The sequence below is a fragment of the Carya illinoinensis genome, chromosome 10 (genome assembly GCF_018687715.1).
Source record: "Carya illinoinensis cultivar Pawnee chromosome 10, C.illinoinensisPawnee_v1, whole genome shotgun sequence".
Lineage (NCBI taxonomy): Eukaryota > Viridiplantae > Streptophyta > Magnoliopsida > Fagales > Juglandaceae > Carya > Carya illinoinensis.
Genome location: NC_056761.1, coordinates 34,372,523 through 34,444,611, shown reverse-complemented (window position 1 = coordinate 34,444,611; position 72,089 = coordinate 34,372,523). Strand labels below are relative to the sequence as shown.

At 34.6% G+C, this 72,089-nt stretch overlaps 2 protein-coding genes and 1 pseudogene across 2 annotated transcripts; 1 reads left to right on the top strand and 2 right to left on the bottom strand.

Annotated features, from left to right (window-relative positions):
- Positions 1-21,680: 21,680 nt before the first annotated feature.
- Positions 21,681-22,334, bottom strand: LOC122278116 (zinc finger protein ZAT11-like). The gene has a single exon (XM_043088217.1). It carries the CDS (start codon positions 22,243-22,245, stop codon positions 21,694-21,696), a length of 552 nt encoding a protein of 183 aa, XP_042944151.1. The 5' UTR covers positions 22,246-22,334; the 3' UTR covers positions 21,681-21,693.
- A 24,057-nt stretch (positions 22,335-46,391) lies between these two features.
- Positions 46,392-47,215, bottom strand: LOC122278891 (zinc finger protein ZAT11-like). The gene has a single exon (XM_043089099.1). The coding sequence runs from the start codon at positions 47,117-47,119 to the stop codon at positions 46,580-46,582; it is 540 nt and encodes a 179-aa protein (XP_042945033.1). The 5' UTR covers positions 47,120-47,215; the 3' UTR covers positions 46,392-46,579.
- A 3,131-nt stretch (positions 47,216-50,346) lies between these two features.
- LOC122280249 lies at positions 50,347-50,471 on the top strand (annotated as a pseudogene).
- Positions 50,472-72,089: the final 21,618 nt, after the last annotated feature.

Sequence of the window (72,089 nt, the reverse complement as noted above, 5' to 3'; positions counted from 1 at the left end):
CTTCCATTCAACAAACTTAACTGAGTTTTGCTAATAGTATTTCACTTTTGTCTTACATTAATTTGTTTATTTCTCTAACACATTAACACAGTACTACTATAACAGACATATGTTAAATTCTAAATTAGACCCATGTTTGCAAGGCTTTCTTTTGTTTCCTATGTATTTGAAACTAACCTTCAATTTCAAGATTGACGTTTATTCTTGTACCTGTCATTATTTCAGGAAATAGTTGATGTGTACCGCTTACTCTTTTATAAGGTTTTTCAATCATCCTCATGTCATTGATCATGTACTGTTGGCTAACTTTTAGGTTATCTCTTGAGTGATCAAACCATAACTAGCATTTTTGTTCCTTTGGATACCATTCCTTTTAAAGAAGTAACTGATACATGGTTTTCCAAAAGGTTTTACATTGTCATTGTCCAACATGTTTAACTTTTTTCCTCTCTTTCTTTCTATTTATGATCTGCTTCCATGCTTGGTGAGTTTTCATTACAATTTCGAAGCAACTGATCATACATTATTTTCTTTTACAGTGCGTATCTTCTCACTAAGATACAAGGATGAAGTTTATAAAGGGTAAGTTTAAGCAATCCCAAAAAGAATGGCTATTGTTTTGATTCAACCTCTTTAATAGTCTTTAAGCACTTTGTTTTCCCATGTTCCTTGATATATATTTCTCACCCAATTTGATTGCTGAAAAGTCTTCTACTGCTCCCCATTTTGCTCCTCTGATAAAGACTCCCCCTAACACCTTCCAATTTTTGGACATAGGTTATTCATACATGATATATATATATATATATATATATATATGTGCTTTCCATCTAAATAAAAAGGTTCACCTAAAATCTGTCACATTAATATCATGACTGGAAATGATAAAACTGGGTTAAATAATAATATTTCAGCCATAGCTTACAAACTCCTACCTTGGAGAGTCAAGGTATCGTCTCGAATCTTAATTAACATAAACAAAAAGAGAAAGTTCAAGTTAATCTCAACAAGAATATATCTATTGGTTCTTGGGTATTACACATGACTTTTTAGTTAGTACAAATATTAGAGTATGACTCGATACTAATAAGAAATAATTATTGAGCAGTTTTTGTATAGGATATTTTACCCTTGTTTATACATATATATACATGTGTGTATGTGTGTGATTTTTCTGGCCATGGCATGCAGGCAACAGTGGTGGTGATCGTACGGGCATATTGTTCAACCTATACTATTATTTCTTTGGAGTTTGTAATTCTTTTCCTTTAAGTTGGAGCTATATATATATATATGTCATTGTGTGTGTGTGTGTGTATACTACTTATAAAAAAAAACTGTATATATACACATTTGAATTTGTAATATATACATCTTTTTGGAGAGCTGGTTTAGAACATTAGTGGTGTTATCAGCAATAGCTGATGCACACATGAGAGATAAGAGTACATATATATATATATATTGGTCCTTTTCAGAAGATGCCATTGATCCTTTTGCAAGGGATGGTGTCTTCTTAGTAGAGACTATTGGAGTTTTTACCAAAACCTTCATTCTGAACTAAGTTCATGTAATAATGAACATTTTCTGGCTTGAACAACTATCCGCATTGCCTGCATTTAAGTAACAAGTCTTTTGTTTGAATTTGTGGTTTATGGTTTTATTCTCAAGGGGACTTACATCACACTTTTAAGTTCAGTATTCCAACATTAGCAGCATAGCTACTCTTCACAACTGTATGGTTTTAGGCTATGAAAACCATACAGTTTCACTAGTATTTTTTTTTATTTGTTAACAGACTATTGTGCTTTTCTTGCTTGCAGGTAGAACCTTTTTTTGCTAATAGATAGAGCTAGAACCTATTGGAGGAGATAGGATAGATGGAAATTGGTTCTTTCTTAACACCATATCCTTGTTTCAAATATCTTTGGTTCTTTCTTAACACTATACACTAATGCTATCATGGCATTATTGTAGGGACAAATAGGTGCATGAATTCATTATCTGAAAAATACTAAAATGTTATACTAGAAGTTAAGACCCCTTTCTTTCAAATTGGGGATTCAAAGCAATAAAGGAATGAAAATATGTGACAGGAAACTTGGCTGAACCCAGTCTATACTGATCAGGTATGATTCAAGTAAAAATAGGAGTAAAATGGAGGTTTGGTTGCAACAGGATAGTCTAGGTGACTTATTAAAAAAAAAAAGGGGATAGCCAAGGTGGGTTATAAAAAAAGAAAAAAAAGAAAAGGTTGTCTCTTCACATAACTCCCAAGAAAAAGAACTTACAAATTGTATTTGTGTAGATCATATGAATCAATTGGTTGATGTTTTCTTCTTGATAATTGATTTGCCTGGACATGTTTAAGTGGAGAGATTAATAGAAGAGAACATGAATTAAAAGAAGAGAACAAGGCAGCATTTCATATAAGTCCACCATCACGGATTTACTTCACAATGTAACATTTCTTCTCTTCTTTTTCTTCCTCTTTTCTATTTAATTTGTGGAATATGTGGATGAAAGAAGGGACTTGGCATCTGAGGGTGTTAATTTAGTAGCATTTTTATTGATGTTGTCTTTAAACAAAATACCCTTGGTTCATTTAATGGACCGATTTATTCCAAATTCAAGATCATGAACTTGTAAATAAACCAAGATCATGAAGTTTTATATTGAGCTGCACTTGTCGCCTTGATGTAGCGTGTGTTTCTTTGATTGAAATAGGTATACAATTCCTTGTTAGTGACTTAAGTTCTACAGCAAATGTTGCCACATACATTTTACAGTTTTTCTCTTCTACTTATTGAAAAACAGAGAGTAACAAGTATAGAATTCATGTGTTGACATGAAAAAAGCCTATATTTTCTAGCTTGTCCTGTGCTAAGAAGATTTACTTTGGCTTTGCTAAGAAATTCCATTCTAGCCATATACTTGATCCATGATGGACTTTGTCTCACGTTAATTCAACTGTTGTCTTTATGTATTAAGAGTTGCTGCATTTAGTGAACAAACATTTTTCTCATTTCAGATAGGCCATTGTATAAAATGTGTGCTCGTTTTGTTAACAGGCTTGGTATTTGATTCCATTTTAATAGTATTTACCTTTGCATTATTATTATTATTATTTTTTCCTTACTTGTGCATGCAAAAATGTATTCTCAAAACCTAAAATCCATTGTGATGGATGTGAGCAGAAAGTGAAGGAAATCTTGCAAAAAATTACTGGATAAAAACTCTGAATATAGTGATACCAAAATTGGCAGGAATTTAATAGGGTTTATTGCCTTTTTTGATTTTTTATTCTTTTAATATCCCCAAGATTAATGAATTTGCAAATATCAGTATTTTCTCTAAAGTCAAGAAGATTAGCTGTTTCTAATACCATTTCTGATCGTTTGGAATTTGGATTGGCTGATTATACTTTTAGAATATGAACTAATAAATCATGATAATCACTAAATTCATATACTATTATCGATTCCACTTTTTGAAACAATTATTTATATATTACACCTGTTTATCTTCCCAGATTATTCCACAAGTGGTGTGTTCAAGTTATGGACTAAGTGTTGGTGCAAAACTCTCTTTCCTAGTTTGGTTGCTTGTCTTGGTCTTCTTTCCATTATCTTACCCATTAGTAAGGTAATTTTGCATCTTTATGAATTAATGAAGATTATTCTTAAATATATACAAGCAATAGATTCCCAAAATTAAAGGGATTGTTTGTTTAGAAATTAGCTAGCTAGAATACCTAAAGCCTTCTTTCATGTGGCATGTAGTTGTTGGATTGGAGACTTGGTAAAGGACATTCTGAACTGAGAACATCCGGCAGAGCTTAAAACATTGGTTGACAAGCATGGAATTCTGGTTAGTTTATGGTATCCATGCAATTGATTCCTTTTACTTGCAAATTTCATTTCATGAGGTATTGGTTCAATTGCTCCCCTTCCACCACAACCCACTCCCCCCCCCCCCCCCCCCCAACCCCCCCAAAAAAAAAAGGTAATCTAATCTAAATTTGATCACAAATTTTGGAGCGTGCAAAGCTCATTTATTTGATAATTTTAGGTAGGAAAAGGTGGTGAGTTAAGTTATGAAGAAACTACCATAAACACTGGAGCTTTGGATATGACACATAAAAGTGCCATAGATGCTATGAAGCCCATCTCTAAAATGTTTTCGCTTGACAGAGTTGCAAAACTTGATGAGTATGCTCTTTAATTTCTTTCCTATCCATATAGTGATTATATCAATTTCTAGTATTAAGTCGATTTATTATTTACCTAGCTAGGCAAACAATGGGACTGATATTGATTAATTTTAAATGGCCTAGATAACTGTTTCTTTGGATATTTTTTCACAAAACAAGTTAACATGAATGTCAACTTGTTTTGTGAATTGCTCTATCACCCACTTTTTATGTGAATCATGTTCTTCTTATTTTTTTTTTATGGTTTTTCCTTTGTATTTGCAAGGCTGGAACTTTGGCTTAAATTTTATTTGTAAGAAGACTAAGTTCAGTTTAATTTAAAACTCCATCATTTTTCCCTCTCTTACCTCACGTTTAGCACTTGTAAAGATAGCAGCAAACACACTTCCAAGTTCTGAAATTTTCTGCAATAGATTCTCCATCATTGATTGCTAACTTGTATTTAAGATTGCTGCCTTGGAGCACTTTTTCTGGGTTGTGTACTGCTGAAATGATCAAGTTAGTATTGCCATACAATAATTAGAATTTTTATTCCTCTTTCTGTGGTTGCTCTTAAAAGCAATAAAATTTCAATTGGTGGTTGATCATTTGCACAACTGTGCAGGTAGACTGGATATGCAATACAAGTTCTAATATGTGGCCATACATTGATAAGGTATTATCCTATCTCATAGTCTCTTTTTGGATTTTATGTTAGAGTCTGCTACTTCATGATTTTCGATGTTTGAGGCAATTTGCAATAGATTAGAACCATAGCACAAGGAATATTTCCAGAGTACATGCATTACTTATGATACAAGAAAATGATGTATTTACTCCACTATATATACTGTTTGTATAGCACAAGTAAAACCTTATAGAGCGATTGTGTGTTTCTTTCAAACATCTTTACAGTCTATTTATTTACAAGCAGCTTTGCTAAAAGTGCTAGTAAATAAATCTTTCTGCCCAATTGTCAGCATTTATATATAAGGGTATTGAGTCATTCAAAATTGCTTCTATCATATGTTCGTTGCAATATGTCTAACTTGTTTACATACCCACTTGAAGCATGTTTCTATTTTGTCATGTACTTCTAGCATCTTTAAATAAAAAGGTTTAAATGTGTGTTTCAGAATTTTCCTCTACTTAAAACTTGGTAGCCAAAGGCCAACGGCCTGATGGCATGAAGCCCCACCTCCAAAAGTGAGGTCTGGGGTTCGATCCCCTCACCAAATCCCCATATCAAAAACAAAAAAAAAAAAACTTGGTAATCCATTTATTTTCAGTAAATGGTTGACAAGCCACGGCAGCTATCATTGGATATATATGATCGATGGGAGATAAATGTTGTTCTTTTGAATTCTTGTATCTTCTTGCTAAAGTTCTTCATTGTCATAGTTTCTTGACCTAAAAGGAAAGGTCTTAGAAAAGAAATGATTAAGAATATTGATCACACTGGATTGTTCCCACCAAAATTTGGCATCATTAATTATTAATTCAATTCTATAACTCCAATCAGTTAACAAGAAACTTTCAGTTATATATATATATATAAGGAAAAATCTATTTGTCATCCTCACACTTCACACACCACACTTATTTTAATTTTTTTTTCATTTTTTCTATAATAAATATGTAGTGTGTGGATGATAAATAAAATAATTTAATTAGTTTAATAAGAATAAAATAAAATAAAAAATAAAAAATAATATTTTAATATATAAAGTGTGTGGTGTAGGATGATGTGTAGTATTTCCCTATATATAAATATATATATATATTTAAATGCTAACAATTGGGCAGAAAGATTTATTTTAGCTGAAGAGTGTTTTGCTTAAATACGTTGTAAGATATGACTGATTTTAGCTTGACCTTATGTTTGCCATTTTGGCAATTGGCGATGCTGAATGAACATTGAAGTTATTTTCCTAATTGAGTATTATTTTCTTGTTCATTAATCAATGTTTGCTCTATTAAAATAATCGGTTTACGTAACGGCTCTCTATATGGTCATTGACAGATTGGAGTTGGAGAGATTGAAAGGCTAAAAAATGTTGAACAATGAATCCCTCCCCCCCCCCCCCCCCACATGATGCAGACGTGTTGAAACTGTTCTACCCAATGCCCAGGTGCACATTGTTATCGATGACCTGAACTAATTTTAGTCCATAGAGGAGCAGGACATTTGAACAATTGTTCATGAATGTGGACATTTTCAATTAATGTTTAGAAGCAAGAATTGGGATCTATATATTTAGTAGTTTGTAAGTTGTAGGTTTTGTAAGCAGAAATTGGTCCACCCCAATGTATATAGCCCATAACTACATTAATGTGAATTTTCCACTAGGTTTAGATGAATGAATGTGTTTGATTTATTATATTCGATGAAAAAGGTTAGATTTATAATGAAAGTGCTAAGAATTTTCCCTTATGTTTCCTATTTCTAAATTGGGTGTTGGATAAATTATAAGTGTTATATAGCAATGGAATAGAATTGGTCATATGTTTATGTGTGATCGTTTCATGTAAGATCATTAAACTTGTGGTGATGCCAATGAATGATGATTTAACAACAATTAAATGACTTAAATTAAGTGAAGTTTAAGGTATTAAAAAAAAGTTAATTGTTTATTTCAGGCTAGATAATAAATTGATTAAATAATTATTTAGTGACTGACATAAGCAGCGCTTTTAAAAATTATATTTCAGATCAAGTTCGAAAATGATGGTTATATATATAACCAACGTAACTGGAGAGGGAAAAAAAAAATACACCAAAAAGTTAATTGCAGCGATTTTCATAGCTTTTGCAACGATTATAAATGTTGTAATTATCCTTTAACAACAATTTTCCATAAAGCCATGACCACATTTGCAACAGTTTTTTTTCCTTTTTGCAGCGCTTTTGGATTTATTTTCATCATTTCTATTACGCTACAAAACCTTATTTGCAACACTTTTTAAATAAATCACTGAAATTAATCAGCTCAATTCCAACGATTTTATAGTAATTGCAGCACTTTTAACTGTTGCAATTACACTTTAACAACGATGTTCTATACAACCATGACCACATTTGCAACAGTTTTATCTTTTTGCAGCGCTTTTGGTTTTATTTTCAGCATTTATATTACGCTGCAAAAAATCATTTGCAACAATTTTTAAATAAATCGCTGGAATTAATCATTTCAATTCCAGCGATTTTATAGTAATTGCAGCACTTTTAAATGCTGTAATTACACTTTAACAACAATTTTCCTTACAGCCTTGACTACATTTGCAACAGTTTTTTACATTTTTGCAGCGCTTTTGGTTTTATTTTCAGCATTTCTATTACGCTGAAAATAATCATTTGCAACAATTTTTGAATAAATCGTTGGAATTAACAAACATCAATTCCAGCGATTTGGAGAGTATTTGCAAAGATTTAAGATGCTGTAATTGAGATTTCTCAGCGATATATCTTTATGGGCATGAGGACAGTTACAACGATGTTGGGAGTATTAATAAGGAAAAAAATCGCTAGTAAATGTATTTTTAGCAGCGAATTTTTTTTTTATCACTGCTTTGGGCAAAAAAGACGCGATTATTTTGGCGAACTTGCAAGGAAGTTAAAATCGTTGGAATAGAGTATATGCAGCAGTTTAAATGCCTTTTTGCAGCGATTTTAACTAAGACTGTAGGATCAAGCTAAGGCAGTGGGTCCTGATTGAATCTCTGACCTCACTTATAAATTACAACACACAAATAGCTTCAGTACTAATTTTTGGTTTTAATATTTTCAGCAAAAGATGAAGAAAATAAATGCCATCAGTGAATATGTAGAAAATGAATGCCATCAGTGAATGAAGAAAAGGAAAATGTAAAAAATAAAACCTACGTGGCATATTATAACTGACTAGTGTGAAATTAATTTTTATACCCATTCGGCTTGAAGTTTTTCTCCAAGACAAATTCTACAAGATGATGCATGCCATCATGATTGGTACATTAATTAATAGGCCGCATAGCTTGGCTTGTTGCGTCAGAGAGATTATAAATTTCTTAAGACTACTTAATACCGTACGTACGTCAATTATTCTAATTTTTTGTTTAATTTATGCATGTCTCTCTTCCCTAGCTAGCATTTGATCATCTCGTCCAAAAGTATTTATTCACGATACTTTCAATTTTAAATCAGCTCAAATCATTTTGTCGGCCGTGACTGTCAAAGGTAATTATATATATACCTACTCATATTTTTTTAATTTTTTTAATAATTAAAAAAGTGATTATTAGTAAATTTATATTTATATTTTATTTTTTCTTATTAATGATTAAGAATGTTTAAAAAACACTTAAAAACAGGAAAAGAAAACAAAAAAACTCATTTACAGTGCATATTTGGTGTACACATTGATGTGTACTTTAGCATTTTCCTATGTACACTACAACAAATATGGCTTTTAGTGACAGATTATAAATAGTGACGGTTTCCAAACTGTGACTAAAACGTATTTACTGTGACGGTTTGTGAGAACTGTCACTAAATGTTGGGCAAGAATTTCAAAACGTTCGGACGTTTAACATAATACGTTCGCACGTCAAAGTAACGTTCGAATGTTATGTATATTTACGTGCGAACGTAAAAAAAATTAGCGCGAATGTTCGAACGTTTTACATAATTACGTGCGAACGTGAATATATTAGCGCCAATGTTCAAACGTTAATGTGATAAAGTTCGAACGTTATATGTTAAATTACATAAATTAACCATAATATATATATTTTTAATAGTAAGGTTGAGTAACGTTATATTAAAAAAACATTAAGAGTAGAAATTAAGCTACACAATACATACATTAAATATTTGTGTCCATTACATATGTCGAAAATAAAAAACGTTCGAATGATAAATTTTTACAAATCACTTTCAGAACTGCTGGTTTACAAAAGATCGAAACTCCTCAGTCAATGTCTCAACTTTATTGTTTAATACATCTACATGATGTGCAAGATGTGCGACAGCCTGATCTATATGTGCAATCTGTCTATCGATCTGTCGGTCTATATGCGCCTTCATATCTGTCATCATTGTATCAACCCAAGCAGGTCGCACATCCCCAGCAGATGTAACTCCCGGCTGCTGACTAGTACTCGCCGACGAGCGAGCAACATCGGCCCCAGACTCAGTCGGGGGAACAAGATCTGGCGTAGGACCAGACTGACACCGAGTTGAGCCTCTCCCCTGTCCAATGCTCCGGCGGTGTGTGGTTATATCGATAGGGCTCATCTGGTTTATAACCATCTTCTCTGCCTGGAGTGGCACTCCCCTGGCTAGTAATAAGCGGCTGATGATGACTCCGTACGGGAGATTATCCATGGTAACGATGCTGGCCTCGTAACGGATCCGCTAAAATATAACAAGGGGCAAGTCAATGGGCTCACCACGTGCCAAGCCAATCAGGAACTGTGCACGAGCCCGACTGAATGTGCTCTTATGTGCCATCGGGTCTACATTTGTTGCAACAAAAATGTGCAACATGCGAAAGAAAGGCAGCAGCTGATTCTGGCTGAAGGAGTTTGGCCTATCGAGCTTTGTGCGGTCTGTGCCAGTGAGGATGTAGAAATCCTGGTCCTGCTCATCATCACCAACCTCAGCAGCAATAGGATCGCCCTCGGGTCGATCTTCTTCATGACTGGGCATAAACTCAATAGGGCCCGAAGATGAAGCAGAAGCGGCTGGATCTGCCTCGAATATGCCCGGGGAAAATGCAGCTGCTATGTCATCAGCCTGAGCAGCTGTCGACTCAGGTAGTATACGCGGAATCTGGAGCAAGTCAGCGAGAACATCCGCCGAGAGCTGAAACTGTACACCGCGTACACTGAGAGTATGGGATGATGCATCGTTAGGCATGGTGGCCATCCCAATGTAAAACTCTCGAACCATTGTGGGGTAAATCTTTCCCCTCAATGTGCATATGGGGCCCCAGCCTCTGGTGACGAAGACGTCTCTCAACGTCTTTTGCTCCCAGCTGAGCTCATCAAACTCATTAATGAGGATTTCTCGTTCCCCCATAACAGTTCGTGCCCCCAGTCGAGCGATGTCCGGATTGCCTCCATCCCTCCCTCGCTTCCTTGTCGTCATATACTGAGCCATATCCTGAAAATAAAAAAATAAATATATAAGTTATAACATTTAAAAAAAATGATTATAATCACAGATACATACGTATTATGATATATATGGATTATACTAAAAATTAAAATATCATCCTTATAAATTTACATAATTTTGCCAGTAAAATCTTTAAATAATTTCACTTTTCAATATATAAAATAATAATAACTAAAAGAAACAATATAAAAATTTTTTTATAGGAAACGTTCGAACGTTAATACAATGTACGTTCGCACGTTAAAATAGGTGCGAATTTACAAAGATGATACGTTCGGACGTTTTTATCGAACGTTTCATTCAAACGTTCGATAAAAATGTGCGAATAAGTTCATTACGTCCGAACGTATTATCTAAACATTCGGACGTAATGAATTTGAACCGTCATACGTTCGGATGTTCTTACTAGCCGAAGAAGACCAACGGTTTACGTTCGAACATTTTATCCAACGTTACGTTAAAGCATTGGATAAAAATGTTCGCACATAAAACTAATACGTTCGCACGTTACAATATAACGTGTGAACGTAAAGAATACAAAAGGTCACACGTTCGGATGTTGTGTCGTGACGTCCGAACGTTACGACACGGAAACACTGAGTCGACTCAGCCATTACCGAAAGCTTCGAAACGCATGTTTCGAAGCCACAAACAACCAAAATATGCATTTCAAAAGATGGGGAATGTTTCTACGGTCCTATTCTATCATTTTACTACGAATGGTGGCCAGAAATGCAAGTTTTATAACCGGGCTACGGTGGGTTTCGAATTTTTGAAACCCACCGATTAAAAGCAAGGAAATAGAAGAGGGAGAGGACACATTACCTTTTAGTGACGGTTGTGGCGGCGTGCGTGGCGGAGAGGATGAGAGAGTTTGAGTTTTATAACCGGTTTAGTACAAGTTATGGCCTGGAAACCGTCGTGCCTGGCCTTATATACAGTTAACGTCCGAACGTTAATTAATTAACGTTCGGACGTTAACTGCACTTGCGAACATTATGTAGATTACGTTTGGACGAAAAAGCATACGTGCGAACGTATAACTTGTACGTTCGGACGTTGTGTTAACACGCGAACGTATAACGTATATGTTCGGACGTCAATCAAAATGTCCGAACGTTTTTACACTATATATTATATTATATATATTATATAATATATTATTATAATATATATTATATACTATATTATATACAAGTAGTATATATAACATAGTACTAGTACTATATTATATCTATAATATATTTACTATATAATATATTATACGATATTATATAGTTATTATATATAGATAACATACTATTTAATACTTATACTATATTATAGACTATAATATAGTATATATATTATATAATATTTATACTACATTATCTAATAACTATATTACTTTAATATAGTTATTAGATATACTATATTAAAGTATACTATACTAGGATAATATACAATTTTTCCTATATAATATATTATAATATACTTGTTATAACTATAATATATAATATACTTATTATATATTATAGTTATAATATAATATATATTTTATATTATTAGTTTATATAAAGTTATAATATATATAGTACGTTCTTATATAATACTTATGTTATATATATTATAACTGGTACAAATTATATATTAATTAATATTGTATAATTTATAATTTAATTAATAAGTATATTATGAGGAATATACTAAATATATAATATGTAAATAATAATATTAACATTCGAACCTTAATGAGAAACGTTCGGACGTTATAATAAATTCGGAGGGAAATTTCCCGCTTAAACCAAATTTGCACAGTACGTTCTAACGTACTATATAAACGTTCGAACGTTACTGACGAATACGTAGGATGTACAATAATACGTGCGAACGTACTGTATAATTATTGGGCGGGATAATTTCACGTTCGAACGTTAATGCGTAAACGTTCGCACGTAAAATGAAACGTTCGAACGCTCATTAATGAACATCCGAACATTAATCGCATAACAAGCAGAAACAAAAACTTTCACGCACGGGAAAGCAGATTCATTTTTGCTTTCCTCCGTGCGTGTTAGAGTGAGAGACAGAGAGAGTTTTAGAGAGATGGATCTGGGAAGTGGAAAGCAGTGGGGAGAGACAGAGAGTTTTAGAGAGAGGAAGAGAAGAAGTGGAGGGTTATAGTGAGAGGGAGGTTGCAAAGGTATTTTTTTAAGCAATAAGGTAAATGGTTTTTCTCATTTTTTATTTGTAATATACATGATAATTATCAATGTTTTATTTCATATATATTTAACTAACTAGTATTGTGTATTTTTTGAAGGATCATTTGTTGTGAATTGTTGAGAAGTTGTGATTTTTGAAGAAGAATTTATTTAAAGCACAAGGTATATATACTAAACTCTATTGTTACATTTTATTGTGGATATAATTTGTGATTAAGTTTGTGTTGTTTGGATGAATTAAAAAGAGAAATTATTGTTATTGAATATGTTTATTCTTAATGTGATAATGTTTTAGTATAGTGTATGTTTTTGAATAATAATTATTTGTTAGTTTATGTGTCTATTTTAGTAATTTGTTGTTATAAAAGAATATATATATATAACAATTTATTTAATAAATAAATAGTGTGATTATTTGTGTAAGAATAAAAATTTTAAAATATAATTTATTGGATGATGAAGATTATAAATTATAATATTACAATTATAACTATTATATATATAATTAGTTAAATAACTAATATAATAAATTATCATATATTACTAAGTGTCAATAATAAGGCATAACTATATAGTATATATAAAAAATCGTATTACTAAAATGATAATATAAATAAGTATTGTAAAATAATAATACTTATTTATCTAATAGCTCAATAATCCTAAATATTTTATCTAATAATATATACTATAGAGTATATTAGTATTAATCCATAATAATAATTATCATGTAATGTATAGTATTAAAAAATGATTAATAAGAAATAGATAAGTAATTATAATAATAATTACTTATTTAATAATAAAAATTATTATAATAATTATAATAATTTTGGCAATAATAGTAATAATTATATAATAACTGATAACAATTAAGTGTTATCAATATATAGTATAACTAGTAATTATAATCTAATTTACTATATATTATATTAAATACGAGATAAATAAGTAAAAATTGTTATTTTATGCTATATAATAACAGATAAAATATAAGTGTTATCAGTAACTTATAATAGTAATTATAAGATATTTTATAGTAGTGTTATATATTATATAGCTGATAAATGACATATAATATAATAAATTAGGAATTATATAAGTCTACAAATAATTTCTAAGTGTTATCAATCATTAATAATATAAATATTATTAGCACATCGGGATAATTCAAACAATGTGCGCTAATTTATTTGTAGACTTTTTTGTTAGATATTGTATAACATTGCATAAATAACCTTAGACCCGTTCGGGAATTAGTGTACATTTAGGTGTACATTAATTCCTGAATTGTCCAGTGTGGACAGTTTGAGATTATATTATCTGTATTGCACATAAACGTTATTCTTACTTTGAACGTTTAGTATGAAGTTTCGATGTCTTCCTCATTTGTTCTTCGGGTATACTGTTCTTAGGGTCATAATCCCTATATGTGAACATGTATACTTGGAGAACTATGGGGAAGTGCTGTCGAAATTTTTACTAACGTTCAAAGTAGTAGAGTGACGGGACTTGTGCAATATGGAGAATATAATCTCGAATGGGATATGACCAACTACCTTGAGAAAGAGTACTTTGAACATGATGTATCATGACATGCATGTGTATTTAACTTTACCTTAATTACTAAAAAATTAGATGTTTTTAGAAATGGATAAAAGTTGGATGCGTCTACGCGATAGACTTGGAAAATATTACATACCCTATGCGCGTGGAGTAAGGGCCTTCATTGATTTTCCAAAGGCGTCTGCTGATAGTCGTGGTTACATTAAGTGTCCATGTCGAGGTTGTAAAAATTTGTGCGCGATAGGATTGGATGAAGCTGAAAGTCATATATTTGTGAATGGTATGGATTTGGGCTATACTCAATGGGTACTGCATGGTGAGCCGTATGCTGAATCAGCGGATGACTTATTCAGTCAGCGGGAAAATTTGCACAACGTGGATGATGATTATGAGCGAGATGAGATGGAGGAGATGTTGAGTGACATTGGAGCTGGGATGTTTATGGATGAGGTTGACGACAATGGCTCAAGTGGGCGACGGAATGATTCAGATAATTTTCCAGAAATGTGGGAAGATGCAAAGCGTGAGCTTTATCCAGGTTGTACAAAACATTCTAAAATGTCGTTTATTGTGCGGTTGCTTCACATAAAATCATTGTGTGGAATGTCAACCAAAGCAATTAACATGGTATTAGACTTATTTAACGAAGTGCTTCCCGAAGGATCTGCATTGCTGAAGAACTTTTATGAAGCGAAACAGTTGAGAAAGGGATTAGGATTTGAGTATAAGTCCATACATGCGTGCAAGAATGATTGTGTTTTATTTTGGAATGAGAACGAGGAGAAACAAGCATGTCCTGTATGCGGAGAGTCGAGGTGGAAGGATAAGAAAAACGTTCCGGTTAAAGTATTACGATATTTCCCATTGAAACCCCGGTTGCAAAGATTATACATGTGTAAGAAAATAGCTCACGATATGAAGTGGCACAAAGAGAAAAGAGTTCAAAATGATGGATTTATGAGGCACCCTGCTGACTCACTTGCGTGGCAATCTTTCGATAATCAGTATCCAGAGTTTGGGCTAGAAGCAAGGAACGTGCGTCTCGGACTCACAACTGATGGATTCAACCCTTTTGGAAATATGAGTACAAGTTATAGCACTTGGCCTGTAGTGTTGATTCCGTACAATCTTCCACCATGGAGGTGCATGAAGGCGCCCAACTTTTTGTTAACTTTGCTTATCCCCGGCCCGAGATCACCTGGGAATGACATTGACGTATATTTGCAGCCGTTGATTGAAGAGTTGAAAGAGTTATGGGAAGCAGGTGTTAGAACTTATGATGCATCCACATCAACAACTTTTCAGATGCATGCTGCGGTAATGTGGACGATAAATGACTTTCCGGCATATGGGAATCTTTCTGGCTAGAGTACTAAAGGAAAGTTAGTGTGTCCGACGTGTAATAAAGAAACTACTAGTGAGTGGTTAAAATATTCTCAAAAGTTGTGTTTCATGGGTCATCGACGTTATCTACCAACTAATCATGCATGGAGAACAGAATCCGCTAAGTTTGATGGACGCGTAGAAGATAGAATTGCGCCAAATGAGTTGTCTGGGGAAGAGATCCTGGAACAATTGGTACATGTGGCAGCGAACAATTTTGGCAAAGGTCGGGGAAAGAACAAGAGAAAACGAGGCGTAGCAGAATTGAATTGGACAAAGCGTAGTATTTTTTTTGAGTTGCCGTATTGGTTGTCCTGCATGTTGCGATATAGTTTGGATGTAATGCATATTGAGAAGAATATTTGTGATAATATACTGGGTACATTGATGAGCATCAATAAAAAGACGAAAGATACGATTAAGACAAGGAAAGATCTTGAGAGAATGAGAATTAAACATAATTTGCATTTACGAGTGGATGGTGAGAGGGTGGTCATGCCGCATGCATGTTTTACAATGACAAGGGGGGAGAGGATGGACTTCTGCAAATGGTTGCAAGGTATGAAGTTGCCAGATGGTTATGCTTCAAATATCAGTAGATGCATAAGTCATGATGACTGGAAAATTGGTGGATTGAAAAGTCATGACTGTCACGTATTTTTACAGAAGTTATTACCGGTGGGAATTCGTGGGAAGCTAACATCTGCTGTACGTGTTGCCATAATTGAACTGTGTATGTTTTTTAAGGATTTGTGTGCTTGGGTAGTGAAGCGAGATATGCTGCAGAAACTGAAAGAAGACATTGCTACTATACTATGTAAATTTGAGCAAATCTTTCCACCGTCATTTTTTGATGTCATGGTCCATTTAGCAATACATTTACCCCGGGAGATCATGTTGGGTGGACCAGTACTGTTCCGTTGGATGTATCCAGTTGAAAGATATTTAGGTCGACTGAAGCGCACTGTTGGGAATAAAGCCAGAGCTGAGGGTTCAATAGTAGAGGCCTATATACACGATGAATGGTTAACATTTTGCTATTTATATCTTCGTGATGTTGAGACACGATTTATTCGTCAAGAACGAAATGCTGATCTTGTTGCTCCGCCTTCTCGTGAGCTATCAGTGTTTTCTCAGAATGTACGACCTTTGGGTGCACAAACGGGTTACGATTTACTTGATACAGAGTTGGGTAAAATTCGGTGGTACGTACTAAATAATTGTCAGGAGATTGATCACTATCTCAGGTATGTCGTTGTACAAGGTTTAAATAATTCTAAAGATTATATACAACTTTAACTATTGTTATGTAAAATAATATGATAATATATACTATACAGTGAGCACATGGACAAACTTAAGATGGAAGGCGTCGAGGATATAGTGGCAAGACACGAATCAGAATTTTCTGGATGGTTTGAACAACGTGTATGAACTAAACTCTATACTATATGTTACATGATGAAAGTTTTAACTCTAACTAATATTTAATAAATGACATTATTTAAATTGTTAGATATTGGAACAACGTGCTCGTGATCCCGGATCAGTCTCTTTTGAATTGTATGCATTGGCCCGTGGTCCATCAAACATAGCACTTCGATACACTGCATGCACAGTTCGAGGTTATAGATTCTATACCCTGGACCATGAACGTAATAGAAAAACTCAAAACTGTGGTGTCTTGGTCGAGGGGAGTCATGGAACAGATGATATTGATTATTATGGTGTCATTCGTGATATTATCGGATTAAAATATCTGGGTGGGTCTATAACATATGTCTTCAAATGTGATTGGTGGGATCTAGGCGGTGGTCGGGATTCGATATATAGGGATAATCATTTTACGAGTGTCAATACTGCATCTAAATGGTACGAAGATGATCCATTCGTACTGGCTTGTCAAGCTACTCAAATCTATTACTTGATTGATCCAATGAAAAGTGCTGATGAAGATAGTGGAGAGATAACTTGGCAAGTTGTACAAAAATTTGTCCCTCGAAATATATATGAAGTAGGAACGAGTGCAGATTACGATAATAGTGGAGATGAAGATGACACTCTAAATGTAGAGGCCTACCAGGAAGATGGAGGAGGGGGTATTAACTTATTTGTTGACCTCGGTGCACTCGAGTTGCTCCCCTTATGTAGAGATGACGTCCCACTCATCCATCTCGACCCGTCTTCATTAAATTATCACTCATTTGAAGAAAGTGAGAAAAGTACAGAAGAAGAGTCAGAAGAAGAAGACGAACAAGAATCCGGGGGGGAAGTGGATAAGGATGACGAACAAGAGCTTGATGATGATGACGAAGATGTTATACAGAGAGATTCTGAAACAAACATGGAAAATACATCCGAAGATGAAGACTAAAAGTACTAAAAAGTTTATTCATATACAGCCATTATAGAATTTTATAATAAATATAAATTCATTCTAATAATATTTTTTTGTTATATATAATCATTTCCAAGTATGCTGCCAAAAAGACAAAGAAGAAATGTGCCTCCTCCACCGAGTCCAAGTCCTGAACCCATTGAGGACTCCCCACCTGAGGAGTCTGTTCCCGAAGATGAAGTTAACATTACAGAGAACGATGCACAGTCGACACCTACCGGTAAGGAATGTTTACGTTAATACTATATATACTTGAAGATCTTTGTTTCAATAAATAATATATATAACCTTCAAAATTATACTATCATCTATTAGTTGATGAACAATTGGCTCGTTGCGGTCGTGGCTATACACGCGGCATCTCACTTGAGAAAAATTGAAGGCATGGTAAATTGAAAATCACAATTCCTGATAATTCCACTGGAGGAGTGAATGATAGTGTAACAACGCTTTCCTCCTATATTGGCACAGTAATTCGAGCTTACGCTCCATTTTATGTGCGCTCCTGGAGAGATGTGCTGAATGAAATTAAGGAACACATTCAGAATCGTGTGCTGGTGAGTTTACTTATTATATCATTTTTTTCACCTACATTAGTTTATTATATTTTTAACGTAATTAATTTATAATTAGGATGAATTTGACCTCGACTTTGGTCGTAGCGAGGATTTGAGAACTATGAATGAGTTAATGGCTACACTATTCCGACGTCACAAGGGACGATGTCATGACCATTTCAAGAAATTTGAGACGTTTGAAGAGGCTGCACAGTCCCCTTTCCAGCAGATGAAATTAGACGACTGGATAAAGTGTTGTGATCTTTTTGCCTATCCAGAATATCAGGTATTTTAGATTTATTTTCTATAATTATTTACATTTATATTTGTTGTTTATATTATATGTATGTACATATATTACAATTAACGGTGAGAATTATTTTTGTAGCACTTAAGTTCTACAAATGCAAATAATAGATCTGCTCTGACTATTCACCATCGTGCTGGTTCAAGATCATTCCATCGTCTTGCTGAAAAAATGGTAATTAATAAACACAATAATTCATATTTTTTCTTATTATTCTTTTATATAAGTACTAATATTGTCTTTTTCAAATTGCTAATGTCGTTTTCTTAGAAACGTGATGATCCTGAAAACTTTTCCCTCATTCATGTCTATGCTGCTGCTCACACTAATGAGCATAGTGAGTGGATGGATCCTGCAGCTGCAATTAATTATGTAAGCGGTGTTCCTTTTGTTGAATAAATTATGTAACATGTGATTAAATTATTTTTTATTTGTATTTCTTTTAATATGTTACTTATTGTGTGTTTTGATCTTTCAAACTGCAGGGAAAAATGATGGAGATGCAGTCAGCTTCTGGGGATTCCTCTCCTAGTGACTTGGACATTTTTTCATAGGTGCTTGGGCCCAACTCTAGTATGGCAAGAGGTTTGGGACGATCTTTCAAGCATTCCGGTTCATCTTCCTCAACCTCATCGACATCACAAATTAATAATCTTACCAAAGATTTAGAAGCTGCACGACGCGAGAATGAGTATATGAGGTCTAGACAGCAAGAGTTGGAGTCCCTCTTAGAGCGACAGTCTCATTTAGAGACGCGTTTGCAGGACCAACAAAGAGAACATGAGGAAAGAATCCGTAGTGAGGTCCAAGAGCAAGTGCAGCGAGAGATGATGCTGCAAATGGAGCGTGTTATGTCATTGCAATAGAATCGTGCTGGGTGAGAAAAGAAAAAGAAATGAATTTTATTTCTGTATTACATTTTTAACATCTAATTTGAAAACAGTTTCAAATAATATTGGTTGTGAAATATGTACTGTAATGTGAAACAATTGATTTGTTTATTAAGTGGATGAGTTTAGCATTTCTGATATGTACGTTCGAATGTAAAAAAAATACGTTTCAACAGTATTAAATGTTTGAAAATACGTTCGAACGTAACCATACAAAATAGTAACAAAACGTTCGAACGTTTAAACCCAATTTAAAAAAACGTTCGAATGTCAAAAAAGTTTAACGTTCCAAACATCCGAACGTACACTTTACGTTCGAACTCTACTCTCTTAACATTCGAATTAACGTCCGAACGTCATGTTACAAACGTTCGGACATTATTTCATTTTTGTTGGATTCGAGATTCGAACGTAACGTTCACACGTATAAACGTTCGAACGTTTACATTATACGTCCGAACTATAATCAACAAACGTTATCTTTTCTCGTTCGGATGTCAGCTCGTCTTTTTTACGTTCGAACGTTATATTCTGTGACAGATTCTAACTGTCACAGAAAATAATACGTTCGAACGTTATTTCAAACGGCACATCTCCAACGGTCACTAAAAATATTTTTAGTGACGCTTGTACAGTAAACTGTCACCAAATGTAATCCGTGACGCACATTACGCGACAGTTGTGGTGACGGTCAGAAACCGTCACCAAATATATTTCGTGACGTTTTTTGCATTTCTTGTGATAGTTTTATCTGTCACTAAAACTTATTTTTGTTGTAGTGGTAGTATATGTAGATCATCACAGGCTGCCAACGTAATTTGACTTTCCTGTATATAGGACCGGGACGTACACGTTACACATTTGATGGAGATATACATCTATACATAGATCAAAAATTTCGTGCATCAGCAAGCTGCTATATATATATATATATGTATGTATGTATGCAAAGAATGCCGTGCAAAACCGTTAAAAAAAAAAAGCAATGCTACATACAGTCACTTTTGCGTACTCCCTGTGCACTCTACTGATATGATTGGTTGGATTAATTGTTTTTTAATATCAAACCAATCATATCACTGGAGTGCACAAAAGAGTGCATAAAAATGACTGCACATAAAATTTTTATAAAAAAAAATGGTGTACGTTAGTGTTGGGTCTGTTAAGTTGACCGCAGAAACGGGAAGTAGTAGTACAAGCTGGGAAGTTTCCAAGATTAATGCTAGATATGAGGTACGCGGTAGGGGACCATTCTAGCAGCAGATCCTTCATGACATATTCTCCTTAGTTAATGAACTTTGTTATGGTGTTTGAATGAATGAAATTCTATCAGAAAGTACAGAAGCACAATATATAAGAATATTCCACGTAACTTTTGTAAAGCCCAGGCTGTTTATAGCGCGCGCAGCCGAGATTAAGGAGAGTACGTACGCCAATTGATATTACTCTCTCTCTCTCTCTCTCTAGAAATTACATATATATGTTCTAGATATTCTACCACCTTCAAACTTAACGGCCAGTAATGTCTGACCTCAGCCGCCAGGTTGAAATAAGATTTTGTTGGGTTTAAAACTGATTAAAATATTTCCATTAATTTGTTAATGTTTGGCTTACCTACTGTCTATCGTCTACGTGGAAAGTTATTTGAATTCCCTAACATCTATTTGTTTTTAAATAATATTACGTATAATTGTAAAGTATGCAATTATCGTTTAAAAAAAAATGAGATCCATATTTAAAAAATTATTTTATTTCATATGATTTCAGTATTAATTCATTTTTTTAAAAGAGACTGTACTATACTTGTACAATTATGATTATAAATATTTTTTTTTTTATTTTTTCTTGATTTTTTAAAAAGTTAATCTTCTCTAACAGGCAAGTCTAACGACCGGGCGTACAAGAGATCATGAACCAAATGAAGAGGAAGCATAGAGGATGGTAAAATTAACACAACACATTTACAAAAGAGAAAATGGTAATTCGAATGTTCAGATAGAATATGGAAAGAACTGAATGATCAGTGATCATATATATCAAATCATCAAACGAAGATCGACTTTAGGAGCCATCTTCCCAAATAATAACTTCAAATCATTCTCCAAGGGTGTCAAGTTCAAGTCCAAGCTGCAGACAACCCTCGTACTGTTAGATCTCTTCATCAGCACCGACACTTTGGCGTGATCTACAAGATTCAGAATGGAAAATAACCCGTCATTCGCTCTATGCCGCTTCATATGCCCTCCCAAAGCCTGCCCCATGGAGAACGTCTGTCCACATATCGAGCACTCATGCATCTTGGGTTTATTATGCCCTGCAGAACTCTGCAACTTGGTCTGATCTTTGTGTTCTTCCCCCATCAATCTTGGCTTCTTGTGGCTGGCTCTGTGGCCACCCAGCGCTTGGAATGATGAAAATTGACGGTTGCATGTCTTGCATTCGAAGACATGAACTGGAGGTGGACATGTTATAGGCTTTGTGTCTGCTAAGCCGACGCCATGAGACAGCATCATCAGACACTTCGCCATCATGTCGTCTAAGCCGTCTTTATTCCCTACATCTTCTGATCTCATTCTCTTCATGGCCATCTATAATAAGGACGTATCTAACGTTCGTTGGGGACTCTTTAAGTAATTGTAGGCTGAACTTGATAACGTACTTTACTGGTATGGAAACTTTGAACTGCACATATGTATGAGGAAGAAAGAGGCTGCAGCTTTGGTATTTAAAGACGAGGGGAGTTTGAAGCGTGCGGTTTTTTTTTACTATGTTTTTAAAGGAATGTAAGGTGTTGGGTTCCTCGTTCGTAAGAGGCAACTTTTGACTATTTGTTTGACTGGGTCCACACTTTGTATGCTAAGAAAAGTAATTAGGGGATGATATCTCCAGGTACAAGACACTGTTATATTTTGGTACCGTGTCGGCCGCTACCCATTGAGGAAGTCTCGTAGCTCAAGTGAAAAGTGGCTTTTATTTTTACAAATCCACAGCGTGGCCACGTCCTGTGGAGGCCACTGGATCGTATCAACTTGGGCCACCGTGGGTGGCTGGAATGCAGCCGCTCTTGCATGGTGGCTACATGTTAGGGACCTCGGTTAAGTCCCTAAACAATAAGTCCTCCACGCCAATAGTGATCTTGTGATGACCGAATTCATGTTTCTCTCTTGCTTGGTTCTCGAGCAATAGTGGTCAAGATGACTATTTTGGTATGGTGTGGTTAGGTGTTTAGGTAAAGATGGATGTAAGGAGTGATGAAAATGGGCAATAGATTGTGTGGGGTTCAATGGTGATGGGCGCACGACACTAGAGTGGGCTAGGCTTGGTGCCACTTGGAAGATGGGGTCTAGGGTTTGGAAGATATATGATGGACGGTTAGGATGAAGATTTAGGGCTTTTCTTGACTTGAGGAATTTTAAAAATGGAGTGATTTTAGGGATTGGGTAGTTTGAGGGATTGAGTGATTTGAGTGGATGGAGAATAGGGTTTTGGAAGGATTCCTAAGTGGTAGGAATCCTTGAGCATTTGGTGGGGCTAGTTTGGTAAGTCAAAGTGGACTTGAGAGATTTAAAAGATGAGAGATTTAAGGAATTGAAGATGATTGACAATTCCTTAAATTAAGAAACGAGGGATTTAAGGGATTGAAGAGGATTATCAATTCCTTAAATTAAGGGATTGGAATTGAAGGAAGTCAAGGCTCCTCTAAGGAATGAGTTTCCTTATGGAGTATTGAGGATGGACGAGGGCAAACACTATAGTGGGCCGCACTAAGTGCTTGGATGGATCAAATGAGGCAAATGAAGAATCAACACCAAGAAAAAAATGATGAACACTCAAGAACAAAATAGTGAACACTCAAGAATAATAAAGAACACTCAAGAACAAAAGCACAAACTTATGAACTTGAATGAACAAAAGTATAAATAATAAGAATTCAATACTTAATTTACGAATTGCACAAGAATTGAATAAATCTCATATATTGAAGAACTCAACTTGGATTCACGGATTGCACCAAGTTGCAAATAACAAGATGAATGAATTACACTTACTCAAGAATTGCAAAGTGTGATTCTCTCTTTGAGATTCACGAATTGCACCCAGAAAGCCCAAGTGCAAGGCACCGGTTTGTGATCTCTCAAACAATAGTCTTCCCTCTAGGAGTTTGCCAAAAGATCCTAAAGCAAATGAAAGATGTTCTATTTATAAGCAAAACAAATTAGAAAACCCCCAATAGGTCCCTTGAAAATAAATAAAAAAATGAAATTAAATAAATAAAATAAATAATATGATAGTGGTCATGGACCAAGGCTAGCCGTGGCATGTATGGCCTTGGTGGGCTAAGTGGGTGCAAGACGGTCTTTGGGTTGGTCCACGGTCAGGTGGTGCGGCATGGCTTACTGATGGTGAGTCATGGTGGTGCACGGCATGGCCTAGGCTGGTGGTCTAGGCGCTGAGTCTGCAAGGCATGGGCTGGAGCCATGTGCTGGATGGCATGCCTGGTGGGCATGCCACTGACTTGCTCTGCAAGGCATGGGCTGGAGCCATGCGCTGGATGGCATACTTGGTGGGCATGCCACTGACTTGCTCTGTAAGGCACGGGCTGGAGCCGTGCACTGGATGGCATGCCACTAACCTTGCTGAAGTGTGGCTGGGTGGGCTGGAAGTGTCGCGCAAGGCCTTGCGGCGCATCGGTGCGTGCAAGGGCCACGCAGCCCACCGAGGTGCACATGGGCTTGCGCACTGAGACTCGTATGGGCGTGCGGCGCCAAGCTGCGCACGCAAGGAAGCTCTCATTAGTCTCGTTAGCCCGCATACTGGGCACCCTGTGTGTGCCACTGCGTAGGCCAAGACGTGCATGCATGATGGGCACCCCGTGTGTGTTACCCCACGAGGCAAGGCATGCTTGTGGGCTAGCCAAGGTGCTGTCCTTGCCTCCCAAGGGCAGTGTTGCAGCTTGTCTTGATGCGACTTTTCTAGAGGTTGTAACACTGCACCACCGGTCAATGCTTGCCCAGCCAGCCTCGATGACCACTGGTGGATTTTAATTTTTTTAATTTTTGTAATTTCAAGTACTCTTTTATAACAATGATGAAATATTTATTTTTCTAGTTATTTTAAAAAATTTTGGTTTAAGCTTTTTAGGAAATATTCAGGTTGGTATATATGTTACAGTTTGTAATTGGTCCATCCGTTTTTTTTTTTAATTTTTTTTTTAAACGATGATGGAAGAAAAATTAACAGAAAATCCTATTTCTAAAAAACTCATATCATGATTATGTACTTGTCTGTAAAGAAGGTCTTGAGCATATTTATAAGGTTAGGGCAAACAACTTTATTTGAATCAATTTTATAATTAAATGAGTTATGCCCATAAATTTCTTCATGGTATCAGAGACAATCATTGTGTCGTAAGACGAATGTAGCCTACATTACTTATTCCATAAAAAGAACCAAGAAAAATACTTGCTTGCAAGTGAAAGAAGATATTAAGGAATAAACCTTACATTACTTGTGAATAATATATTAGGTATACGTAATTTATAAATAATATGCAATCCTCTCTTATTGAACTGATTTTATAAGATGAGTTAGACTTATAAATTTCTTCAATTTCATCACTCATGTTATTCTTAAACAAGCTGAATGGCACGGCACGACTGCACGAGGACCTTATCCTTTATTGATCATAAACCATAACAAAAGGGTACTGTTTGACCGAATTTACCTCAAATATTTAAAGCGTGCGCTCTAGCAGGACATAATTGACGCCGTGCATCGGTGCGTGCATGCATGGATTAATATATATTACTACAATATTATAGGTTGCCCTCTCGAAAATAGATTTTTAGCTCTGTCATTCACTATATTTATTATCCATATATCAAATATTTGATAAAAAAATATATAAAATATTAAAAAAGTATAATATGTTGGGTGTAGACATATATTTAGAATTTTTCTATATCCAATGTGTCTAGATAATTACCCAAATTCTGGTGAGCAAACTATATAAGGAAAATGATACTATGACTCTTAAACATGCTCACTCGTATATTTTAATTTCTTTAAAAAACAATTCTTAATTAATAGGAAAGTGATGACTATTAGTGAATTTTTATTTTCTTTTTAAATATTTTTAATGGTTAAGTATGTTTAAGAAATGTTTAAAAGTCTTTCTAAAAAAAAGAAATGTTTAAAAGAAAAAACAAATCTATTTATACTGGTGTACGTGCAATATATTTGGAGTGAACACTTGATGTGCATCCAATAATGTCCAAGATGAATATTATTATTTTCATGTGGGTCTAGTTTTACTCACTTTAATTTCTTAAAAGTGATTGTGCGGCGTTTATGCACTCTACAACTGTAAATACCATTTTTCATAGAAGAGAGGTGGAAAAATGGACAATGCTAGTCGGCCGTGCGTACCGCTAGTACAATTTGTTTTTCTTTTTTCAACTATTTTTTAAACATCTTTAAACATTTAAGAAAAATATAAAAATTTGCTAATAATCACTTTCTTAATTATTAAATAAAAAATAAAATAAAATATATGATTAATCAAAATGAGAGGACAAAACCATGAGGTAAGTTAACATTTTAAAAAAATAGATAAGAAAATAAGACCCGGAAAACAGAAGCGGAAGAGAAAGGTTGGGCATGTATATATATATATATATATATCATGATCATTGACATAGCACCAGTATCATGTCGTGCCACTTGGTTTCTTAAAAAAATATAATAAAAAAACTTAAAAACACAAACATATATAAAAGAAAAAGTCTAAATGAAGCTAAGTTGGGGAACGGATTGCACACCAATCCCACCTGTACCGTATAATGAAACATGTCATCTTGTTTCAATTGAACCAGACTTCAAAATTCAAACTTGGTACCAGAGCCACAACTAGGCTAACCCCTCTTTCTTTCGATCCCAATTACCCTACCCAGCAATCAAGCTGCCTTTATTTTTCCCAACATCACTCCCTTGGTTTCTTTCAGGGTTGACGGAACCAATTATCTGAATTGGACCACCCAATTCCCCCCTCTTCTACAAAGCCATGATTTACTTGGCATTGTAGATGGCTCCGAGACAAGTCCTCCCCAGTTTGTCACTAATGTTGAAGGCAAACTTACCACTACCATTGTTCCTGAGTATATGCTATGGTAGAAAAAGGACCAATTCATCTTGGCATGGATAAATGCCACTTTCCCAGAGAAGATATTGTCTACTGTTTATGCACAAACTTCTCAACAGGTATGGACCACCCTGTCTAACAGATTTGCCCCACATTCTCGATCTAGAATTTCCCACCTTATAAGAGAATTGCAAACTCTCCGGCCACCAAGGGTCCAAGTCATGCACTGACTATCTTCTTAATGCCAAAAACTGGTCTAATCAACTTGATGAAGAAGATCTAATCTCATATGTTATTGGAGGCCTCAATCCCTCATATCATCCATTTATCACCTCTCTTAACTTTGCCATTCGAGAATCCTCTATTACCTTTGACGATTTTCAAACCTAGTTGCTCAACTATGAGCAATTTCTAGAGACCCAACACAAATCCATACCACCAGATAATACCAACATAGCCTTCTTCACTTAGAAAACCAAACCCAATTACCACCACAAAAAATCCAACAAACCATTCTCTTCCAATAAACCCTTTGGTTCCAGACCATCCAACAACCCTAATCTTCCTGCTTTGTCAAATGGGAAAAATCAAAATTTTAATTCTAGTCCATTCTTTCAAAACTCAAAACCTCATTGTCAAATTTGTAGCAAGACAAACCATCAAGCACTTGATTGCTACCCCGTAGGATGGACTACTCCTATCAAGGAAGACACCCCCTGCAAAGCTGGCTGCCATGGCTGCCCATACACGTCACACTAGAGGATGATCAACCTTGGTTCATGGATAGTGGTGCTAACAACCATGTCACCTCTGCTTTGGATAACCTTACCATCGATCAACAACCATATCAAGGTCCAACTCAAGTAACTATTGGAAATGGGGGAGGTTTGATCATAAACAACACTGGTTCCTCTATTCTTCAAACGAAAAATAGTTCCTTGCTTTTATCTAATATTTTGCATTGTCCTCAGGCCTCTTCTAATCTCCTTTCAATCTAACAACTTTTCCAAGATAATAATTGTTATTTTGTGCTAACTGCTTCATATTTTTTTTTTTTTTATAAAGGATCTGCAGACCAACAGAAACCTCCTCCAAGGTTCGAGTAGAGCAGGCCTCCATCCAATCCATTTCCAACCAAATAAGTGGCAGCAAAGATCCACCACCAACTCTTCTTTTACTGCTTTCCTAGGTTTCACAACCCCTGTCTAGACTTGGTATGCAAGATTGGCTCATCCATCAACCTCAATTCTGCAACAACTCCACCATGATGCTCTTATTTCAGTTTTTGGGTCTCACAAGCTAAAACAAGTTTGTGAATTTTTTTCAAATGGCTAAAATTCATAAACTTCCATTTCCTACATATGTTCATCAATCAAGTCATCCCTTAGAACTTATTCATTCTGATGTATGGACTTCTCCAATTATTTCAATAAGTGGCTATAAATTTTATGTTATATTTATTGATGATTACTCTCGATTCGCATTGATGTTTCCTTTAAAGTAAAAGTCAGATGTTGCCTTATGCTTCATTAAATTTAAATGCCTTGTTGAGAACCTATTCTCTTCTAAAATTAAACAGCTTCAAACAGATAATGAAGGAGAATATCAATCCAACTCATTTAAAACTTTTCTAATAGAAAATGGCATTTTACATAGACTGACATACTTATGAGCAAAATGGCATTTCTGAAAAAAAACATCGACACGTAACAAAAACATGCCTTACACTTCAACCTCAGTCACATCTTCCATATGAACATTGGGTCGATGCTTTTCTCACAACCACTTATCTTATCAACAGAATGCCATCACCTGCTCTTGATAATCACACCTTATTTTCTTTTATTTCATAAACAGCCAAACTACAACCTTCTTAAGACATTTGGTTCTGCTTGTTACCCACTTCTAATACCTTACTTTGCTCATAAGCTATCATATAGAAGTAAAAAGTGCATCTTTCTTGGCTATGCTACAAATCAGAAAGGTTATAGATGTTATGATATTCAATCTGGTCGCATCTATCTTTCCCACCATGTAGTATTTTATGAAAATACTTTTCATGCTGTAAAATCCATCTCCAATTACACATCTCCTGCCAGTACATCATCATTCACCACCAATTCCATTTCCACACGTATTTTACTTGCTACTCCTCAAATCTTGGAGGATATTCCATTGGACACTGCTACTCCAATCACAACAGGTATGTCTCCATCTATCTCACCTACAAACACTTCTATTTTCTCTATCTCTGTCGATATAGCTCTTGCATATATGTCTCCCAATAACAATTCTCAAACACAAGACCTCTTAGCCCTAACTTCATCCTTACCTATGTCCAATTCCTCTCCTCCACAATAGATAGTCACAAGATCCCGAAGCAATTCTCTCAAACCCAAAGAATTTCCTGATTATTACCTCTATTCCTCCACTGAACATCCCATTCAAGCCCTCTCCTCAATTATGCTTCCATTTGAACCACGAACCTAAAACCAAGCATCTAAAGATCCCAATTGGCAAGCAGCCATGCAGCTTGAGTTTAATGCTCTCATTGACAATAAAACTTGGACCTTATGTCCTAGACCCTCTGATAAGCATGTAATCCGAAATAGATGGGTTTTTAAACTCAAACAAAAGGCAAATGGCACAATTGATAGGTACAAAGCTAGACTTGTAGCCAAAGGTTTTGAGCAAAAACATGGAATTGATTTCCATGAAACATTTAGTCCATTCATAAAACTTACCACCATTAGACTTATGCTTGCTTTGGCAGTCCACCACAATTGGGTTATACAACAACTGGACATACCGAATGCATTCTTGCATGTCCACCTTGAGGAAGAGGTATTTATGGAGCAACCTAAAGGGTTTGAAGATAGCAATTTTCCCTCAAATGTCTGTCGACTTCACAAGTCTCTCTATGGCTTGAAACAAGCCCTAAGGGCTTGGTTTAGGAGACTATCTCAAAGTCTCTTGGAACTTGGATTTACTGAATCATCTGATGATACTTCTTTATTTTATCTCAATCAGAATTCAATCACTCTTCTTATTTCAATATATGTTGATGATATATTGGTGGTGAGTAATTCCTCTAATGCAGTTGCTGCTTTTCTCCAACAACTCAGCCAAGATTTTGCAGTCAAGAACTTGGGAGATTTATCATATTTTCTTAGCATCCAGGTCTCTCGAACCTCTGATCATCTTCATCTTCATCAAGGTAAATATATTTTAGGCTTGTTGCATGACACTAAAATGATGGGAGCTAAACCAGTTTCAACCCCCTGCACCTCTAGTGGAAATTGTCCAAGCACACTAGTGAACCCCTTTTGGATCCATCTACTTATAGATATATTGTGGGAGCTCTCCAATATTGTACATTGGCTCGGCCTGATATTGCTTACAGTGTTAATCAACTATGTCAGTTTCTTCATTGTCCAACAACAGTCCATCTCATGGCAGCAAAGAGAGTGCTTTGATATTTAAAAGGAACCATTGAACATAGACTTTATAACAGCAAAGGGTCCTTATCTTTACATGGTTTTTGTGACTTAGACTGGGCTGGTAGCCCTAATGATCACAAGTCTACTACGAGCTATTATATTTTTCTAGGTCTATGCTTAATTTTTTGGATGGCAAAGAAGTAACCTGGTATTGCTAGATCAAGTACTGAGGCAGAGTATAGATCAATGGCCCTCACTGTTACTTAATTATATTGGATTCGAATGCTATTTAAGGAACTTGGTTTTCCTCTTCATTCACCTCCTTGCTTATGGGTTGACAACATTGGACCACTTTCATTATCCTCTAACCCTGTGTTCCATGCAAGGACTAAACACAGAGGTTGATTACCATTTTATTCGGGAGAAAAATTTTAATTGGGACATTCTTGCTCGTTATATTTCGATCATCTCCCAACCATCAAATATTTTCACAAAGGAACTGTCCAATAGCAGATTCAATATGCTTAAAGACAAGCTAATGGTTCGACCTCTCACCATCAGCTTGAAGGGGGCAGTTAACCAACCAATTCAAAATACAAAAGAGTCCAACATTATCCACTCCACTAAACAAGCCAATAACTTCTCTAGCAGATCATCACATGGATAGCTACTTTGAATTTTGTATTTTATTCTATTAAAATGTAATCTAGTTTGTTATGTATTTGGATTATTTCCACTCTAGTAAACATTATATATACTTAATAAAACATGTCATATGGTATCAATTGAACTAGACTTTGAAATTCAAATTGCAAAAAAGTTGGAGCTTGGTAAGGAGGCTTATGGGCAAGTTGTAAACAAGAACTTTGGACTACTATATCTATTTTGTTTATGTTGCGGTTGTAAAAATGTATGGCTATAATCAGAAGATGAAGTAAAACAACTCCTAACAATATGGATGATGAGCTGTTCAGAACAAGGGAGACGAAGGAGAGCGTTTCTTTTTCTTCACTTCGTATTTTTTTTATAGATAAAAAAGTGCTAACATGGCAACACGCCATTTCATCTTGGTGCACAAATTCATCTGCCAAAACGCTCGTACGTAGAAGAACTATATAAAAATAGGGTAGAAGGAAATTAAGGTTTTAATCTCTCTTTTTCTATTTTTCAGATTATTTTATTTTGAATATATATATTCTTTTTTGTTTTTTAATAAACCATTTGACATGTATCATTTAATAGTGTCACGTCAATGTGAGAACATGAATGGTATAATTGAGGCAGCATAGTAGCAATATTAAAAAAGCAAATACAGTAGGAATGGCTGCTCGTTGCACATTAGAGCTAGATATTAAATAATTCTTAAGGGCACTTGCTAGGATTAATTAGTTTGGCCTCAAAAGCTAAATTCATTAATATTAATGGAGGTTTAATGTGAGATTGTCTTGATCTCTTTCTATAATTAGTTGTTAAAGAATAGCTAGATGGAAAATGCTAATATGCCGCATGAATTTACTCACTCACTTAGACCGCTTATGTATTTAATTTTTCTTTTTTAAATTACTTAATGATTAAGGAAATAACTTTTAGTGTATTAATGTATTTTTTTATTTTTTAAAATTATGTAAAAAATATATGAAAAGAAAAATAAGAGAAAAATAAACAAGCAAAATTGTATTAGGTGGCACGCCCAGCGGTCATTGCGGGATAGCAACCTAGCACTACTCATAGCTAGATTAAGAGCATTAGTAGTGGTCTAGTTAAAATTTGGCTAAAATTTGATTAGAAAATTCACTTCTATAAATTTAGCTAATTACTTTTCAACAATACCAAAAAACAAGCTCTCCAAGTCTATAACTTTTCTATTAAAATATTGATTTTGACATTTTATTTATTTGAATTCTAATTGTAATTTGAATAAAAAAGATTTATGATTAGAAAACAATTTATAACACGAAATTCTAGGGATTCAAATGTAGCAAAAATTCGATGAATTAAAAATACGAGCAAAAATCCAATTAGTAGGAAAATTCAAAGAAAATTAAATTGTAGGAAAAATTAGAATCATAGGAAAAATTCAAATCAGTTGGCGATGCAAGGTTTTGCAAAGAAAATTCAAATTCAATCATAGCAAAAATTATAGAATTGCTTAATTGGGATATCGGGGATTTACCTGCTGTTTGTTTCAAGAATAATGATAGCCTTACCACTCTCTTACCACTCTTTTACCACTTTTTTTAATTTTTAATTTTTTTTTATTTTTTATTTTTACTTAATGATTAAGTAAGTGACTATCACTAAAATTATATATTTTTAAAATTTTTTCTTAATGGTTAAGGATGTTAAAAAAATACTTAAAATAAAATGATAAAAAAATAAATACACTACAAGTGGTAAAATAGTGGTAAGTGTATCATTACCCTTGTTTCAATCAGAGGTTGACAAATAGGCAATAGTGGCCGGTGAAAAAACAACCAACAAAGAGGAAAAAAAGAGAGATGAATGGGCTTACTAGAAGTTGATGAACGGAAGACGGTGGCCAGTGAAAAAAGCATGTGGAGCATGCTCCAAGAGATATGTTTTTGTGATTTGGTGTGATTTGCACATTTTTGAAGATACGAGAGCAGGAAGAATTTTTTAACGCTAGAAAATCATTAGGCCAGTGAAAAGAATATGGTTAAATTTACTGTACAAATATTGAGTTTGATGTAGATGTGTTTTATGAAAGTTAGCTAAATTTTGGCCTAACTATGACTTTGCCTAGGCCACCACTAATGCTTAATAGTATATCTAATTTGACTTTCTAAATGTAGAGAATTAAATGTCGTGCAAATTAAAGCAAGTTGTAAAGATGGTGTTGAAGACATGCAGTACTAGAATTAATCCAATGTGTCATGTTGGCTAGGATTTTCCAACTAATTGGTTGGTCATGATCAGCCCAGTCAGCCGATTGAAGTCATCTTTGGCTGGTGACGTGCGTACGTACGTACGTGCTCAGATCGAAAAAGAGCAGGCTATGTTGTTCTTAATTAATTTCTGCACGTTGTCTTTCGTGGCATATACCGCCCAGCTTGTGATTCATAATGAACAGGCCTGTAGGAAAACTCAATTAAGAGGCATATATAATCACCTGCTAAAGTATTGGAGAAAAGTAGTCGAATTGGAGGGTTCTTTTTCCCCATGTGGGTCTCTTCAAATAATAAATAAATAAACAAACAAACAATGTCAAATTGAAAATTATTAATATATAATAACTTAGAATATAATCATACTAAATCACTGATTCACCATAACTAATATTACTAATATATAGCTATACTAATAGTCTAATACTAATTAAACTATTATATTATTATACTAATCATAATAACTAAATCACTATAAGTTTATAATTATATATATTTAGTATCAATGTATTATTATATTCTTTAATGTATAACTATAATATATATTAATATATTAACATATTATAAGAGTTATAGTATAAATTATAATATATGTATAAATTTATAATAGTATTAGTATAGTTAACTTAATATATTCTCATTAAATCACTATAACTACATAGAATATTAGTAATAAGAGTATTACTATTATTTAATATAGTATTACCAATTTATCACTAAAATATAGTATATCAATAATACCGCTAGTATAGTTATTAGTTATAGTATTAGTACTAGTGCATTATTAATTATAGTAAATAAGTTAATAACTATTACTATATACTAATAGACTAAAGTATTAGTGTTTTACTAATATATATATATATATCATAGTATACTATATGTATATATATTAAATTATTAATATATCACAATGTTATATAAGTATTAAACAAAATATCCATGGATAACAAAAAAAAAAAAAAAAAATGAAGCAGGCCAAAACAGCCAGTGGGCGAAAACCCACCCTAGCGGAATAGAAAGCCTAAACATAGATTGAAGCCCAACTGTCCAAGATACCAAAGCGGCATTGTTTTACAAAGAAAAGTCTCCAAGACTTCTTTAATTGAAACGTCGTCATTTCTGGGCTTGGAGAAATGATGCCATTTCATTCATAGCCTTAGGTTTTCCCAAGTCCCCTCCCTTCCCCGTCTCCTATCCTGTGACTTTTCTTTCTTCGTTTTAGTCCTTATCCTCAGAAGTTGCAGCCCCTCTCAACCCTTCCCTTAGTAGCTATAGCCCTCTCTCATGCAGGCTCGCAGTGGCACCGGCAGCCCTCTTTGTGTTGTCTCTCAGCCCTCCCCTACGCAATCGTCTCTCCCATTTTTACAATATGTAAATTTGTAATAATATTTTTAGGGTTTAGGCTTTTATTTTTAGGGATTTTTCATTTTTTTTCTAATTTTCTATTTTTTCTATGTTATTTTGTTTGATTGCACTTATTTGATTTTATGGATATTAGTTTGAAATCCCAGAATCATGTATTTAAGATTTAAGTTTTTGAAATCTGGTATCTCATAAGTCATATATGGGCTTGTGAAATTGTGAAAGTTGGTATCCAAAATAAAGCTTGAGTTTTGGTTTCTATAGTATATATTTTTATTAACAAATAGTACGTGGGATTTGTTTTAATACTGGATAGTGGAAAAATTACAAATAGTATGTGGGATTTGTCTGTGACTTTGAGTCTGTGATTTGTTTATTTTTGTAGTGGTTAACTTTATATCTAATCTAATTATTGGTTGTTTATTTTTCTAGATGGAGTCTTCTACAAATGAATTGCAAGAGTTAACAAAAAGTCAAGATATACCTCCACCCCTACCCCCACCCCCATCCAATGTAAGTAATAAATCGCCGGTCGGTGGGTCACAATGTAGTAGAGTTAGGACAATGGTTTGGGATCACTTTACAAAAATGCTAAAAGGTGATACCACTAAACTTGGAGTTGCATGTAATTATTGTGACACTTCATATGTATGTAATATGAAGACCAACGGTACAAAGTCCATGAAGTATCACATTAAGAAGCAATTTAAGAAATGTTCATTTAAGAAGACAGATAAGTCCTAGATGACTCTTGTTGCGACTAAACTTTGACTCAAATTAATGAATCAAAAATCTAGTGCAGTTTTACCTGCAAGTATACAGGCGTTGTAGTATCTTACAGGATCGAATCCACAGGGAAAGTTGCTTAAAATTAAACTTGTTGAAAAAAATGTGAAAAACTTCACAAAGAGAAAATAAGAGAATGATATGTACAATGGATGGAAAAGTGCAATGAAAATCAAAATTTACTGGTCGTGAACCAGATTCATATTTGTTGGATTTGAGTGCAGCGATGAAATGTAAGGAATTAAAATGCAAGAAAGTAAATTAAAATTGCTGAAATTAATAGACTGAAATTTAAAGGAGAAAGAAAAATAAATGACATTAATTTAAATAGAAGAATTAAAGGTGCAAGGAGAAATAAATGACAGTAATTTAAATAGACAGAAATTAAAGGTGAAAGGAAAAATAAAAGATATTAAACTGAAATTAAATAAAAACAGGAATCGTAAGGAATAGACTTGATGTTTGGAAATCGAGACTGCGTTCTACAATTCTTAATACTTAATGAAGCTTCTTCTAAACAGAAAATAGAATAAGTAAGAAACTAAACTAAAAACTTCCGTGCTGCTTCTTCTTAAACAGGAAATAAAGTAAGTAAAGAACTTAACTTTAAAACTGAAAACAGAAAATAACTTAAAGTAAAAAAACTAAACTCTGTCCGAAACCAACTCCCAAAAACTCTTCAATGTCTTGAACGAAAAGCATGAAAAAAAATCTTAAACTAAAACTATTGAACTCTGAAAACTAACTACTGCCCCGAGAAGAAGGCGTACCCCTAGAAGAAAAACTAACTACTGCCCCGAGAAGAAGGCGTACCCCTAGAAGAAAAACTAACTACTGCCCGACTCCCCTCAAATGCTGCTGCTTCCAGCTAAATATATAGCTGATTCCCTGCTGTTGCTTCCCGTCCACATGAAGAAAAGATAAAGAATTAACTTGCTCAGCTGCTGCACGTTCAACTTCCATGTGCAGAACCGAAAAGCTGCTCCAGCTGCTGCTGCACGTTCAACTGAGTTGGTGTCCGAATGTGTGCTTTTCCTTGCTGCAGCCGTGGCTCCTGCATGTGTGTGGTTTGTTGAGTGCATCTTCGTGTGAGTGGAGTTGCTGTCCATGTGTCTGGGTCCCATGCAAGGTGTTGTCCGAATGTTTTTCTGGTTTTGCACTTTTCTTTGCTGCAGCATGTGTGAGTGGTTGCATCGTGTGAGTGGGTCCATGCATGGTGTCCGAGTGAATGGTCTGCATGTTTGAGTTGGTTGCTGCACGTTCAGTGAATTGGTGTCCTGCATTGCTGCTGTCCGAGTGTGTGCTTCCTTGCATGTGTGAACTGATCTGTTGTCTGAATGATTGCCTGCACTTTACTGCATGTGTGCATGTGTTTTTCCTGCTTTTAGGCCTGGTCTTGCATGTGTGAGTTCTGCTTTGCTGCTGTCCGAATATGTTCTGCATGTGGCTGTCCGAGTGAAGTGTTTTGCATATGTGATTGCATCGTGTGATTTGGTTGCTGTCCTGCATGGTGTTGTCCGTGTGTTCCTGCTGTCCATCCTGCTGCTGTCTGGTGAGTTGGTGTGTTGGTCTGTCAAACGGAGAAGAAAGTCCCCTGCTGCGTCCAGCTGTATGAAAGCAAAGCCGAACACCTCACCTTTCACCCTTCAATCGGCTGGCCCACGTTCACTCATTATTCTCCCACGTTCTCTCCCACGTTCAGTTCCACGTTCTCTCCCACGTTCACTCATTACTCTCCCTTTCCGTGTCCCCATCTTTCCTTTTCTATCTCTTTGTCGTCCATGCCTCAGCACCATTGGTTAGCTTTACTAACCCAGCTTCAATCACGCCTATCTTCTTTCCATAAATGTTGACAGTGTTGAAATGTGCTGGATATGCCTCTCTCGCTGTCTTCTTTTGCTTTCCACTCCTTTGTCTCTTTTATTTATTCATGGCGTGTGCTGCATGTGAGCTGGTCCATGTGGTTTCTGTATGGTCCGAGTAAAGTGTTCTTCTTCACCATCATCCTCTATCTTTCTTCCAACTCAATATCACCACCTACACTGCATCATGCACATATGGTTGTCACTTGTTCACAAACAATAAAAATAACACTCAAAAATAAATTAAAAGAAAAATAGATTATCACAAATAAACTATATATGTGAGGAAATATTGTCCCATTAAATCATAGTTATAAAATTAAGCATAAACATGATATTAATCAATTAAAAATTGCAACTCGTATTTATGCTTGTTAACTATTTTTCCATCTAAAACCAATAATAATGTCATGATGAATTTAAAATACATTGGTTTTAAATAGCTAAAATATGCAATATTTCAGCTCAATCAACTCTAGGTTGGAAGGTGGAGGGAGGAAGTAGTAGTGTGGAACTTGTGCCCATTGCATTTAGTGGTTTGGCTTGCTGAGAAGTCTTAGTAAAGATGATTATTCTTAATGAGTTGTCCTTTAGGTTTGTTAAAGGGAAGAGTTTCAAGAAGTTTATGCTTATGGTTTTTCCTAAATGGGTAGGGATTTCATACCGTATGATGGTTGCCAATGATTGCTTTAATCTATTTATGAGGGAAAAATATAACTTGAAAAATGCTCTTTGAGGGTAACGAAGTTTCCTCACCATGGATACATGGGCATTCATACAAAACCTCAACTATATGTGTCTCACAGCACACTTTATGGATGATGACTAAAAGCTACACAAAATGATTCTTTCCTTTTCTTTGGTTGAAAATCATAAGGGTGATACATTTGATAAGGGCATGGAGATGTGTTTGCATGATTAGGGGTGACCAAAATTACTTGCATTCACTCTTAATAATGCAAGTTCTAATGATGGTGTCGTTTCTTGTTTGAAAAAAAGTCAAGTATAGGATGGAACATGAATTTTTGTATGTTCGATATTGTACCCACATTTTGAACTTAGTCGGTCATAAGGTGTTGAAAGAATATGAGGAGTATATTGCAAGAGTGAAAGGTGTTGGGAAGTATGTTAAATGCTCCCCTCAAAGGTGGAGTACATTCAAGAAATGTGTGGGGTTGGAAAAAATTCAATCCAAAAGCCATGTTTGCCTAGATGTATTGACTAATCAGAGCTCCACCTATCTTATGTTGGAGAGGGCTTCAAAATTTAGAAAAGCTTTTGATTGGTTGGAGGAAGAAGATCCAAGCTTCCTTGGTAGTATTGGAGATAATGATAACAATGATGGAGATGATGTGATGAATAGAAGAAAGTCAACGAAATTAGAGCCTACCAATGCATCCGATTGGGAGAAGCTAATATTGTTTGTGAGGTTTCTTCAATTATTTCATTATCCAACTTTATGCTTCTCGAATGGTGAATATGTAACTTGCAATATTTTTTTCTGGAGTTGGTTACTATTAAAGATGCCATTAACATGAAGTGTAAAGATAAGAAGTCCCGTGATGGGATTAATGGCCACAAATATGAAGAGAATGTTTGAAAATTATTGGGACAACTTAGATAATTATAATATGTTGATGTATGTTGGGATTCTTCTTGATCCTTGCTAAAAGATGCGATATCTTGACTTTGAAATTTGAGAAAACTCTCGATATGGTATGTAATAAATTTACTTTTGATATCTTTTGTGGTTTATTTCGTTTTATCTTCTATGTTATGTAACTTTATTTAACTTATTTAGTTTTAAATTTTTGTGAATAGAACTTGTTGGGGATTTTGTTAATTCTGTAGAGGTGTCAAATTCAATGCCTACTAGCCCTATACTCAATTTCGATTAAAGACTAAAGAGATGAAAAGATTAGTGAGGAAAATTGTTGCTTATGCTTTATAATTGCTTGGTATTTAAATTGTTGCTATTAGCTGCCATTTATTGTAGGAAAATGTTAGTAGAAATAAATGTTAGGAGGACCCCATTCATGACTTGGATGTAGTAGCACAATTAATGCATATGTTCCTCAATGTATCCTGCTCCTTTGAGATTAACACTCACAAAACCATCATCCTCAGTGCTACTATGATCTATCTTGGATTTGGTTTATGATATTGTTGGTTTTTTAATCCATTATGATTACCTTTATCCTAGGTTTTAAAACTCCAATCATATGTATTGAATCATCATTATTTATACTATCAATCATATATAGTAAGATCATCATCAGGTGTATTAATTAACATATGTAATTGTAAATCCAATTAAAGGTCTGATCTACATGCACCCACCCCAAAGGAGAAAGAGAAATTTTACATTTATCAATGATCATGCATGGTTATTAGAAAGAAAGACCAGTCGGTGGGTTCCAATATAACCTGATCAATTAAACAGCTTATAGATTTATTTTGCTTTTACTCACTAAATCTGACTTGGCTTGGTTTTTGCAAATAGATTGCTAAGGGACTTGGCTTTTAGTATTTTGAGTTTGATTGGATCATCCTATAATTGTATTTTATTATTTGTTAGTTATGTTATGTTGTTAACTCATCTTATTTAATATTAGTGTCTACATGTGGACACCGCAGTATCTTAGAGAGAGTGTTTTAGATTATAATTTGTAATAACTTTTGTGTTTTCCTTTTTTAGTTTTGTAACTTCTTTTTTCTTTTATTTGGACTCTTGGAGTCTACTCTTGTAAACTGCATTATCTTCTTCTTCTTTTTTTTATTTTTCTACTTATTTTTTATATAGATAATTTTTCTTTTATCATTTGTTTTCAAGAGAAAGTTTTTTTAGTATTTTTTAGCTTTAAAATGTACAAAATGTCTAGTGGCCCGAAAATAATTGAAATTGGGTAAAAATAAACCAAATTTGGATTGGGCTGAGTGGCCCATTTTGGGCATGGTCCAAACCGAGTGGACCAATTGGACCAAACCGAGTGGACCAAATCGATACCTTTTGGTTCGATTTGGTCCAGTCCTATGTAGTACTCGGTCCAGTCCAAGGTGAAAAAACCTTGGACTGAATACGTTCGGCTAGAGTTTGACGACATAGAGGATGCACTCGGTTGCTATAAAGCCTTCTCAAAATGAATTGGTTTTATAATTTGAACAAATCATACTCGATTGTCAAGCATAGACAAATCATTAATTGGTATAGAGTTTGTGTGTTTGAAAGAAGGGTTATATCGGTATAATCTTAAACTTAAAGAGAGATAAAGAACCGAGGCTCCGGAAGCAATGTATGGGTGTAAGGTGATGATGACAATAAAGAATAATGGAGGCAAATAGGTTGTGTCCAAGTTTATACTCCTTCATAATCATGAGTTGTTGACACCTTGGAGTACAAGTTTACTTCGTGAGCATAGAAGAGTGACACAAACTCAAAAAAATTTAACAGACACGCTAAATGGGTTGGGGATACCAACACTGAAAATAATGTATGTTTTGAGCAAAGGGCACGGTGGTGATTATAATATTGGTTGCATTCCTACGGACATTCAGAATTATTTGAGAAAAGAGAAGGAAGCAACATCTTGAAGAGGGAGACGCATAAAAGTTGTATGAGTACTTTTTGGAAAGCGAACGTAATAATCCAATCTTTGTATACTCGATCCAAGTTGATGTAAATGGGTCAATAGAAAATTGCTTTTGGGCAGGTGGTAGATCACTAGCTACATATCAATATTTTAGGAATGTTGTTACGTTTGACACTACGTACCTAACAAATCGACACAAGATTCCCTATGTCCCATTCACTGGAGTTAACCATCATCATCAATCTGTGATGTTTGGATGTACGTTATTGATAAATGAGACAACCAAGTCTTACAAATGGTTATTGAAAACTTGGCTAGAAGTGATGCTTGGTCGTGCTCCCTCTATAATAATAACTGATGATGAGAAGTCAATAGCTAAGGCCATCATGAATGTATTGCCCAATACTACTTACAAATTGTGCTTATGGCACATCCTACAAAAAGTTCATGAACATCTAGCTCATGTTTACAACAAATATCCACAATTTTAATATGATTTTAACTATTGTATCCATAAAACACTAACTATTGAGAAGTTTGAGTTGGAGTGGACTGAAATCTTATTGAAGTACAAGTTGAAAGAAAATAGTTGGATGCAAACTATTTATGTGAAGAAGGAAAAGTGGGTGCCCGCGTACTTGAGATTTATATTTTGCATTGGAATGTCCACAACTCAACAAAGTGAGTGTATGAACAAGTTTTGTAAAGACTATGTTTGTTCAAGTAGAATGATAAGTGAGTTTGTCCATCAATATAAAAAAGCTTTGAATGCATGTTATCTAAGTGAGAAACTAAAAGATGTAAAGACAAAAACATCGAGGCCAATTATGAAAACTTTTTATAGTATTTAAGAGGCCGTGGCCAAGCTCTATACAAGAAAATCCTTTATGATCTTTTAAGAAGAGTTATTTAGTAGCCAAAAGTTCAAGTTACACAAAACACGTGAGGAAGATGGAAGGAAAATGTTTTTGGTGGCCATTCGTGGGAGAGAAAAGTCGACATATGAAGTAACACTTGGGAGCGAGAAACATTTTGTGTCTTGCACATGTCTTATGTTTGAATTTATTGGCTTTCTATGCCGACACATCCTACATGTTTTGACAAGAAAAAATTGTTTGGACCTTATACTACAATCATATGTGTTAGAGAGGTGGACTATCAATGCAAAGAGTCGCATGGTAGAAGGGATATGTGTCAATGAGGGGCCATTAGTGACAATCCCAACTACATTTGATAAGAAACATCATTTGATCAGACAGTTTTATATAGTTGCTGAGATGTGATCACTATCTATTAAGAAATATAAGCATGTTTCACGGGGAGTAGAGACTATTTATCAAGAGCTTCTCTTGATGAGTGATGATGGTGGTAGTGGTAACACAGGGGGACATGTTGTTGAGAGCCAAATAGTCAGCAAAGTTTCATTGCAAGATCTCACAATCATTGTTTCTAAAGGTAGGCCCAAGACTTTACGACAAAAGAATCCAAAGGAAAATGTGCAAACAATGAAGCGACGATACAACATTTGTAAACAAGAAGGGCATGGTAGAACAAAATGTCCATAACATGAGTACTTGCAATGATTTCATTATGTTTCTAATGATGTCGTATGATCCTTGTGTGAAACTTTTAACTTGATGATTTTTTTTTTAATAGTGGTATGGGCGAACCAAGTTCAACTACATTACCTCCACACCCGACCACCATGTCCATAACATTTGATATGTATGAATACTAATCTTATCTTAAACATTTTATATTTAAATGTTTGATTTGATCACTTATTCCAAAAAAAAATCTTGGTTTGTAGGAATATTAAATTTCCACCAATGTCAAATGATGAAGAGTATGAAGCATCGTGAAATTTTAACTTTTCATAAGAGAATTAATTATTGGGCAGCTGATGGAGTGGACTTTCGTTAAATTATTGAAGCATTGATGAAGAGAATCAATATTTTTTGTACACATGATATTTTGTAGCTATTATACTTTTGTAGCCATAAAACAATGGGACCCTTGATACTTTTGTTGGTTGTAAGTTACCTGTTTCTATAGTAGATTCATGAAAATTGCTTTTGTTAATTAGGATATGAAATTGCTTCTACTTTTAAAACTGATTGGTGGAACTGTGACTACTCAGGTGCCATTGAGAAAAAACAATTGGTGGCTATAATGATTTTTTATGGCACGTGAGCATTTTGTTTTTTCAACTTATTAAAAGTAATCTACTACTGTTCTTCTTGAGAGATTTTATTATGACCAGGACAGCAATAGTACATGATGTATTCATCCCTATAAAACATGACTTTCTCTCAAATTTGAATTCACCTCAGAAATAGTTTAAATCCCATAAACCCAAGATTCACTAATAAATAGTCATCAGCCTTTCTCGCTCAAATTTGAAAGTATTTCCATCAGCCTTTTCTCCTTTTAAATTTCATTTGGTCAAAGAAAAATAAACTATAAAAAACAAAGGCTTCCAACAAGTTCTAACATTAAAATGAAACGCAAAAGGATCAAATAGCTATTAGCTGGAGTTTAGATTTACAATACGTTTACAAAAGACAACTTCAAAATGATGAGTGGGTCACCATAGAAAGATCAAATATAGAGATAACAACAATATTGACCAAGTCCTGAAAGTGCTCACACCATAAGAAAAATAAATACAACTTGTCTTCAAAAGCCAAGTACATCTTAATATAGTATTAAACGATTTACAAAGCATGGAAGTTCATAAAATTTCAAAGTAAGAAATAAGGCAAAAAATATAATCCAAGATGCAATCAAGACACATTTGTATTTCTTCTTCAACGATTGGAATTTTATGTATTCAATTTTTGCACGTTTATCTACTATTCTTTCATTTTTTTCAATGTGTTAATTCTAAGGTTCGTTTACCACAATCCGGTTGTTCTATTTCAAGATCAACCCATTCAAAAAAGTAGCACAGTTTTTTATTCTTATAATTTGGACAATTGAAAAACCACTTTCCAAAACTTTTTGGGTTGCCCAACATCCGCATTTTGGAGGGTATGCCGCAATAACATATCGGTCTCTATCATGATATCACATCATCTCTTGCACTCTTTGACACTTTGGAGAACACGATTCAGCAGAAGAAATCAAAACATATTATTTGAATATTATAGTAATAAAATTATATATTCAAAATATCCTCCAATCTCTTTTGAGTTAGTTTTGCCACTGGATTTGTTTCTTTTTTAAATTTAGAAAAGTTGCTCACTAGATGAATATATATATATAGCAAGTGGGCTTATATACTATCATTTTTTCACAATACTAAAAGAAATAATTTAAGTGAATGCGTCAATGTTCTAATTTGCACTCAAACTATTCATCTAGCTGCAACTCGATTTCATCTGCAATATTTTTACTGCATGCATTAATATAACTACAATGACTAGGAAAAACAAGTTTTGGGTAGGAAGATAAGCATAAAGTTTATAGAACTTGGTCTCCATTAGTCCTTATCACAGTCGTTTTCTAGATAGGAAAATAGCATTACTCGATTATTGTAGGGGTTTTGCGAATTTTTTAAGTTAATTCCTTAACACAGATCAAGACCAACTAAGATTGTAGGATCAAGCTAAGGCAATAGGTCCTGATTGAATATCTGACCTCACTTATAAATTACAACACACAAATAGCTTTAGTACTAATTTTTGGTTTCAATATTTCTACCAAAAGATGAAGAAAATGAATGCCATCAGTGAATATGAAGAAAATGAATGCCATCAATGAATGAAGAAAAGGAAAATGCAGAAAATAAAACCCGAATACAGAGAATAAAACTCTATGAACATAGAAAGTGAGAACGTAGAAAGTGAGAGAATAATACCCTAAACACAGAAAATAAAATGCAAAGGAAATACTTATGAACGCCGGGGTCTAGCATGAGTTGTCGTGGGAGTAGGAACAACGTTCCTTTTGTTCGTCGTCAGTGTGCCTCTCCGTTCGTGGTGTGGGATTGCTGCTGCCTTAATGGAGAGTCGAAATAACAGAGGGATGGGGGAGGGGGCGAGACTAGAAGGAGAAAGATGGGAATCGGTGTATGCTAGTTCTCCTTTATGGGTTTTCCTGGGTGCCAACATGGTATATTATAATTATTAACTTGTGTGAAATTAATTTTTATGCCCATTCGGCCTGAAAGTTTTTCTCCAAGAAAAACTCTACAAACTGATGCATGCCATCATGATTAGTAAATTAATTAATAGGCCGCATAGTTTGGCTTGTTGCGTCAGAGAGATTATAAATTTCTTAAGACTACTTAATACCGTATGTACCTCAATTATTCTAATTTTTTGTTTTATTTATGCATGTCTGATCTCTTCCCTAGCTTGCATTTGATCATATCTTCCAAAAGTATTTATTCACGATACTTTCAGTTTTAAATCAGCTCAAATCATTTTATCGGCCGTGTCAGTCAAAGGTATATATATATATATAACTAACTACTCATATTTTTTTATTTTTTTAATGGTTAAGAAAGTGATTATTAGTAAATTTATATTTATATTTTATTTTTTCTTATTAATGATTAAGAATGTTTAAAAAATACTTAAAAACAGGAAAACAAAAACAAAAAACTCATTTACAGTGCATATTTGGTGTACACATTGATGTTTACACTAGCATTTTCCTATAATATGCAGATCATCATAGGCTTCCAACGTAATTTGACTTTCCTATATATAGGACCGGGACGTACACGTTACACATTTGATGGGGATATACATCTATACATAGATCAGAAATTTCGTGCATCAGCAAGCTGCTATATAGATAAATATATATACATACATATATATATATATATATGAAGTTTTGCTACATATAAGTATAGTCGCACACTAATCTATGTATCAATACTGATTTATTCATACTTAAAATTTAAATTAACATTATTTTCAATAAAATCTACTTTTTGACCAATTACATCACATTAATACACAGATTAGTACACAATTACGCTTGCAACTATATGTTTCCATATATATGCAAAGAATGTCGTGCAAAACCGTTAAAAAAAATGGTGTACGTTAGTGTTGGGTCTGTTAAGTTGACCGCAGAAACGGAAGTAGTAGTACAAGCTGGCCAAAGTTTCCAAGATTAATGCTAGATATGAGGTACGCGGTAGGGGACCATTCTAGTAGAAGATCTTTCATGACATATTCTCCTTAGTTAATGAACTTTGTTATGGTGTTTGAATGAATGAAATTCTATTAGAAAGTACAGAAGCATAATATATTAGAATATTCCACGTAACTTTTGTAAAGCCCAGGCTGTTTACAGCGCGCGCAGCCGTGATTAAGGAGAGTACGTACGCCAATTGATATTACATATATATGTTCTAGATATTCTACCACCTTCAAAGTGAATGGCCAGTCATGTCTGACCGCAGCCGCCAGGTTGAGATAAGATTTGGCCCATTGTGGGTTTAAAACTGAATATATTTCCATTAATTTGTTAATGTTTGGCTTACCTACTGTCTATCGTCTACGTGAAAAGTTCTTTGAATTCCCTGACATCTATTTGTTTTTTCATGGTTTTTTAAACCGTTAATCTTCTCTAACAGACAAGTCTAACGACCGGGCGTACAAGAGATCATGAACCAAATTAAGTGGAAGCATAGAGGATGGTACAATTAACACAACACATTTACAAGAAGAGAAAAAGGCAATTCTAATGTTCGGATAGAATTTGGAAAGAACTGAATGATATTGTACGTCAAATAAATTAATGAATATGAATGGAAAAAAAAAAAAAAATAACAATCAATACATGTGCGATGATCAGTGATCATATATATCAAATCATCAAACGAAGATCGACTTTAGGAGCCATCTTCCCAAATAATAACTTCAAATCATTCTCCAAGGGTGTCAAGTTCAAGTCCAAGCTGCAGACAACCCTCGTACTGTTAGATCTCTTCATCAGCACCGGCACTTTGGCGTGATCTACGGGATTCAGAATGGAAAATAACCCGTCATTCGCTCTATGCCGCTTCATATGCCCACCCAAAGCCTGCCCCATGGAGAACGTCTGTCCACATATCGAGCACTCATGCATCTTGGGTTTATTATGCCCTGCAGAACTCTGCAACTTGGTCTGATCCTTGTGTTCTTCCCCCATCAATCTTGGCTTCTTGTGGCTGGCTCTGTGGCCACCCAGCGCTTGGAATGATGAAAACTGACGGTTGCATGTCTTGCATTCGAAGACATGAACCGGACGTGGACATGTTATAGGCTTTGTGTCTGCTAAGCCGACGCCATGAGACAGCAGCATCAGACACTTCGCCATCATGTCTTTATTCCCTACATCTTGTGATCTCATTCTCTTCATGGCCATCTATAATCAGGACGTATCTAACGTTCGTTGGGGACTCTTTAAGTAATTGTAGGCTGAACTTGATAACGTACTTTACTGGTATGGAAACTTTGAACTGCACATATGTATGAGGAAGAAAGAGGCTGCAGCTTTGGTATTTAAAGACGAGGGGAGTTTGAAGCGTGCGGTTTTTTTGACCATGTTTTTAAAGGAATGTAAGGTGTTGGGTTCCTCGTTCGTAAGAGGCAACTTTTGACTATTTGTTTGACTGGGTCCACACTTTGTATGCTAAGAAAAGTAATTAGGGGATGATATCTCCAGGTACGAGACACTCTTATATTTTGGTACCGCGTCGGCCGCTACCCATTGAGGAAGTCTCGTAGCTCAAGTGAAAAGTGGCTTTTATTTTTACAAAACCACGGCGTGGCCACGGCCTGTGGAGGCCACTGGTTCGTATCAACCTGGGCCACCGTAGGTTGCCCTCTCGAAAATAGAATTTTTGCTTTAAAAAAAATTAATTATTAAGGAAGTGGTGACTATATATATTAGTGAATTTTTATTTTCTTTTTAAATTTTTTTAATGGTTAAGTATGTTTAAGAAATGTTTAAAAGTCTTTCGAAAAAAAAAAAAAGAAATGTTTAAAAGATAAAAAAAAAAAAAAATAACGTTTGATGTGCACCCAGTATTGTCCAAGATAAATGTTATATAAAGTTATGGAATGCACAAGTGTTATACAATCGTTTTAAAAAAATATAGTAGAGTTTATTATTAAAAAGTTATTTTTTTTTTTCATCTAGGTCCAGTTTGACTCACTTTAATTTCTTAAAAGTGATTGTGCAGCGCTTGCACACTCCACTACTGCAAGTATCATTTCTCATAGAAGAGAGGTAGAAAATGGACAACGCTAGTCAGCTGCGCATACTGCTGGTACATTTTTTTTCTTCTTTTTTAACTATTTTTTAAACATCTTTAAACATTTAAGAAAAACATAAAAATTTGCTAATAAATACTTTATTAATTATTAAATAAAAAAATAAAATAAAATATATGAGTAGTCAAAATGAGGGGATAAAACCATGAGGTAAGTTAACATTTAAAAAAAATAGATAAGAAAATAAAACCCGGAAAATTAAATAAGCGGAAGAGAAAGGTTGGACATGAGATCAGGATCATATGAGGTTGGATAAGATAATGTAGGATAAAATATTTTTTAGACCCGCCACACCCAACACTAATGTGTGTGTGTGTATATATATATATATATATAGTGTGTGTGTGTGACGTAAACGAGCGGGAATCGTGTAAAAAATAATTCTACAAGCAAGTCATGCTAAACCAATGACTAATATTCTAAAATATTGATTAATATGAAGTAACTAATTTCAATAGGCGGGATAAAAAAAAATGCTATTTTGTTGCATGCTCCAGTTATATGGTTTATTTTTCTTCATTGACATAGCACCAGTATCATGTCGTGCCACTTGGTTTCTTAAAAAAATATAATAAAAATAAATATAAAAACACAAAGGTATATAAAAGAAAAAGTCTAAATGAAGCCAAGTTGGGGAATGGATTGCACGCCAATCCCACCTATACCATATAATGAAACATGTCATCTGATATCAATTGAACCAGACTTCAAAATTCAAACTTGGTACCAGAGCCATAACTAATAGGGCTGTTCAAACGGGCCGGATTAAATCCGACCCGGCCCGGAACCCGAATTACCGGGGTTCCGGTTATGGGTTTCGGCCCGGATTTTATCCGGGCTGGAACCCGCATGGGACAAACCGAATTTATCCGGTCCGGATCCGGGTTTCAAATCCGGGTTCCGTATTAGTAACCCGGTGTAACCGGGTTTGTATAAATTGCAAAGAAAAAAAAACCTAACCCGTCTACCCCCCTCTCTCTCTCTTGTTCATCTGCTGCCGTCGCGCTCTCTCTCTCTTTCTCTCGTTCATCTGCTGTCCTCTCTCTCTCTCTCTCTCTCTCTCTCTCTCTCTCTCTCTCTCTCTCTCTCTCTCTCTCGTTACGAGCTCAGAAAAAACTTCAAACCCTAGCCTCCTTCGTTGTGCCCACTGACCCCGTGACGGCGTGACCCATCATCGTGACCACATCGCTGACTCAGAAGAAACTTCAAACCCTAGCCTCCTTCGTCGTGCCCACTGAACCCCGTGACGGTGTGACCCATCATCGTGACCCCATCGCTGAGTCATCTTCATCTCTTTTATCGCCAAATCGTCTTCATCTCTCTCATCGCCGAAACTCGGAAGCCCCTATCTAGTGCCGAGACCTAGTTGATTTTTATCGCCGAATCGTCTTCATCTCTCTTATCTGCTATTTTATTTTTGGGTTCTATTCGGTTTTGGGTATTTGTTTTCTCTGTTTGTATTGTTTTCTCTTTGTTGATTTTAGGTTTGTTTTGATGAGAATGTTTTGAGTATTTTTATGGGATGTGTTTATATGCTATCAGTAGTCGAACAAGGGTTTTTTTTTTTTGCTAGATCTACTCTTTCTTGTTGACGATGGGGTGGTTCTGTTTCTAGAAAACAACACACACACCCGGGTTCTATCCAATCCGGGTTTTGAAAAACCCGGATTTATCCGGATTCCGGCCCGTATTAGAACCGGGTTAACTCGGTGCGGGTTCCGGCCCAGATTTAACATCCGGGTTCCGGTCCGGGTACACCCAGATTTCCGGGTCGGAACCCGGATGAACATGCCTAATAACTACGCTAACCCATCTTTCTTTCGATCCCAATGGCCCTATCCGGCGATCAAGCTGCATTTATCTTTCCCAACATCACTCCCTTGGTTTCTTTTAGGGTTGACGGAACCAATTGTCTGAATTGGACCACCCAATTCCTCCCTCTTCTACAAAGCCATGATTTACTTGGCATTGTAGATGGCTCCGAGACATGTCCTCCTCATTTTGTCATTAATGCTGAAGGCAAACTTACCACTACCATTGTTCCTGAGTATATGTTATGGCAGAAAAAGGACCAATTCATTTAGGCATGGATAAATGCCACTCTCACAGAGAAAATTTTGTCTACTGTTTATGGACAAACAACTTCTCAACAGTTATGGACCACCCTGTCTAACAGATTTGCCCCACATTCTCGATCTAGAATTTCCCACCTTATAAGAGAATTGCAAACTCTCCGGCCACCAAGGGTCCAAGTCATGCACTGACTATCTTCTTAATGCCAAAAACTGGTCTAATCAACTTGCAGCGGTAGGAAAATCTATTGATGATGAAGATCTGATCTCATATGTTGTTGGAGGCCTCAATCCCTCATATCATCCATTTATCACCTCTCTTAACTTTGCCACTCGAGAATCCTCTATTACCTTTGATGATTTTCAAAACGAGTTGCTCAACTATGAGCAATTTCTAAAGACCCAACACAAATCATACCACCAAATAATACCAACATAGCCTTCTTCACTCAAAAAACCAAACCCAATTACCACCACAAAAAGTCCAACAAACCATTCTCCTTCAATAAACCCTCTGGTTCCAGACCATCCAACAACCCCAATCTTCCTTTTTGGTCAAATGGGAAAAATTAGAATTCTAATTCTAGTCCATTTTTTCAAAACTCAAAACCTCATTGTCTGATTTGTGGCAAAATAAACCATCAAGCACTTGATTGATATCCCATAGGATGGACTACTCCTATCAAGAAAGACACCACCCTGCACAGCTGGCTGCCATGGCTGCCCATACTTGTCACACCAAAGGATAATCAACCTTGGTTTCTAGATAGTGGTGCTAACAACCATGTTACCTCTGCTTTGGATAACCTTACCATCGATCAACAACCATATCAAGGTCTAAGTCAAGTAACTGTTGGAAATGGGGGAGGTTTGATCATAGACAACATTGGTTCCTTTATTCTTCAAACCCAAAACAGTTCTTGCTTTATCTAATATTTTACACTATCCTCAGGCTTCTTCTAATCTTCTTTCAATCCAACAACTTTGCCAAGATAATAATTGTTATTTTGTGCTAACTACTTCATATTTTGTTGTGAAAGATCTGCAAACCAACAGAATCCTCCTTCAAGGTCAGAGTAGAGCAGGCCTCTATCCAATCCATTTCCAACCAAATAAGTGGCAGCAAACAGCTTCAAACAGATAATGAAGGAGAATATCACTCTAAATCATTTAAAACTTTTCTAATAGAAAATGAAATTTTGCATAAACTGACATGCCCTCATACTTCTGAGCAAAATGGCATTTCTGAAAGAAAACATCGACATATAACATAAACATGCCTTACACTTCTTGCTCAATCACATCTTCCATCTGAACATTGGGTTGATGCTTTTCTTACAGCCACTTATCTTATCAACAGAATGCCACCACCTGTTCTTGATAATCACTCACCTTATCTTCTTTTATTTCATAAACAACTAGACTACAACCTTCTTAAGACATTTGGTTGTGCTTGTTACCCACTTCTAAGACCTTACATTACTCATAAGTTATCATATAGAAGTAAAAAAGTGCATCTTTTTTAGCTATGCTTCAAATCAAAAAGGTTATGGATGTTATGATATTCAATCTGGTCCCATCTATATTTCCCGCCATGTAGTATTTGATGAAAATACTTTTCACGCTGCAAACTCCATCTCCAATTCCACATCTCCTGCCGGTACATCATCATTCACCACCAATTCCATTTCCACACCTATTTTACCTACTGCTACTCAAATCTTGAAGGATATTCCATTGGACACTACTGTTCCAATCACAACAGGTATATCTCCATCTATCTCACCTACAAATACTTCTATTTTTTCTATCTCTATTGATATAGCTCCTGCATATATGTCTCCCAATGACAATTCTCAAACACAAGACCTCTCAGCCCCAACTGCACCCTTACCTATGTCCAATTTCTCTCCTCCACAACAGATAGTCACCAGATCCCAAAGCAATTCTCTCAAACCCAAACAAATTCCTAATTATTACCTTTATTCCTCAACTGAACATCCTGTTCAAGCCCTCTCCTCATTATGCTTCCATCTAAACCACGAACCTAAAACCAAGCAACTAAAGATCCCAATTGGCAAGTAGCCATGCAGCTTGAGTTTAATGCTCTCATTACCAATAAAACTTGGACCTTATGTCCTAGACCCTTTGATAAGCATGTAATCCAAAATAAATGGGTTTTTAAACTCAAAGAAAAGGTAAATGGCATAATTGACAGGTACAAAGCAAGGCTTGTAGTCAAAGGTTTTGAGCAAGAACATGGAATTTATTTCCATGAAACATTTAGTCTAATCATAAAACTTACCACCATTAGACTTGTGCTTGCTTTGGCAATCTACCACAATTGGGTTATACAGCAATTGGACATACATAATGCATTCTTGCATGCCACCTTGAGGAAGAGGTATTTATGGAGCAACCTAAAGGGTTTGAAGACAAAAAATTTTCCTCACATGTCTGTTGACTTCACAAGTCTCTCTATGGCTTGAAACAAGCCCTAAGGGCTTGGTTTACGAGACTATCTCAAAGTCTCTTGGAACTTGGATTTACTGGATCATCTGTTGATACTTCTTTATTTTATCTCAATCGGAATTCTATCACTATTCTTATTTTAATATATATTGATGATATATGGTGGTGAGTAATTCCTCTAATGCAGTTGCTGCTCTTCTCCAACAACTCAACCAAGATTTTGCAATCAAGAACTTGGAAGATTTATTATATTTTCTTTGCATCCAGGTCTCTCGAACCTTTGATCATCTTCATCTTCATCAAGATAAATATATTTTAGACTTTGTTGCTCAGATGACTAACACAATATAAAATTAACAATTATAAATTAAATACATAATATAAAATATAAATAAAATACGAAGCAGTAATACATATAAAGAGTATGGGTAAGAGAGAAGCAAACTCAGTACGTTAACAAAATTCGGCCCCACTGCCTACGTCCTTGCTTCAAGCTACCCCTTAAGAATCCCCAAATTCATTATTCAACTTCTTTCAGGTGGAGATACAAACCTACTACACCTTTAAACAACACCGTTACAAAGGATCTGTATAGAACACCTTCTGCACTTACAATCACCTTACAAGTGGTGATTCAACTATTCCCTGTGTAGAACACTTTCTATATGTACAAGGGTTATACACACCCTTTTACTGATACAAGAGCTGATAGTGAGTAGGTTATTAGAAAACACTCCTCAATGAGTGAAATAAAAATAATACCGTACAAACTATATCTTTTAAAATGAACAAAGGTTAAGGCTCAATGTTGAAAAGAGAGAATGAAAGTTTTGAACGAATGTTGTATGCTCTTGGTGTTGTGAATTTGAAGCTTTCAAATTATTTATTTATAGGCATATGAGATTTTATATTCAAATTTAAAAAGATTTACATGTAAAAAATAACATCATTCACTTTTAAAAAAAATTCAAATAAAAGTTTCTACTTTTTCAATTGTCAAAAACAACATCATTCATTTTTCAAAAAATTTAAATAAAATTTTCTTCTTTTTCATTTGTCAAAGAAAACATCATTCACTTTTCAAAAATTTCAAATCTAATTTTTTTACTTTTCGCATATGACAAAATGATACTTTTCAAATTTTTCAAACAAAATCATCTACCTTTTGCATAAGTCAAAAAGAGCATCAATCAATTTTAAAAATATTCAATTAAAGTATGCACATGTGAAAGATGACAGTCAATCATCTTTAATATTTTCAAAATTCAAAACTTTAATCATGTCATCTTATGTAAAAAATGACAATTAATCATCTTTCAAAATTTTTATGCACAGGTGGAAAATGTATTTTAATGTTTTATGATAAAATATTAATTTTGAACCTTAATCCTAAATTCAAAATTTTCAAGAGATGTACAATATTTCTCTATGAGTTTTAATGTGAGTTATTCCCTTCTTACCCATACTTAGTTTCTTGATGTGCTTGCCCCCATTATATAGACAACTTGAGTTTGAGACTCCTTTATTTTTTGAATTTGTTTGTTATCATCAAAATCTATATGTAGATATATAATTACATAAACTTGAAATCTTGGGTTCAACATACTTGTTTAAAATGATGGGAGTTAAACCAGTTTCAACCCCCTACACCTCTAGTGGAAAATTGTCCAAGCATACCGGTGAACCCCTTTTTGATCCATCTACTTACAAACATATTGTGGGAACTCTCCAATATTGTACATTGACTCGGCCTGATATTGCCTACAGTGTTAATCAACTATGTCAGTTTCTTCATTGTCCAACAACAGTCCATCTCATGGCAGTAAAGAGAGTGCTTTGATATTTAAAAGGAACCATTGAACATGGACTTCATAACAACAAAGGGTCCTTATCTTTGCATGGTTTTTGTGACTCAAATTAGGCTGGTAGCCCTAATGATCGCAAGTCTACTACAGGCTATTATATTTTTCTAGGTCTATGCTTAATTTCTTGGATGGCAAAGAAGCAACCTAGTATTGCTAGATCAAGCACTGAGGAGGAGTATAGATCAATGGCCCTCACTGTTACTGAATTATATTGGATTCGAATGCTAGTTAAGGAACTTGGTTTTCCTCTTCATTCACCTCCTTGCTTATGGGTTGACAACATTGGAGCACTTTCATTATCCTCTAACCCTGTGTTTCATCTAAGGACTAAACACATAGAGGTTGATTACCATTTTATTTGGGAGAGAATTTCTAATAGGGACATTCTTGCTCGTTATATTTCGACCATATCCCAACCATCAGATATTTTCACAAAGGTCTTGTCCTATAGCAGATTCTATATGCTTAAAGACAAGCTAATGGTTCAACCTCTCACCATCAACTTGAAAGGGGCAGTTAACCAACCAATTCAAAATACAAAAGAATCCAACATTATCCAATCCAGTAAATAAGCCAAGAACTTCTCAAGCGGATCATCACATGGATAACTACTTTGAATTTTGTATTTTATTCTATTAAAATGTAATCTAGTTTGTTATGTATTTGGATTCTTTCCACTCTTGTAAACATTATATATACTTAATGAAACATGTCATCTAGTAGCAATTGAACTAGACTTTGAAATTCAAATTGCAAAAAAGTTGGAGCTTGATAAGGAGGCTCATGGGCAAGTCGTAAAGAAGAACTTTGGGGTACTGTATCTATTTTTTTTATGTTGCGGTTGTAAAAATATATTGCTGTAATCGGAAAACGAAGTGAAACAACTCCAAACAATATGGATGATGAGCTGTTCTGAACAAGGGAGACGAATGAGAGTGTTTCTTTTTCTTCACTTCGTATTTTTTAAATAGATAAAAAAGTCCTGATATGGCAACATGCCATTTCATCTTGGTGCACAGATTCGTCTGCCAAAATGCTTGTACATAGAAGAACTGTATAAAAATAGGGTAGATGGAACTTTAGATTTCAGTCTTTCCCTTTATCTATTTTTCAACATTATTTTATTTTGAATATATATATTCTTTTTTATTTTTTAATAAACTGCGTGACATGTTTCATTTAATGGTGTCACGTCAATATGAGAAGTGAATGTTAGCAATATTAAAAAAACAAATACAGTAGGAATGGCTGCTCGTTGCACATTAGAGCTAGATATTAAATAATTCATAAGGGCACTACTCCCTCAATAATTTATTTATTTATTTTTACTCATATCCCTTATATTCACTTGCTAGGATTAATTAGTTTGGCCTCGAAAGCTAAATTCATTAATATTAATTGAGGTTTAATGTGAGATTGTCTTTATCTCTTTCTATAATTAGTTGTTAAAGATCTAGAATAACTAGATGGAAAATGCTAATATGCTGCCTGAGTTTACTCCCTCACTTTGACCGCTCATGTATTTAATTTTTTTTAAATTACTTAATGATTAAGAAAATAACTTTTAGTGTATTAATGTAATTTTTTTATTTTTTAAAAATATGTAAAACAATATATGAAAAGAAAAATAAGAGAAAAATAAACAAGCAAAATTATACTAGGCAGCACGCCCAGCGGTCATTGCGGGGTAGCAACCTAGCACTACTCATAGCTAGATTAAGAACATTAGTAGTGGTCTAGTTAAAGTTTGGCTAAAATTTGATTAAAAATTCACTTTTATAAATTTAGCTAGTTACTTTTTAATAATACCAAATAACAAACTCTCCAAATCTATCACTTTTATATTAAAATATCGATTTTGACATTTTTATTTATTTGAATTCTAATTCTAATTTGAATAAAAAATGTTTATTATTAGAAAAAGATTCATAACACAAAATTCTAGGGATTCAAATGTAGCAATAATTCGAAGAATTAAAAATACTAGGAAAACTCCAAATAGTAGGAAAATTCAAAGAAAATTAAAATGTAGGAAAAATTAGAATCATAGGAAAAATTCAAATCGGTTGGCAATGCAAGGTTTTGTAAAGAAAATTCAAATTCAATCATAGGAAAAATTATATACTCGCTGAATTGGGATATCGGGGATTTACAAGCTCTTTGTTTCAATTAGAGGTTGATGAATAGGCAATAGTGGCTAGTGAAAAAACAACCAACAAAGAGGAAAAAAAGAGAGATGAATGGGCTTACTGGAGGTTGATGAATGGAAGATGGCAGCTAGTGAATGGGCTTATCAGAGGTTGATGTTTTTAGCTTTCAAATCTTGTGTGCTTTGTGATTTGGATGGCGGCCAATGAAAAAAGCGTGCGGAGTATGATCCAAGAGATATGTTTTTGTGATTTAGTGTGATTTGCATGTTTCTGAAGATACGAGAGCAGGAAGAATTTTTTAACGTTAGAAAATCATTTGGCTAGTGAAAAAAAGATGGTTAAATTTACTATATAAATATTGAGTTTGATATAGAAGCGTTTTATGAAAATTAGCTAAACTTTGGCCAAACTATGACTTTGCCTAAGGCACTACTAATGCTATAATAGTATATCTAATTTGACTTTCTAAATATAGAGAATTAAATGTCGTGCAAATTAAAGCAAGTTGTAAAGATGGTCTTCATGACATGATGCAGTACTAGAATTAATCCACTGTGTCATTTTGGCTAGGATTTTCCAACTAATTGGTTGGTCATGATCAGGCCCAGTCAGCCGATTGAAGTCATCTTTGGCTGGTGATGTGCTTACGTGCTCAGGTTGAAAAAGAGCAGGCTATGTTGTTCTTAATTAATTTCTGCACGTTGTCTTTCGTGGCATTTACCGTCCAGCTTGTGATTCATAATGAACAGGCCAGCAGGAAAACTTAATTAAATTTTCCTGTTTGAATGAAATTCGATCTAAACTGTTGAGACAAGAAAACTCAATTAAGAGGCATATATAATCACCTGCTAAAGTACTGGAGAAATGTAGTCGAATTGGAGGGCTCTTTTTCCCCATGTGGGTCTCTTCAAATAAAAAATAAATAAACAAACAAACAAAGTCAAATTGAAAATTACTAATATATAGTAATGTAAAATATAATCATACTAAATCACTGATTCGCCATAACTAATATTACTAATATATAGCTATATTAATAGTCTACTATTAATACTATTATATAGTTATACTAATTATTATAATTAATACTAATATATAGCTATACAGTATACGTATACAGTTATACTAATACTATTAGTCTATTATATAGTCTAAATTCTAATATATACTATATAGTTATAAATAATTCTAATACTTTAGTCTCTAATATAGTAATGTAGAATATAATTATACTAAATTACTAATTCACCATAACTAATATTACTAATATATAGCTATACTAATCGTCAAATACTAATTAAACTATTATATTGTTATACTAATCATATTAACTAAATCATTGTAAGTCTATAACTATATATATTTAGTATCAATGTCTTATTATATTCTTTAATGTATAACTATAATATATATTACTAGTATATATTAATATATTAACATATTATAAACTAATAGTATATTAGTATTCTAAATTAACATATTATATTAGTATCAGGTCCATCTACACTTCAACGAAGCCTGAAATTCCAAATGAGCTAGAAGATCTATTTCAAAGGCAAATATCTGAACAGGATAATGTTTGTCTAACGAAAGTGCCAGAAGAAGCGGAGATCTATGAGGCACTAAAACAAATCCCAAACTGCAAAGCTCTAGGCCTAGATGGTATGACGGCTCTCTTTTACAAGCATTATTGGAATATCGTCAAAAAAGAAGTTCTTGCTGCAGTACAAAATTTCTTCAGAAGTGGAAAGCTCTTGAGACAAATAAACCACACAAATATAGCATTGATTCCGAAAGTGCCAAATCCGAGCTCACCAAAAACTTTCTGACCAATCAGCTTGACTAATGTTATCTACAAGCTCATCACAAAGATTCTGGCTAACTGATTGAAGAAAACGCTCCCAAGTATTATCTCTCCTTTTCAAACGGCTTTCGTTCCAGGTCGAAATATAAAGGAAAATTCAATCATCGCTCATGAACTGTTTCATCATCTCAAAAAACTGAAAGGAAAGAAGGGTCAAATGGCAATCAAACTAGATATGGAGAAAGCATTCGACTTTATAGAATGGGATTTCTTGTTTGTAGTAATGAAAGCCTTGGGATACAGTAACAAGTGGATCAATCTCGTCAAAGGGTGTATAACAACGGCAACCTTCTCGGTACTCATAAACGGCTCCCCTCGAGGCTTTTTCAAAGCTGAAAGGGGACTCAGACAAGGTGATCCAATCTCATCCTTCCTGTTCATTCTATGCACTGAAGTCCTATCAAGATTAATTGCTAGATCAGAAGCCATGGGCACCATGAAAGGACTCAAATTAAGCAGAAATTGTCCGTCAATCTCACATCTTCTCTTCGCAAATGATCTTATCATTTTTGGAAAAGCTGAAGAAACCGTAGCAAGGAACATAAGCGAAAACCTGGATAAGTACCAGGAATGGTCAGGCCAACGAATCAACAAAGAAAAATCATCAATCTACATTACAGGCAATACGAATCATGTAGTAAGGAGGGCTATCATTGAGCAATTGGAATACAGAGAAACAAATCCCAAAATGAAATATATCGGTATCCAAACCTCCTTTGGAAGATCCAAGAAAGAAAATTACAAGGAGCTATTGGATAAAATAAATTCCAAGCTAGAAGGATGGAGATCAAAGTTACTTTCACAAGCAAGAAGAACGATGCTAATTCGAACAATGGCTAGTACCATACCCACATACCAAATGTCGACTCATCTTCTACCAAAATCCGTGTGTAAGTCAATGAATACGAGCTTCAAAAATTTTTGGTGGGGCACAAAGAAGGATCAGAAGCACAAGCTCTATCTAAAATCATGGAAGTCGATCTGTCAACCAAAAAATGAAGGTGGCTTAGGATTGAGATTGATGGAAAATATGAACATGGCATTACTAGCCAAGACAGGATGGGAAATAAGCCAAGCAAACACCAATATATGGCACTCGATCCTTACAAAAAAATATCTGAAGACAAACACTTTTTGGCAGGTAACCCCAAAGGTAACGGATTCTATCTTTTGGAAGAATTTACTACAAACTCGCAAATTGCTAGAACAAGGTATGTGTTATCAAATCTTCAATGGAACCTCAGTGAGTGCTTGGATAGATCCATGGATACCATCCCTTGAAAATTTCAGGCCGAATTCGTTAAGTCATATTACGGATTTATCTCCATCACTCAAAGTTTCAGATTTCATCATCCAAGAATCTCACTATTGGAACCTTCCAAATATGAAACAATTCTTCAGTCACGAAAGCATCAAAGAAATCTTGAAGATACCACTTCCTAGCACAAGATTAAGAGAGGACCGCCGCATACGGGTCAAAAACCACAATGGGAAATTCTCAGTCAAAACAGCTTATCATCTGGCAGCAAAAAGCGACAATGACATCCAAGTAAGCATCTCAAACATGGATAATACTGCTTTTGAGAAGATTTGGAAGTTAAAAATTCATGACCGACATAAGCTCCTTCTGTGGAAAATTTTCTGGGATATATTACCCACGAGAGGAATTCTGAAGAGATTCTTATCATCCATGCCATCTCTCTTTTGTCCTTTGTGCAATGAGCAAGAAGAAACTTTGTTCCATCTCTTTATAGAGTGCCCCATCTCAAGAATCTTGTGGAGACAAAGTAGATGACCTTTAAATCTTTCCTCAGTGGTAACCAACACTATTTAGGAATGGATTACTCTAATTCTCAATCCAAATCAGAAGCTGGGACTAAACCCCCAGGATGTTCACCCTTTTCAAATTTTTGCGGCTCTCATTATGGATTTTACGTGGCGGATGAGAAATGAGGCAGTTCGCAATCAAATAGTCATTCCACTGTAGAAAGCAAAAGAACTACTTAATTCCTCCTATCAAGAAAATCTAAAGGCCTGGGAAATGAAGAGTACTCATAAGATCAACCAACCTTGGGAGCAGCCTGAACCCAATGTCATAAGTATCTCTTTTGACGCTGCAGTTAGGAACTCTTCTTCATGGGCTTCAGCGATAACCCGAGATGCACAAGGAAAAGTATTAGAAGTATGGGCAGAAAGAGTAGGCACATCAATTCCAATAGTAGCTGAAGCACTTGCAGCCAAACTTGCTATAATTAATAGAGCATATGTTTCTCAGTTCCCGAAAATCTCTTTTGAAGGAAACTCTCTCATAGTTATATCGTCCATCCAAGGCAAATCTTCTCATTGGAAAATATCTCCTATTCTGGATGATATTGGTTTTCTATTAGATCTACACCAAGGATGGTCTTTTAAAAAAATCAATCGATCTCAAAATCGATTTACGCATTTTGTGGCGCAGTGGGCAGCAACCAATGGTATTGTTGGTCGCATTCCAGTAGCTATTTTACCTTCCAGTATTGTAACTGTAGATAGTGGCAAGGCAAAGACCCTCCTGTTTCTTCTTCAGTTCATTAATATATATGCAAGCTTGATTAGAAAAAAAAAATATTAACATATTATAAGAGTTATAGTATAAATTATAATATATGTATAAATTTATAATAGTATTAGTATAGTTAACTTAATATATTTTCATTAAATCACTATAACTACATAGAGTACTAGTAATAAGAGTATTACTATTATTTAATATAGTATTACCAATTTATCACTAACATAAAGTATATTAATAATACTACTAGTATAGTTATTAGTTATAGTAAATAAGTTAATAACTATTACTATATACTAATAGACTAAAGTATTAGTGTATTACTAATATATATATATATATATATATCTCACAGTATACTATATGTGTATATATATATATATATTAAATTATTAATATCTCAATATTACATAAGTATTAAACAAAATGCTCTTGGATAAAAAATTGAAAAAAAAAAAAAGCAGGCCAAAAAAGCCCAATCGACTAAAACCAACCCAAGCAGAATAGAAAGCCTAAACATAGATTGAAGCCCAGTTGTCCAAGATACCAAAATGGCATTGTTTTACAAAGAAAGGCTTCCTAGATTCCTTTAATTAAAACCTCGTCATTTCTGGGCTTGGAGAAATGACGACATTTCATTAACAGCCTTAGGTTTTCCCAAGTCCCCTCCCCTCCCCCTCTCTCATTCCGTGACTTTTCTTTCTTCGTTTCAATCCTTATCCTCAGCAGCTGCAGCCCCTCTCAACCCTTCCCTCAGTAGTCGTAGCCCTCTCTCACGTAGGCTTGCAATGGCACCAACAGCCCTCTCTCTGTTGTCGCTCAGCCCTCCCCTCAAGCAACCGTCTCTCCCATTTCGACGGTACGTAAATTTGTAATAATATTTTTAGGGTTTAGGCTTTTATTTTTAGGGATTTTTCATTGTTTCTAATTTTTTATTTTTTCTATGTTATTTTGTTTTATTGCACTTATTTGATTTTATGGATATTAGTTTGAAATCTTAGAATCATGTATTCGAGATTTAGGTTTTTGAAATTTGGTATCTCATAAGTCATATATGAGCTTGTGAAATTGTAAAATTTGGTATCCAAAATAAGCTTGAGTTTTGGTTTCTCTAGTAGATATTTTTATTTATAAATAGTATGTGGGATTTGTTTTAATACTGGACAGTGGACAAATTACAAATAGTCTGTGACTATGAGTCTATGATTTGTTTATTTTTGTAGTGGTTAACTTTATATTTAATCTAATTGTTGGTTGTTTATTTTTCTAGATGGAGTTTTCTACAAATAAAGTGCAAGAGTTAACACAAAGTCAAGATATGCCTCCACCCCCACCCCCATCCAATGTAAGTAATAAATCGCCGGTTGGTAGGTCACAAAATGATAGAGTTAGGTCAATGGTTTGGGATCACTTTACAAGAATGCTAAAAGGTGATCCCACTAAACTTGGGGCTACATGTAATTATTGTGACGCTTCATATGTATGTGATATGAAGACCAAAGGTACAAAGTCCATGAAGTATAACATTGAGAAGCAATGTAAGAAATATTCGTTTAAGAAGACAAGTAAGTCCAAGATGACTCTAGGTTGAAAGGTGGAGGCAAGAAGTAGTAGTGTGGGACTTGTGCCCATTGCATTTAGTGGTTTGGCTTGCTGAGAAGCCTTAGTAAAGATGATTATTCTTAATGAGTTGCCCTTTAGGTTTGTTGAAAGGAAGAGTTTCAAGAAGTTTATGCTTATGGTTTTTCCTAAGTGGGTAGGGATTTCATCCCGTATGATAGTTGCCAAGGATTGTTTTAATCTGTTTATGAGGAAAAAATAACTTGAAAAATGCTTTTCGAGGGTAAGGAATTTTCCTCACCACGGATACATAGACATCTATACAAAATCTCAACTATATGTGTCTCACAGCACACTTTATTGATGATGTCTGAAAGCTACACAAGAGGATTCCTTCCTTTTCTTTGGTTGAAAATCACAAGGATGATACACTTGGTAAGGACATAGAGATGTGTTTGCATGATTAGGGGTGACCAAAATTACTTGCGCTCACTCTTAATAATGCAAGTTCTAATAATGGTGTCATTTCTTGTTTGAACAAAAAAAAAAAAAAAAAAACAAGTATAGGATGGAACATGAATTCTTGCATGTTTGATGTTGTACCCACATTTTGAACTTAATCGTCCGTAAGGTGTTGAAAGAATATGAGGAGTCTATTGTGAGGGTGAAGGGTGTTGTGAAGTATGTAAATCCTCCCCTCAAAGGTGGAGTACATTCAAGAAATGTGTGGGGTTGGAAAAAATTCAATCCAAAAGCCATGTTTGCCTAGATGTATTGACTAAGTGGAACTCCACCTATCTTATGTTGGAAGGGGATTCAAAATTTAGAAAGACTTTTGATTGATTGGAGACAGAAGATCCAGGCTTTCTTGGTAGCATTGGAGTTGATGATGATAACGATGATGAAAATGATGTGACGAATAGAAGAAAGTCAACGAAGTTAGAGCCTACCAATGCATCCGATTGGGAGAAGGTAAAGTTGTTTGTGAGGTTTCTTCAATTATTTCATTATGCAACTTTATGCCTCTCGATGGGTGAATATGTAACTTGCAATATTTTTTTCTAGAGCTGGTTATTATTAAAGATGCCATTAACATGGAGTGTGAAGATAAGAAGTCCCATGATGAGATTAATGGCCACAAATATGAAGAGAAAGTTTCAAAATTATTGGGACAACTTAGATAATCAAAATATGTTGATGTATGTTGGGATTCTTCTTGATCCTCGCTAAAAGATGCGATATCTTGACTTTGAAATTTGAGAAACAGCTGGATATGGGTATGTAATAAATTTACTTTTGATATCTATAGTGGTTTATTTCGTTTTATCTTCTCTATTATATAATTTTGTTTAAGTTGTTTTGTTTTAAATTTTTATGGATAGAACTTGTTGGGGACTTTGTTGATTCTGTAGAGGCATCAAATTCAATGCCTACCAGCCCTACACCCAATTCCAATTAAAGACTAAATAGGTGAAAAGATTAGTGAGGAAAATTTTGCTTCTGCTTTATATGCTTTATAATTGCTTGGTATTTAAATTGTTGCTATTAGCTGCCACTTATTGTAGGAAAATGTTAGCAGATATAAATGTTAGGAGGACCCCATTCATGACTTGGAAATAGTAGCACAATTACTGCAAATGTTCCTCAATGTATCCAGCTCCTTTGAGATTAACACTCACAAAACCAACATCCTCAGTGCTACTATTATCTATCTTGGATTTGGTTTCTAATATTGTTGGTTTTTTAATCCATTATGATTACCTTTATCCCAGGTTTTAAAACTCTAATCATATGTATTGAATCATCATTATTTATACTATTGTCTGACACTCGTATATAGTAAGCTCATCATCAGTTGTATTAATTAATATATGTAATTGTAAATCCAATTATAGGTTTGATCTACACGCACCCACCCCAAAGAAGAAAGAAAAACTTTACATTTATCAATGATCATGCATGGTTATTAGAGAGAAAGACCAGTCGGTTCCAATATAACCTGATCAATTAAATAGCTTATAGATTTATTTTGCTTTTACTCACTGAATCTGACTTGGCTTGGTTTTTGCAAATAGATTGCTAGGGACTTGGTTTTTAGTATTTTGAGTTTGATTGGATCATCTTATAATTGTATTTTCTTAGTTGTTAGTTATATTATGTTGTTAACTCATCTTATTTAATATTAGTGTCTACACGTGGACATTGCAATATCTTAGAGAGAGTTTTAGATTATAATTTGTAATAACTTTTGTGTTTTTTTTTTTTTTTTTTTGAGTTTTGTAACTTCTTTTTTCTTTTATTTTGACTCTTGGAGACTACCCTTGTAAACTGCATTATCTTCTTCTTCTTTTTCGGTTTTTCTACTAATTTTTTATATAGATTATTTTTCTTTTATCATTTTTTTTCAAGAGCAAGTTTTTTTAGTATTTTTTAGCTTTAAAATGTACAAAATGTGAAGTGGGACGAAAATAATTGAAATTGGGCCAAAAATAACTAAATTTGGACTGGGCTGAGTGGCCCATTTTGGGCATGGTCCAAACCGAGTGGACCAACTGGACCAGATCGAACCAAAAGGTACTGGTCTGGTCTAGTCCGGTCCTATGTAGTACTCAGTCCTGTCTAACGTGAAAAAACCTAGATCGAATAGGCCCGGTTCAGTCTACAAAACCACCTAGGGATCGACCGGATTGGTCCGATTTCACCCCTAATCTCGAATTTGCATAACCCAGACATTTAATGCATGGAAAAGGCTGATGAATATCCAATTCAACACGAACTCTATAGAATTCTCCTTAGGACAGTGTTGATTATGGTAAATCGATATCCTCTAGAATTACCAATGATACGGATTATCAAAGTATTCATGCATTAATTTAACAGCAAATCATAAAGTCAAATCTAAAGAGATGCACAATGTATGCAGATAGTAGAAATCTGGCAATTTTCATTAGAATCCTGGATCAGTACAAGACTCTTATAAAAAAATCGGGCCATGTCAAAGAACACAAGCTTTATCTACAGTCTCTATAAAGTGTGCCAGAAATAAACTTAGGAAATGGTTTGGCAACCATGATTTCCTCAAATTCTATTGCAGACAATTGTAACTCGTCAATATCGAGTAATAAATCTTCTGCCATTACCAAAAGAGAGAATGCCCACAACAGACAGACAAATACAAGAAAGTAAAACTTGTATGTTGAACAAGAATAAATACTCCCGAGTAAAAATAGCCTTGAATCACCAGAGCCTTTTACCAAGAGATAGTTTATTATATGCTAATTGATTGGGTTGTATACTTGTACGTACGTCAAGAAAACTCTACAAGCAAGCCATGCAAGAAAAAGAGAAAAACTTTAGGCTAGATGGGTATAAAAGCTAATTTCATACCAACCAAATATAACATGCCATGTAGGCACCTCAGGAAAACCCAAAAAGGAGAAGCATACACCCGATCCCCATCTTTCTCCTCCTAGTCTCATCCCCTCCCCATCCCTTTGTTATTCCAACTCTTCATTAAGGTAGCAACAATCCCACACCACGAACGAAGAGGCATGCCGATGAACAAAAAAAATGATGTTCTTGTTCCCACGACGACTCACTCTAGACGCCGACATTCATAGGTATTTCCTCTGTATATTATTATCTATGTTTAGGGTTTTATTCTCTCACTTTCTAGTTTTATTCTATGCATTTTCATTTTCTTCATTCACTGATGGCATTCTTGAATACTGCCTCAACCCCACAATGGATTTAGGACAACAAAGCAAAGAAGAAGAGAGCTTTGGTTCTAATGCCTGCTTCTTAAATAAACCAAGGATAGATAGATTAAACAGAAAATTAAGCCATAAGGCTCATTATTGTAACTGCTATTAATTACGATTATGATGCATGCATTTGATTTTTTTTAACACTTGTAGCGTTTGCAGCATTTATTGCTCAAAAGACAAAAACTTTTAACTTCATCTTTTACTAAAAATATTGAAACCAGTTATGATTCGGGAAGCTATTTGTGTGTTGTAATTCAGTGAGGTCAAAGATTCAATCAGGACCCATTGCCTACTTGATAGCTTGGTCCTATGGTCTTAGAACCAAAAAGTTGAGAATTTTCATATATACTATTGGCAGTATATATTATTGCAATTCATATCAAGATCCTTTAATATAGAACTAAAAAATTTCTCTTTTCAAAAGTGCCTTTTCCTACCTTCCAAAATCTTATCGTTTTATCATTGGTGGAGAGAAGAAATAGATTTATTTCATATTTTGGACACTTGGGTAATTCTTCAAGTGCCTTGATAGATTTATTTCAATTTGTAAGTTAGGAATTTGAGCAATTCTGTCTTATATTTTAATTTCACCATTTCTTATGCAAGAAGATCTACTCACTAATTCTCAAGATATCAGGTTACGTGAATTTTGAGTATATCAAGAAATCATGTTGAGATTTTGAACAGTTCTAATTCTAGCACCGATGAAGTTGAGATAATTGAAGAGAATGGTGAGGTCAAACTCGACAAGAACATACCCAAGGAAGGCCATACAATGTCGTCTTCACATATGGATCCATATGTGAGGGTAGAGTTTGATGACATAGATGATGCACTCAGTTGCTATAAAGCATTCTCCAGACAAACTGGTTTTATCATTCAAACAAATCATACTCGATTGTCAGGCATAGACAAATCATTAATTGGTGTAGAGTATGCATGTTTGAGAGAAAGGTTCTGTCAGTATAATCTTAAACTTAAAGAGAGAGCAAGAACCAAGGCTCCATAAACAAAGTGCGGGTGTAAGGTGATGATGACAATAAAGAAGAATGGAGGCAAATGGGTTGTGTCCAAGTTTATACTCCATCATAATTATGAGTTGTTGACACCTCGGAGTACAAGTTTACTTCGTGGGCATTGACGAGTGACACCAGCCCAAAAGATTTAAATAGACACGCTAAATGAGTTGGGGATACCAAAACTGAAAATAATGTCCGTTTTGAGCAAGGGACACTGTGGTGATTATAATATTTGTTACATTCCTACGGACATTCAGAATTATTTGAGAAATGGAAGGAAGCAACATCTTGAAGATGGAGAAGCATAAAAGTTGTTTAAGTACTTTTTGGAAAGCGAACGTAATAATCCAGGCTTTGTATACTCGATCCAAGTTGATGCAGATGGGTCAATGGTAAATTTCTTTTGGGCAGGTGGTAGATCATAAGCTGCATATCAATATTTTGGGAATGTTGTTACATTTGACATTACGTACCTAACAAATCGGTACAAGATGCCCTTTGTCCCATTCACTGGAGTTAACCATCATCATCAATCTGTGATGTTTAGATGTACGTTATTGATAAATGAGACAGCCAGTCTTATACATGGTTATTGAAAATTTGGCTAGAACCGATGCTAGGTCGTGTTCCCTCTACAATAATAACTGATGATGAGAAGTCAATAGCTAAAGCCATCATGGAAGTATTGCCCAATACAACTCACAAATTGTGCTTATGGCACATCCTACAAAAAGTTCCTAAACATCTAACTCATGTTTACAATAAATATCCACAATTTAAATATGATTTTAACCATTGTATTCATAAGACACTAACTATTGAGGAGTTTGAGTTGGAGTGGACTAAAATCTTATTGAAGTACAAGTTGGAATAAAATAGTTGGTTGCAAACTATTTATGTGAAGAGGGAAAAGTGGGTGCCCGCTTACTTGGGATTTATATTTTGCGCTAAAATGTCCACAACTCGATGAAGTGAGAGTATGTAAAGACTATGTTCATTCAAGTACGATGATAAATGAGTTCGTCCATCAATATAAAAAAGCTTTGGATGCCTGTTATTTAAGTGAGAAACTAAAAGATGTAAAAACAAAAACATTGAGGCCAATTATGAAAACTTTTTATAGTATTGAAGAGGCCGTGGCCAAGCTCTATACAAGAAAATCCTTTATGATCTTTTAAGAAGAGTTATTTAGTAGCCAACAATTCAAGTCACACAAAACATGTGAGGAAGATGGAAAGAAAATTTTTTTGGTGGCCATTCATGAGAGAGAAAAACCAACATATGAAGTAACACTTGGGAAGGAAAAAAATTTTATGTCTTGCACATGTCTTATGTTTGAATTTATTGGTTTTCTATAACGACACGTCCTACATGTTTTGACAAGAAAAAATTATTTGGACCTTGTACTGCAATCATATGTGTTAGAGAGGTGGACTGTCAATTCAGAGTGTCAATGAGGGGCCATTGGAGATAATCTCAACTGCATTTGATAAGAAATATCGTTTGATGAGACAATTTTATATAGTTGTTGAGATGGGGTCACTATCTATTAAAAAATATGAGCATGTTTCACGAGGAGTAGAGACTATTCATCAAGAGCTTCTCTTGATGAGTGATAATGGTGATGGTGGTAACACAGAGAGACATGTGGTCCAAAGCCAAATGGTTAGCAACTTTTCAATGCAAGATCTCCCAATCATTATTTCTAAAGGTAGGCCCAAGACTTTATGACAAAAGAATCCAAAGGAAAATGTGCAAACAAAGAAGTGACGATGCAACATTTGTAAACAAGAAGGGCATGGTAGAATGAAATGTCCATCACATAGATACTTGCAAAGATTTCATTATGTTTCTAATGATGTCGTATGATCTTTATGTGAAACTTTTAACTTGATAATTTTTTTTTTAATAGTGGTATAGGCAAATCAAGTTCAACTACATTACCTCCACACCCGGCCACCATGTCCACAACATTTGATATGTATGAATACTAATCTTATCTTAAAACATTTTATATTTAAATGTTTGATTTGGTCACTTATTCCAAAAAAATTTTCTTGGTTTGTAGGAATATTCAATTCCCACCAATGTCAAATGATGAAGAGGATGGAGCATCGTGAAATTTTAACTTTTCATAAGAGAATTAATTATTGGGCAACTGATGGAGTGGACTTTCGTTAAATTATTACAGCATAGATGAAGAGAATCAATATTTTTTGTACACATGATATTTTGTAGCTATTATACTTTTGTAGCCATAAAACAATGGGACCCTTAATACTTTTGTTGGCTATAAGTTGGTTGTTTCTATAGTAGATTCATAAAAATCACTTTTGTTAATTAGGATATGAAATTGCTTCTACTTTTAAAACTAATTGGTGGAATTGTGACTACTCAGGTGCCATTGAGAAAAAACAATTGGTGGCTGCAATGATTTTTTATGGCACGTGAGCATTTTGTTTTTTAAACTTATTGAAAGTAATAGGTTGTTGTTCTTCTTGAGAGATTTTATTATGACCTGGGCAGGAATAGTATATGATGTATTCATCCCTATAAAACATGGCTTACTCTCAAATTTGAATTCACTTAAGCAACATTTTGTATCCCATAAACCTAGGATTCACTAATAAATAGTCATAAGCCTTTCTCTCTCAAATTTGAAAGTATTGCCATTAGCCTTTTCTCCTTTCAAATCTCATTTGGTCAACGAAAAACAAAACTATAAAAAACGAAGGCTTCCAACAAGTTCTAACATTAAAATGAAACGTGAAAGGATCAAATAGTTGTTAGCTGGAGCTTAGATTTACAATATGTTTACAAAAGACAACTTCAAAATGATGAGTGGGTCACCATAAAAAGATCAAATATAGAGACACCAACAGTATTGACCAAGTCCTGATACAACTTGTCTTCATAAGCCAAGTACATCTTAATATAGTATCAAAAGATTTACAGAGCATGAAAGCTCATAAAATTTCAAAGTAAGAAATAAGGCAAAAAATAGAATCCAAGATGCAATCAAGACACATTTGTATTTCTTCTTCATCAATTGGAATTTTATGTGTTCGATCCTTTCATTTCTTCAATGTGTTAATTCCAAGGTTTGTTTACCACAATCCGGTTGTTCCATTTCAAGATCAACCCATTCAAAAAAATTGCACTATTTTTTATCATTATAATTTAGACAATTAAAAAACCGCCTTCCAAAACTTTTTGGGTTGCCCAACGTCCGCATTTTGGAGAGAATGTCGCAATAACATATTGGTCTCTGTCCTAATATCACATCATCTCCTGCCCTCAAAGACCATAAGCTAGATATGGTGTATCCTCTACTACTTTCCATATTGCTGTAATAAAAGAGAGAAAAAACCACTCCATCAACTAATGGTTGCATCCTGAGGCACTCAATATGTTAACCAAACGCAATGCAGTGCCGAAAGAATAAAAATACATAAAGAATTAAACACTAAACTGATTATAGTGGTTTGTCTCATTTCATCAAACATGTTGTGTGCATTGTGTTTACTCTTCGCAGCAACATGCCATACAACCGGAGGATACTCTTCGACACTTTGGAGAACACAATCCAACAGAAGAAATCAAAACATATGATTTGAATATTATAGTAATAAAATTATATATTCAAAATATCCTCCAATCTCTTTTGAGTTAGCTTTGCCACTGGATTTGTTTCTTTTTTAAATTTGAAAAAGTTGCTCACTAGATGAATATATATATATAGCAAGTGGGTTGTTATACTATCATTTTTTTACAGTATTAAAAGTAATAATTTAAGTGAATGCAATGTTCTAATTTGCACTCAAACTATTCATCTTGCTGCAACTCAATTTCATCTGCAATATTTTTACTGCATGCATTAATACAACTACAATGATCAGGGAAAACAAGTTTTGGTTAGGAAGATAAGCCTAAAGTTTATAGATCTTGGTCTCCACTAGTCCTTATCACAGTCGTTTTCTATATAGGAAAATAGCATTACTCGATTATTATAAGGGTTTTGCAAATTTTTTAAGTTAATTCCTTAACACAGATCAATACCAACTAAGACTATAGGATCAAGCTAAGGCAGTGGGTCCTGCTTGAATCTCTGACCTCACTTATAAATTAGAACACACAAATAGCTTCAGTACTAATTTCTGGTTTCAATATTTTTAGCAAAAGATGAAGAAAATGAATGCCATCAATGAATATGAAGAAAATGAATGCCATCAGTGAATAAAGAAAAGGAAAATGCAGAAAATAAAACCAGAATGCAGAGAATAAAACCCTATAAACATAAAAAGTGAGAATGCAAAAAGTGAGAGAATAAAACCTGAAACACAAAGAATAAAATGCAGAGGAAATACCTATGAACGACAGCGTCTAGCATGAGTCGTTGTGGGAGAAGGAACGACATTCCTTTTTTTCATCGTCAATGTGCCTCTCCGTTTGTGGTGTGGGATCGCTACTGCCTTAATGGAGAGTCGGAATAACAGAGGGATGGGGGAGGGGGTGAGTCTAGAAAGAGAAAGATGGGGATTGGGTGTATGCTTTTCCTTTTTGGGTTTTCCTAAGGTGTTTACATGGCATATTATAATTGACTGGTGTGAAATTTGAAAAAGCAGTGGTTCTACCCAACACTACACCTAGAGGGGGGTGAATAGGTGTAATTCAATTTTTATGGCCTTTTGAAAATTAAACAAACAAGCAGTTAATAAATGAATCAAATAACACAAATA

Coding starts and splice junctions, on each gene's coding strand:
- LOC122278116 (XM_043088217.1), bottom strand. CDS start 22,245: ATGGCCATGAAGAGAATGAGATCAGAAGATGTAGGGAATAAAGACGGC.
- LOC122278891 (XM_043089099.1), bottom strand. CDS start 47,119: ATGGCCATGAAGAGAATGAGATCACAAGATGTAGGGAATAAAGACATG.